A 72,089-nucleotide genomic window follows, 5' to 3' on the forward strand; every position below is an offset into this window, starting at 1 on the left:
GTATTTTTTAAAAAGGGTTGTGACTCTTTCATGTCACCCTAAACCACATGAAATTTAAAAAGAGAAAAGATCAAGCAGTTAATGTGTGCCATGGCAAGGAAATTAGCAGCAGGAGTTGGGAAGAATTCCCAGGAGGAAGACAGAGAGGGAAAAAAAAACAGCAGTAGCACAGATCCTGAAAAGCAATCCTCCCTTTTTCTCTGAAGGGTTAGATCCTAATACTCTCAAGGTTCTTAGGATCAGATTTTCAACTGGAAGGGGCCATCGAGATCATTTAGTCCAACCACTTTATTCTGCAGATTAAATAATTGAAGTCCCAAAAAGTTAAATGGTATGACCAAAATCAATATCTACTTTTTGTTAGTGGATAAGCACTTAAGTGCCTACAATATAAAATAAAGCAAAAAAGACAGTCCCTGAACTCATGGAGCTCACAAGTCAAATAGGATTGGGAAACAACACAAACTATGTATAAACAAGCTATATATACAAGATAAATAGGAAATGATCAAAAGAGAAGACACTAGAATAAATAAGGGTTGGGGGAAAATTTTTGTATAAGATAGAAATCTAGCTGGCACTTGAAGGAAACCAGGAGTTAAGGAGCAGCATTCCAGAGAAGGGGGTTAGAAAATAATGCCTGAATCTGAGATGGTGTCTTGTTCCCAAAATAGAAGAATGCAACATGGAGGAATGTAAGAAGGCCAGGGGGCATGTGGTGTAGGTTATGAAGGGGCATAAATATCAAAAAGAATATATTTGATCCTGGAGGTAAAAAAGAGACACTGGAGTTTAATTAAGAGAATGACACCACTGGATGTGCACTTTGGGAAAATCACTTTGCTGGATGAATGAGGAGACTCCAGCAACTATTGCAATAATAAGCTACTACAAGGTGATTAGGGTCTGCCCCAGGGCCAAAGAGGCAGAAGAGGCCAAGCCAGGATTTGAATACAGGTCTTCAGAATCCAAATCTAAAGCTCTTCATTGAATCCAAAATGCCCCATAGAGCCTGTTATATTATCTCTATAGTTTTACAGGATTTAGCATCTCTTCACCCCAGTCCTTCCTCTGTGCAGCTTCCATTGAATTCTATAAGATTACTGTTATTAATTGAACAATCACAGCAAGCTTATGACATGACTCGTTTTTTGTTATGCCATTTAATCAGATACACTTTAGGTAAAATGCCCACAAGGAAAACTGGTTAAGATTCCAGGAAGGAAGATTCTAAAAGAAAGTTGACTACGGAAATGGTGAATTCCAAGCATCTGGTCCTTCTCTTTTCACGTCCATGTGGTTCTAATGTTAACATGGGCGTGTTTGAGTCACAAAGATTAGAACCAGAAACACAAGAACAATAGGAAGCTGCTTTGAGACTGGCACTATTGGGCTGAAAATGCCATTTGTTATGCTGGCAAACAAACAACATTTGTCGTTTGAGTTGTTGAGGCTATTTTTCCCCGATGACCTTATCTTTTCACATTATGACCATCTCCAAAGCTGGAAATAATCCTCATGGAGGTTAAGTTCAAGGCTCTCACCTCATTCAGATTTCCACATAATTTGTAGAAGCTATCTATCCAGAACAAAATGAGTCAAGAGATTTACCCCTTTTTAAAATGCTTTTATGAATTTCTTTAATAAAATACCAATCAGTGGCACTGAACAAGATCTTTATAGAGTATAGGGTAAATTTCATCCGACACGAGTCTAAAATATTTTAATTCAAAGATTCCCAATTTCTCCTCCTTAACCAAAGCAAATTTTTGTTTTATTCCAGCTTTCCTCCCCACCTTTTAAGGCTTTTCCTAAAACCTAAGAAATAAATTTTTTTTAGCACTTTTTTAACATTGTATTTAAACAAAACAAAGCAGAATGTTACCAAACACCCAGCAGAATGCCAGCAAAGATTCAAAATATAACAATGAATTTCCAGTTCAAGAAAGGATATATAATAAATTATATTCATGAATGTTCTTTTCTTTACTTCCTTATAGGTTGTTCTTTTATTCTCTGCGGTGCATTTTTTTACTTTGTTCTTTTTCTCCCTTTTCATACCCCCCACAGACCCCAAGCAGGCTATATGTAATACATACACACATATACATTCACACCCATCCACACATATATCTCTATACACACACACATATATATAGCAACATGCAAACATATCAACATTTACTCAAATACATACACACATATACAAATATGCATTTACAATATTAGTATAGCTGATACATAATGTAAATTACTTCCTTGATTGAATCTTCAAGGTTCTGATTGTGCCTAAGATCAATGATTACTAGCCATACTTTTTAAAAATAAATTCAACTCCTGATCTATATCTTAGTGTTTATACAAATCTTTTCTTTCCTATCTCTGCTAAGTCTGTTCCTTAACTTGCCTTGCTATTTATTACTCAACATGGATGCCTTCTTATCTCCTCCCCTCACCCTGTACATCCTCCTTTGCCTTTCCCTCCCCCCTTATTTCTGAATAGATTTTGCAGGGTTATACCCTTCATGATAACATTCTTTTACTTTTTAAAATGAATTTCAAATTCTCTCCCTCTCTCCCACCTATCCCCCATCTAGTGAGAAGACAAACAATGTGATCTGATATTTCAAAATCAATTTCTGTGTGGCAATATTAAGTTATATCACAAGTTTCTCAAGAGTGATTTCAGAGGATGTTTTGTTTCAAGTAGGGATTTTTTTTTCACTCAAAAATCATTTGCAAAATAATTTTGCTTTTAAAAAAAGACACTGATACATGAAGTTGAGATGTAAGTAGTTAACCTGACATTGAAATAAGTAGTTCATAGGGATTAATCTGAATTATTTAATTAGATTTAATTATTTATTTAATTAATTAGATTAATTAATACCCAACAAAGATGGGCAAAATGTAATAGGCTGGGCCTTGGCTGGCATTCCTATTCTCTAACTCATGTTTTGTTTACTTAGCTGGCCTTATCACAGGAGCTTAGCCTGCCACACTGAACACATGGTTGGAGAAACTACTACCCTGCAAGGAAGGACCAGTAAAGGTAGAATCCTAATAGGTTCTGATCATTCACAGACCCAACAAGGATCAGAAAGTAGCTGATTATCACCAGCAGTCTCCATTTCTACATACATAGATGCTCCTTTACAGCTATCCTTACTTTGCACATTAAGAAACTGAAGTACTGGTAATTAGCAGAGCCAGAATTTCAATGGAGTTGCTCTGCCTCCAAATCCAGAACTTGTTTCCATTCTAGAATTCATCCCATCATCTCTGGCAACAAAAAGGGAGCAACTTGGAGTCCTTAAAACCAGTCTTTCAATCTTTCTGCCAGGACTAGGTAATGGTGCAGGTGATTTAGTTAAGTTAGACATTTTGTCTAATGTGGACTTGGGAGTTGGAAGAATTCAAACCTCACCTTGGAAGCCTCTCTTGGCTTCAGTTTTCCCACTGGTAAATTGGAGACAATAATATAACTAGTATCCACCTATGTTTCAAAGAGTGATTAGATAATGCATATCATGTGCTTTGGAAGCTATGAAGTACTACATAACTAGTAACTAGATCCAGTGCCTGTATAAACAGAACAATGATACTTCTGAGCAGCAAGCAAAAAACCCAAAATTACTAAAATGCTCATTTTTAAAAAATGATACTTTTTTTCAGTTCTACAAGGCAGTGAGGTAAGCTTTGTAGGTATTGGCTGTTTTACCAATAAGGAAAAGAAGGTTCAGTATTCAGGTATTATGGGACTGAGTGGCAGACCTGGCATGGAGCCCAAGTATTATCAGAACAAGCTTCATCCTCTTACTATTGTACAAGGTTATGAGATTTATTGGAAGAAAAGGTTCTGGATTCACATGGTAGGAAAAATCATTCAGTTTGAGTTTAATCAGTAGATTTATAAGTATTACATCTCAGTATTACAAAGCCAGAAGCCATTAAAGTACACTAGTTTCCTTATTTTGATTTTATAATTACTACAGCTTTGATTTCAGAACTGAAATTTTCCCAAAAGCATCTTCCTTGTTCATCTTTACAGAAAACACACTATTATTTTATAATGTTTTCACTTTAAAAGACCTACTTACACATTTGGTTTACATTGTTATTATCCGAAAACTCTGAGATTTCCTCCCCTGGCTTTATGGTGGACATCAAGTGAGGTATTTTCTTCAGGCTGTAAGCGGCAACAGAAATCCTTCAGACCAACAGTTTCAAACCAGGAAGAGTCCATTAACCAGAAATTTTAACCTAGCTACAGATTATATTCATAGGATTCAAATGATCTCCTTCCAAAATACCTGAGAATAAAGAAATCTAACAGACTCCCAAGTCTAATATTTAAAAAATGTCACCAAGTCAGGAAAAAGGAAACAGTATCTTTATTGTTGTTCTCACTCTAACAAACATTCACTGTCTGTACATCCCATTAGAAATAAACAAAGGTCTTTGTGCAAAGTATTCTGAAATTAAAAAGGTAAACACACTCTGTTACAGATTACACAAGATGGATGTTGATGTCACACATTTACTATTGGTCAGGTAAATGTGCTGTAAAGAAAGGCAACTTAAATTATATTAATATTTTTTCTCTAGTTGGGCAAACTTAAGACATGTGTGCTGAAAACAAAGTTGCTAGTTAAGGAAGGAATAAGGTGCCAAACCAAGAAATAGCAGGTAATTGGAGAAACATTTCTACTCTGCATCACCCCCGCACATTCCAAGGCTAGCTCTTAGAGAGTTGAGACAGCCAAATCCTGCTCAACTCTCCAATGGTTTTGTCATGTTGGCCAACTACACAGGGAGATAGTTCAACAAATCAGATTCTTGTTGGGACAAGTCAGGACTGACTACCTCTTGCCCTAGGAGAGTAGGAGCAGGTATTAATTTTCTGCCTATGTCATCTCCATCTCCTAAAATGGAATTTAAACTAGATAGGTATCACCTCAGATTTTAAGCATGAGGTGCTGTAATGACATACTTGGCCTGTAAAATATTTTTCATTACCCCACAACTGAATAGGAATATTCACAAGTGAATAGGAACTCAACAATGCTCTTATTTCACAATACTTACTTTTATGACTTCTGCTACAGGAACGAACTCCAGAGGTTGAAATTATAGGTTCCAATGGATTTTGCTTCTGGTGAAGTTATTCCCCTGAGAAACACAATAATAACTTTGTTTCTACCACCTCCCTCTCTTGACAAGTAGAAAAATCACCGAAACTAATTCCTCCAGGGGTAGGATGAGAGAATTCTAGGGAGCTGGCACAAAGACTCGCCAACTGGCACAGCCGACGGCGTCTATTCTTGGTGGCACCAGCCCCTCTCCCCCGCCTCTTTCCTAAGTTTATTCCCTAGACATCATGCTTCTGACTCAGTGTAGCTAGTCTATGGGAGCTAATTTTCCTCAAGAATAAACAAGAAAATGCCCCCGAGACCAGTGCCAGTGAGCACTGGGAGCCAAGGGGGAGTTCTTCCACAGATGCCTGAGACCAGCTTTTGCCGCCTACCCAAATGTGCTGAAACTGACTCGTATTCTGTTACCTGGGTCTTCTTGTTGCTCAGACCCAACAGAAAGTGCAGCCGTGTTATGGGCTCTCCCGCTGGAGAGGTCCCTGCAACATGGGCGTTTCCAATATAACATGGCAGCAAATACACCCAACAGCAGTTTTAATAATCCAACTAAAGCTGTCATATGAGCAGTCTAAAAGTCCAAAAAGGACCTCAGTTTGGGTGGGTTTTATGTGGTAGGGATGAGACCAAAGAATTTTCATCTGGCTCAGGGGAAGAATAATTCCAGCTATAAACAGGAAAAGATGTCCCGTACAAAAGAGAAAAACACATCAAAACATCATTTTTACATGAGGATAGTTTTACAAAATCTCTTATAAGCCAGCTGGTTTGCATTCAATTTTGAACATTGCAAATATACTTCCTCTAATGCATCTGGGTTATCTTCTGGCTTCATTTACTTTGAACGTTTCCCCACCAGCACCAAATACAAAAAAAAATACCCTTACAATTCTAGAGAAACCCATTTATCCTCATTAATTATCACCAATCCCTTTACTCGAGGCATTCTTATCCTGCACAATTTAGAGGAATCAACAGCCAATGCTCCTTTACAAAGAGCAACTTAACAGATTTTCTCAACCATACAGATCACATCCTAAAATAGGGGTTTGCATAGATGCCAATACATTTTCCAAAAGAAAGGTTGCATCACACATATCCCAGAAATCCATAAAATTTCTTCCAGAAACCTTTAGGTATCCAGCAGGCAGTAACCATATGTGCATGTAAAAGTTTATAAATACTATTTAATGAATTCTGTATTCACTCATCTGTTAAATCAGAGGATGCAAGACCTTGGTTGAACTTTTTCTTAAATAGTTTGCATGGGCAGACACAGGTTTGCTGAGCAGTTTCCTGTCTCTTTGGGTCCCTGGCAAGTGAAGGAGGGAGGAGGAAATGGTAAGACCTGGTGGGGCTTCCCTGCTGGAAGAGGCACTGATGCTTTAACTATGTTCAGCTACAGAGTTAAGAAACTCTCAAAGGACAGGTGGGAATCATCAACAAAACAGTTCCTCAGTGGGAACCAGTCAGTGTGGTGTATGCACAGGTGAGGTGCTCACAAAGAGAAAGGAGAAAGTGTAGGGTTTTGGACAGTCTGCTCCTGGGAAGCCAAGTGAGCAACGATAAAACACCCAAGGTAAGAAAAAAAAACAGGATGTCTCTTTTATTTTAAATACATTCCAACAGGAATAGTTACAAATACCTGGGAGCCACAGAGGTGAAAGAGAGAGGCATAAATGCAAACATTTTCTCTTGTTTAATCCCATCCGCAAATGCCACATTATTGCACCAATTATTTCCCATCCCAAATGTCATAGATGGATGTGAAGTCAGTCTCTTAAGCAATCAGGACCCCTCCAAAATATACTACATTAAACAAATACCCTGAGGAAGCTCATCAGATTAACCTGGAACTTAAATTTGCTGTTGGTTTTTAACAGACCCCCACACACAAAAAATTAAGTATCAAGCTATAGGAATGGTTACTGTGTCTTCCAAACTGTTTCTTCACTTGCCCAGAGTAGTACCTCAGAACCCTTTTCATCCAAATTCACTGTCACTCCTTCCCACTTTCACACCCAGCTGTCCCTCAGGGCTCCTTAAAAACTCATCAGCTCCACTAATGCATCAAAGGAGAGCCAAGCTTATTTCAAACACCACTTTAAAAAGAGAAGAAATCGGGACCACAGAGGCCAAGTGTTATTGTTCCCGGAAATGAAGGTGCAATATTATTCTCAAAAATGACAATTTAGAAAATTGTGTTCTAGGTGACAGTAGTGATGCACTTGGTACTTCAAGGTAAATAATGCAGAAACAACAAAATGAATGGAATTAAGTTAGACTGTAATTTTTAAAAATTGATATTTGCTTAAAAATAGCTACCAATATAGAGAGAAAAAAGAATAAACATTTTCTCATCCTCAAAGCCAGGTATTTTGCTGGCCTTCTTTTGAGAATGCCTGTTCTAAGTTCAAAGTGCCAGAGGCAGACACTTTTATTGAACGGCATTATAAACATCCGGCATTTTCTTCTCTGTAAAAGCACAGAATTGTTTTACATATACATACTGAAATGATTTCTTCACTTTCCTGAACTGACAGAAAATTGAGAAATGAAGAGCTATTTACAAAAACTTCAGGAAGAAAAGATGAGCTAGAGAATGGAATGCTCAACAATTATGGTGCCTCTTGGGGGTAAAGTAAGGCATTACAACTGTATGATGAGGCGCATGGTCCCGGTTTGGAGGTGGATGGTTGACATGCCCATTTTGACTCAGCAGGGGAGCAATAAAATTGGCAGGATTCAAAGAGGGGGGAATCCAGCAGTCCTACCAGAGCAGGACTGCACATTTTCTCTCTCTCTCTCTAGGATGTTCACTTTCCAGGTTCCAGCGAAGCTGGTTCAGGACAATCTGCTCTCGGCCATGTAGAAACGATACATGACAGCTAAGAGGACAGCACCCATAACGGGGATGATCCAATTCGACCAGCAGCTAGGTAAAATAAAGTAAAACAAAATGCAATAACGTTATGCCCATTTATCCAAAATGTTTTGCACAATCAATACCTTCTTTCTCCCTAGGCAAAAAACTGGGAAATTTACTTCCAAATAACAACATGCTAGTGAATAATGAATTAATATTTCTAAATGCCATAGTATCCAGTCACATTCAGTAATAATTAAGATTTCTATAGAAGACTTTCTCCATCAAGTTATGTAAATTTAAATAATGTTATAACATGAAAATGACTACTGAAAGGCAAAGAAACACTCAGCTTAAGGGATTGCATAGATTTTTCTGAATAAGTTTCAAAACCAGAAAGAAACTGCTTGAAAAAAGATTTATTTTTACTAGAGCTCTATAGGTCTTAAAACTATAAGGTTCAACATGGCCTAACTGGCCCTCTTCTTGAGATATATGTAGTTAATGAGGCGAAATAACTTGAAAGCCTTTAAAAGTGGGCCCAAAAAGATTCAATTAATAAGTTCTTTTCTCATCTCAGTGAACAAATATGACATGGTAGCAATAGTACTCTTATGTATGGCAGAAAATAAATCTAAAGATTATGATGGACAAGCTTATGAACCGGTGGGAACCTTCCTTTTAAAAAGCAAAATTTTCAAAGCTGTAATTTTATATCTTATTGTATAAAGTAAATATTTAGTATCACGACAGATAGAGTAATACTGTACCTTTTGAAAAATGAACCTGAATCCTGGAGACATGAACAAAAAGAAAGAAAACATGGTTAGTACTGCTTATTTAAAACTGGAAAAATGCAACATAAGTACAAACTCTACTTTATTTATTTTTAATTTTTTTTCAAACTCTACTTTAGACCAAAGCTTCTTAAACTGTGGGTCACAACTCCATATGGGGATCACAAAAAATTTGGCAACAGTGAAAGGTCTCAAATATCCCACCAATTTATGTAAAAATAAACAAGCATGCAAATTTGCTTTCAAGTTTAATAAATGGTTAACATTAAATGTAAACAAAGAATTATTTTAAAATAAATTTCTTTATGAGATATTATCATTGATTTATATGTCTATTTTATATACTTACATATTCATGGTAATATAAAAATTTCTAAGGTAAAAACTGAGTGGAAAAAGTTTAAGAAACCCTGCTTTCTTAAAGCTTTATACTAGCTCTAGAACTAGATACAATTTTTAAAAATCCTTAATAGTAGGTATGCAGGAGGAGAAGCTCAGGGATAACAATTTCAGTGAAGTGGACTTATGGTCCTACTAGGCTATCCAATCTACTTGGGCTTGCCATTGACAAAAGCTCAGACCACATGTTCTTGAAAGGGATCAAAATTTTAAAAGTTCTTCTGGAATACAATGTCTAGTTATGCAGTATTCCACACAATGGGAGAATCATTACATTATTATTTCTAGGGAAAATTGATTTGCCTTCTACACTTATAACTGCATACTATAACTATGACTAAAAGACTGTAAAACTTAAATGCTACCATAAAAAGAGAAGTGAAGGTAAGAAAGGAGAACATCCACTTAAAATTTATTATATAAACCTCTTATATAAAATAAGAAAGATTCCATTACCAACAACCTTGAATCTAAAAATCTCATTACTTATATTTTCAGATGACAGGTAATTTCAGAAATTAACACTATCACACAAAAAGTCTGTACAGTGAGCAACAATTCACAGATAAAAGGTACTTCCTCTCAAAATATGACTGTTGCCTAAGTATAGAAATCTGTAAATTTCTGACAAATCAGTGAAAGGCTTCCTAGCAAATACTTCTGAATAGTGTGGAATGAAGTTTCAATCTTGCATGCCTATTATTTAAGCCATGCAAATTAATCCTAGTCTTTCCTTACTTAGCACCAGAAAGAAATTAAGCTGCCCCAAAAAAAGTAAAAAAATGTTCAATGGTCCATGCTAATTATGATGGCATTTGAGGTCTTTGAGTCCACGACCATAGGGCACATTAAGTATTTATGGGGAATGATGTGAAAATGTCTAATGAAAATTTCACAGCCTAAACTCTTGATTCTGTTTTAAGCTATAATCACCTAAAATGTTGCCTAATCCTTTACTTCTTACATTTCTGAACAGCAAGAACAGATGATCTGGCTGCATCAGGAAAAGGACAATGGTCTCATATTTGATCTAAAAGTAGCATTGAGAGTTTTCTCCATATTGGTGCGTAACAGAACAGATTTGTAAAGGAGCTATGAAACAATATGTTTTACTAGAAATTTTGAACATTGGCCAAAAATGAAGAAACTAAAGGACAAATTATACACTGTAGCACTCAGTTTAGTACTGTGAAGGTAAAAGACATATTATCTATGTAAGAGTCTTTCCTAAGATGAATGGATGTCCATCAATTGGAGAATGGTTGGGTAAATTATGGTATATGAAGGTTATGGAATATTATTGCTCTGTAAGAAATGACCAGCAGGAGGAATACAGAGAGGCTTGGAGGGACTTGCATCAACTGATGCTGAGCGAAATGAATAGAACCAGAAGATCGCTGTACACTTCAATGCTGTATGAAGATGTATTCTGATGGAAGTGGATATCTTCAACATAAAGTAGATCCAAGTCACTTCCAATTGATCAATGATGGACAGAAACAACTACACCCAGAGAAGGAACACTGGGTAGTGAATGTTAGCACTACTGTCTATCTACCCAGGTTACTTACCTTCGGAATCTAATACTTATTGTGCAATAAGAAAATGGGATTTACACACATATATTGTATCTAGGTTATATTGTAACATATGTAAAATGTATGGGATTGCCTGTCATCGGGGGGAGGGAGTGGAGGGAGGGGGGGATAATTTGGAAAAATGAATACAAGGGATAATGTTATTTAAAAAAAAATTACTCATGCATATATACTGTCAAAAAAAAATGTATAAATAATAAAAAAAAAAAAGTTAATTAAAAATAAATAAATAAATGAGTCTTTCCTAAAAACATTAGTTTTTTCCGTTGATTATATAGTTAAAAATTCTGAATCATGGAGAATGAAGAGGATATTTCTGGTCACCTTCAAATATGGCCTATAAAAGTGGAAGGAAGGGCCTAAAACTAAAAAACTGGATTAAACTGTTAAAACGACTTTCTAACCAATGTTTGCAAATATATATGCTTTTTTTTTTTAAACCAAAAGCACCTCAAAATGCCCTGATTTTAATCATAACCATCTACTCAGAAGATAAGACACATTCTTACCTAACAGATTACAGTAAAAAGAAGGAAGGTAAAAAATTTGCTCTCCCTTAAGGATACTCACAGCCAAGTAAATGCCAGGCTACAGTGGCCCCACTTTTAATTAACTACAATGAAAGAGTTGTTTAAGGCAGTGCTGTTAGAAGCCAAGTCCCTCAGCCAAGCTTGGAAAGAAGCCAAATAAGTTATTTTTAATTTTGCAAAATAAAAAAAAAAAAAAAAAAAAAAAAAGACATTCAGTCCTTAAATTATTCTATTAACACATATGTCTACCTTCACCTTTTTCCTTCCCTCCAAGTATCACTTCCCAATCTATATCATCATTCCCAAAGTTCTGATATACAAACCTTAAAGAGTTCCCTTTAATATACATATCTAGAGGTACATATATATACATGGAGGAAAATCCAACTGGTTATGAGCCTCCTCTGACTTAAATTTCCATACAAGGTTTTGAGGGAGCAGAACACAGTGACTCTTATAAATGTCAGGGCTGTCTGCTCTGTGGTATAACAGAGTAAAAAACTAAGTGCTGGGATTTGAGTACAGGAGAGTACTTTCAGTCTTCAAAAACCAAGAAATTCCTTTGCATGTTTTCTTACGGATATTTTGGATATAACTTTCAACGAATATTTTGGATATAACTCTCAATGAATAGTTTGGGTATAAATGATCGAGTTAATAAACCCCATCACAAATGTACTGTGATTTTGAAGAAGAAAAAAAATTTAGTTTCCAAATCTTAAAAGAAAATCAGGCCTTTAATAGCTTCATTAACACACTGGGCAACAATTTTTTAAACTCAGAAATTAAGACATTATAGATGGTCTTGGAGAATTGAAAGGAGACATTTCCTAATAACTAAGTGGCCCTTTTGGAAAGCTATTTATAATAAGAACTAGGTGCCATCTCACTTAAATCATAGTCATTTAACTTTCTTCTTTCCTCATCTGTAAGCTGAAGAGGCTATACTAGATGATCTCTACCACTCCCCTTTTACTCTCTAAAATTCTACTACTTCCTTCCATGTCAAATTCAATTAATTCATGTAATTTTCTTACCAATGGCCACAGGTCATTCTCAGGAGAATTATCCTTACCAAGCTTGACTAGAGGGTAGGCAATGAGGGCTTTCCCTTGAGATAAAATGAGAAGATCCTGTTTCCTTCCAGTTTAGATTCTGCCCCTATTACCCTGGGTGATAAAATCCTTTGATATGGCCCCAAGAGTTCCATAGGATTTCCAGAATTGACAACCATTTAGGAAACCAGGTCCATTAAAACTATTTTCCCTAGGATCTCTAATCTAGGAGAGCAGCTGGGGAGAGCCTACCCCTGGAGACTAGGTATCCTTTGCTATAGGGGCATCCTTTGTCACACAACTACCAAAGTAACCATACTTAGAGAATGGGTGTCTTTTATTACACAAGTATAAATCTAGCAAAAGGGACCTCAGAAGGGTATACAAGGTTACCATAGATGTGGAAAGATATTGCACATATAGAAACAACTGTACTTCCAACTGAAACAATGAACATTCAGAATTTCATAGGTTAAAGTAAAATTTAACAAAATTTTTTATAGACTATTCAATTATACAATTTATTTTTAAAAAATCACAAATCAAATGGTTATGAATACAAGTATTTGAAATGGAAAGCAAAATATCCTAAGCCACAGGGAAAATTCCAGGAAAAATAATGAACATTTGGAGGCCTGAGTTGGGAGTCTTATCTTCTTATCAGAATAGAAAATTTTAATCATCTTGGACAATTATTCCTGAGAAGAAACTCAGGATGTTAAGGCTTTAAATAAATGTAAAATTTTCCCCTCTCAAGTACATTAAAACCTTGTTTTGCCACAGTATTTATCTTATGGTAAATCTCATCTTGAACTTCAATTAAAAGAAATCCTCACTCTCATTTTATTCTCAAATATACATCTATCTAAATCAGGGCAGCTGGGTGGTGCAGCAGATAGAGCTCCAGACTTGGAGCCCGGAGGACCTGAGTTTATATGAGACCTTAAGACACTTGCCTCTAAAAAACGAAAAACAAATATACAATTACCAATGAACCATTTACAGTGATATGGACATGGGGGAACTATAGCATTAAAATGAGCTCACAAATAATTAAAATTTCTAATCTAAAGTTACTTCATCTTATTATGTAGGTAGAAAATATGAGTGCTGCTTTGATTGCCACTTTGCAAAGTAGTGATACTGATCTCTAAGAAAAGCATCTTGTTTATTATTGCAGTATGGCTCCATGGGAATAAAAGCACAGTTCTCCAAATATAAATAAATATAAAATCAAAAAAATTCTTAAGGAAAGAACTCAAGAATTCAATCAATTGATAAGAGAAAAAGATATATTTATATTTTAGTACTACAGGTGATTCCATCAAGGTGGATGACTGCTTCTCCAATGATAATCTTTTTGTCTTACTGTTTACAAAACAAAACAACAAAATTCTCAGGCCTTTCCCTTCTGATGCTCAAGCTCCTTCCCATTTATTGTGGTCAGTGTGTTTGGACAACAGATCATCATTGAGAATATACATGAAGTCTTTCCAATACTTGTGTTCCTGTTGCCATTGAGGAGCCTGGGTCATCTCCGGACAACAATGTGGCATCCAAATAGGACTTTCATGGAGGGAATGAAAGCCATTAAAATGAAAGCAGGAAATGATGTATACCAGGACCTAAGAATGAAGGCTCTGCTGACCTTTGTTTTTAAAGATTAACTCTGAATGGACCTTGCTGTTTTATAAAAAAGTAGACTACATCTCAAGACCTGAGCATTTTCAGCAGAGTCCACTGAATCCTAAGATTCAGAACAAAAGATAACATTACAAATGAGTGTTTAACAAATACAAGAAGAAATCTAATTTCCTTGATAATGATGCTTCAGTGTAGTCTGATGGAAGTGGATATCTTCAACATAGAGAAGATCTAATTCAGTTCTAGTTGATCAATGATGGACAGAAACAGCTACACCCAGAGAAGGAACACTGGGAAATGAGTGTAAACTGTTTGCACTATTATCATTCTACTCAGGTTACTTTTACCTTCGGAATCCAATTCTTAGCGTGCAACAAGAAATTTGGTTTTACACACATATGTTGTATCTAGAATATACAGTAACACATTTAACATGTATGGGATTGCTTGTCATCTAGGGGAGGGAGTAGAAGGAGGGAGGGGAAAATTTGGAAAAAAAGTGAATACAAGGGATAATGTAAAAAAAAAAAAAATTACCCATGCATATGTACTGCCAAAAAATTTATAATTATAAAATTAATTCAAATTTTTTTAAATCTTCTAAAAAAAAAAAAAGATAATGATGCTTCAGCAAGCAGCAATCATTACTAGACCTAAGTACAATGGTACAGTGAAGGCCTTCATAAAAACTCCATCCACTTCTGAACTTGAATAATTTTATAGTCATTATCTCATGTGTACCCTGTACCCTCCCCAAACTGTTAGAAATAACCAAATAAAACAACGAACTACAAAATGTTTTGGGGATTGAAATCTTTTCAGTGTGGGAGCTCTCTCCACCAACTTAAATCAAGGCCCCCTCTTCCATTTATGATTTTACTGAATTAGTGACCAAAAAAAGAAAAATCAAACCAGTGAGCAGCCAAGCTTCTCAAGATGAACTTTTCTGATTTTAACTGGGTTGGCTGTGCACACATTATACAGATGAAATTATTAATACAATCTGGTGCCAGCTTCATCAAGGTCAAAGTATTTCCAGCTTTGCAGAAGTAGCCGAAAGCTGTGCTCATTTGCCATCGTCACAGAGCCCAAGGTCTATGCCAAGGACTTTATGATGTTAGTAGAAATAGTAAGTTAACCTCTGACACCCACATAGCAAAAGAATGGAGAAGGTTTCCTGAAGTCCACCCCTCTTGATCCATAGAGTTGACTTCCTTACATTTATACTTCCCCCCTGGAAAGGCAGGGAGCTCATATCAGCTATTTGCACACAACAGAATTCTGGTCAAATTTAACAAGGGAAGTTAACAGAAACTACTGGCTAAGTCAGTTTATGGGCTTTACCTGTGTTCTTGCTCTCTAACAGATAATCCCAAATTTTTAACAAGTAATCCCAAATTAACTGTCTTGGCAAATGATTGATCAGAAGAGATTTGCTTTATGGAACACAAAAGCTCCTAATTCCAAGCATGGCCAAGTGATTTTCAAGATGTCTTCTGCACAAAACTGCCCAGTAAGGAATATGCACTGCATGCACTGACCTAAAGGTCCATCAGCTCAAAGGTTTGAAAAAGGCTTTTCAGCCCACTAAACTGACCTTGTCTAAAGCAGGTAAGAGGGTCTTACCTAGACACTAGAAACTAGACATGAATGCAGGTGAGTTCTCTGTGTTGGTCTGGTGCCTGGCCCGTGAGCTACCTTAGTGAAGTGATCTAACAATAAGTCATGGTAAAAAAAAATGACCACGTCCCCTGGATAGAGGGCACTGAAAAGAACATGAAGAGGAACTCCCTAGAATAATGGAATAATAGTTACTAACTAAAATGAGCTTTAAGTTAGAAAGGTAAACTTTAGGGAATTTCACTGATTACACATTAAAAAACTAGAGTAAGTTTAACCAAATAGATAGTTGTTATTTTTACATATTTTGTTTTTTTAATGTCCTAAAGAAAAAGGACCTAAAGTAAAACAGCAGACTTTTCCACAGTCTCCTTCACATGTCACATTTATCCTATCTGCAAAAAAAGTCAGAAAGAGAATGAGAATTCTCTTCACAATAAAAGTAAATAGAACAGATATGGGGGTGGGGGGGGAACGACGGGACACCTGATTTTTATCAGGCCAAAAACTCACTTATTGACAAAGACTGACATAATCCTTATACCCAAGCGGATAAAATCCTCAAACTTTTAAAAACTGTACTTTCAGAGTCTCCCCCTCTACCCTCCTCAAAAATTAGCTAAAATAAAAAGATGTGATGAAAAGAGTAAATTTTACCATTTTCTTTTTTTTCCTTTTCTCTTGATTAGTTAAGATAAGTCAGAAAGTTGCCAGAAATGACAGTTTGGCTAGCTAGCAAACAAAAGCACACACACAAAAAAAAGCAGTTCCTTAATTTAAGTTCAGGTTTGGAAGTCTGTTTCTCTGGGAGGTGACTGAATCATAGATTTAGAATTGGAAAGGACCTTAGAGATCAGAGTCCAACCCCATTGATTTTACACATTAAAAAACCAAGGCCCACAGAGATCACATGACTGCTGCTCTGTGTCTGAGGCAGGACCTCCAAGTAAGCCTTGATGACTCCCAATCACCACTTGCCTTTACAAAATGTCTAAAAGGCCATCTGTTGCACGAGTCTTATGAATCCTGAACTAAAAGGGAAGAGAACCAAAAGCAAACATAATGATATAGTATGTATATCACTTTTAGAAGAACTATATTATCTATATAATCATGTTCCCTATAACGGAATTTTTTTTTAACATAATGGACATGAGGAAAAACTGAGTCAGTAATCATAACTATATCTTTGGCCATCAATAGAAACTAACAAACTGCCAAATTTACTCTTGTTATGTAATTTAGTTATCTGCTAAACTGTCAGCTGGAAGAATTTATTTTTATAATAGTTATCTAGTGTTCTTTCATTAATATTCTATGGACATAACAGGGATTACAAATCATCTGCATAAGACAGCAGAGGCGAATAATCAAACCATAAAGCGCTATGGAAATGTCCATTATTATCATTTCAGTAAATCTTGTAAAAGATATAAGGCTCTAGCCAAACTTTGATATGACATTTTGTAATAAAAACCTCTTTAGAGGGACATGCAGGATCTTTACTTCAAATGAGGTTGCTTTCTTATCCCAGAAGAATATTTTCTTAAGTTTCCAACTGAAAAAATAGCCATTACTAGCAGCTGCCAAGTGTTACTAAATCACAGCCTCAACCCTCAACTGTCTTCCTCAAAGCCCTTCAGAGCTTCTTTAGCACCTGCAATATCCTCTTCTTCAAGGTACTGGAAAGAAACTATAATTCCATGGGAAAAGGTACAAGAAATAAGGCTTTCTCTATTTCAGCATTCTGAATTTATTTTAAGGTTTTAAACACAGATGCATCTATGAAGGAAAAGCCAGGACGAATCTCCTAGGCAAACAGAGATCCACCTGCAGGAAGCACAGACCCTCCTTGGACCTGTTAAGTCTTTCAGGACAACTTTGATAAACTGTATAAGAACATTTGGAATTATTCAATTCAACTTTATTGACAAGGGCTCAGAAGCACAAAACATAGGCTGGGGCTGTAGAAGTACAGTTTATAAGTCAATATTGCTCACAGCTAGTACAGGCAAGTTTCTTTTTTTTTTCTGAAAATGATTAGATGGATTAGTATAGTGAGAATGTGGGGCACAAGGAACAGATTGAGCTCCACAGACAAAGCCATTTTGAGGCGTCTCAGGCTTGAGTTCCTGTGTCTAGGCCAACATTAACTGCTGCACCAAACCTGTCCGGCAATTCAAGCCCAAGGGAATGGGAGAAAAGGGCACAGTGATTTTATGATACTCCTATTCTATCACCTATAAAGATGGATTGAAAAAGGAGGCAAGGCTGAGAAGGAGGAAGGAGAAAGACAGGATGTCAGTGAAGAAACAGATGTCCTGAAGCTAGAGAAGCCTAAGAAAGCCCTTCATCTTTTTTGTTCTGGGCATGATAACAGTGGGAAGCATCTGCTGACTCTCAATTGTACTGAATGGTGACTGATTCCACTCTTCCTGCTAAAACAGAAATGGATGAAAGGAAATATTCCTGAGCATGGCAGCTTCCACATTTTTAATTGGTAGAAGAATTAGATTACTGGATAAAGAGTAGAAAGCCCATCTCTATGTGGATTTATCCCACAATTCTGAAGATGAAAATAAGAAGAATATGTATATATGTACATGTTTGTATTTGGAAAGGAAAAGGAGAGAGAAAAGAGAATGAGAGAGAAAAACTGATGCTCCAAGTCTTTGATGCCAAGAGACTTAAAAAAAAAAAAAAATCACCTGTTCATCAAGCCAAATATCATTTTTCTAGGGTCAAGCTCCAAATTTATATGCTAATTAGCTTGCAAATTGATTGTTTAGAACATTTTTCCTATTATTAAAACCTCAGCTGTACTATTCTCCTATGATGGAATTTAATTCAAAATCCTTTTAAAGGTAGGGGAGTGCTTCTGCCTGGTTTTTAAAAACCATAACAACACAATTTAAACTAAACACATATACCAAACTGATAGGTCTATTACATAGTGTTTTCCGACATTTTCTGCTTCAGGGGACAGAAGAAACAGATGCTTTCTTACCTTAGATTTTTCTTTACGGTCACTCTGGAAGAAAAAAGAAAAAAAATAAAGTTTAAGAAAATTACCCAAAAATGAAGATATATATATATATATGCACATATCAAATCGCTGGAAGTAAAGGTGCTTTTCGTTATAAGTGAAAAATTCACAACCTGTTCCTTTTGATTGTGAATCAACAGAAAGTGATCGGTCTTATGTGAACATGAATCTGAGGGCAGAGAGATGAGTTTATCAGCAGAAAGTTGTATCTGTCTAGTAAGCTAAAAAACCAAAAAACTAACCTCTAATCATTCATTTCACTCTTGTTTAATGTGCCTCTCTCTCCTCCCCCATCTCAGGCTCTAGCTCAAAGTCCCTTACCGGGTGGACTTCTCCAATATAGTACTGTTTGAGCATGTCCTTGGCATCTACAGAGTGTCCCACATCTTCAAAGCTTTCAGTCGCATCCCGGCCACCTTGTTCTATGAGAACCTCTTCTCCACCTGGGTGCTGGGAGAAAAGAAAAAGAAACCCCTTAAATCCAAGGTTCGCTGGAGACAAAAGTCATGGAAGCATGACCATTACCTTTTTTTACTTCAGTAAAGCAGTCCAAAAAGCACAAGTTTAAGACACTTCTGTTTAGAAATCAAGGAGTCTCCCCTAAACCTTGAGGCAATCCTAAGGAAGAGAAAGGGAGAAGAGTCCCTGCATTCACTCTGTAACTAACTTGACCAGCTCCACAAGCAGCAAATCCCTTCAAGCCAAAAGGATCAATAAATATCATTTCACCTTTTGTCAGAAAGAACTTGGTCCACAAATCACACTTACATAATAGCCTTCAGCTCAGGTGGGGAGGTCCCATCTAACCTCCATTAGGGATAGAGCTAAAAAAAGGAAGGATGATGATAAATATTCATATATAAAGATACTAAAATAATTTTTATAAAGCTTTCTTCATGAGTTAGTATAATATATAATTTGGATATTAAAATTATTAGAAAGACAGAGTGGCTATCTAATTACACTACCTGAAATAGAACTACATATAGTAAAAATCAGTTTTGATATAATCTGCTGTCTATAAAACATCACTTCTACCACCCCTGAAATTTCAAGAGGTTCCACAGTGAATATAAAATCCTTGAAGGCATGGACTTTTTTCCTTTTTGTACTTATATTCCTAGCAAAGTTCTTTGCATATATTTGGATTTTTAATAAATGTTTGTTGAATTGAATTAATTTTGGTTATCCATATCCTCAAAAAAAAAAAAAAAAAAAAAAAAAAAAAAAAGAATAGCCCTCAAATTTACAAGCTTCATAGCTAGAAGGGGTCTTCTTTTATTAATTTACTATTATGCAGCCCAGCTCTCTATTTTATAGATAGGGAAATTGACCTTCAAAAGATAGTGACTTGCCCAAAACCATATAACTCAAACTGATTTCTTGATTTCCTAGTTCAGGGGCTCCATTCGTACAGTGCTCTTCCTGAGATAACAATCTAAACACACCAAGACAACAATAGTCCACTAGTTAATCCTTATTACTCAAAAAAACCTTTAAGTTAGACTTTGACCACTTTCCAGGAAACAACCATAATATGTAACCAGCTCTTCTTAGTCAAAGTGGATAATTAACCAAAATAATTGTGAAGATGAATAGACTTCACTAATTCATTCTGAATTGGTTTAGAAAAATGACTGCTGTCAGAAGCAGAGGAAATGATCTATGTCAAAGTACAATTTTTTTCTCCTACATCATCTTCAATTAAAATTTCCATTGTTGTGGGGCTAACAAATTAGAGAATGGTATTGAGAAAATCATAAGAAATAACTCAACTTCCATAATGACTACTCTAATACTTCAATAAATGAAATAATCATGATTCTGTCAGTATGAGTACTTCATTCCACCATCACAGAACGTAACCCCTTTAAGTTGTGATAGCTAATATAATGGTCAATCATTGCTGAAGAAAAGAAAATGTCACATAACAGGTCTGCCTGGGTACAATGTTCATTTATATTATACAGCTTTAATTGGGCTCTCACTGCAGCAAGACAGTCCTTTTATTCCTCACTGGCATCCCAAATCATTCACCACAGAAATGTTCTCTTCCCTCCTCAAGCCTTCAATACCTCTCTCCCAGCTTCCTCTTACTTTACTGAGAAAAGTGAGACTATCTAATGTGTTTGCTCTCTTCCTCTTCTCAAAACCTGGACATCATCCTACACTCTGCTCCTTTTCTTCAATCTCTTAAAATGAGATGGTCTTTCTCCTTGCCAAGCCCAAATCTTCAACATGTAACCCTTAATCCAATCCCCTCCTATCTCCTAGACAAAAGATAACAAAAACATGGCCCACAACACTCCCAAGTATGACCTAAATCAAAATGTAACTAAAAAAAATTTTTAATAGTATATATATATATATATATATATATATATATACTATTAAAAAAATTTATTTATATATATATATAAATTTATATACATATAAAAATATAAATTTTAAATCTAAATCAGTAAGGTTCCAGAAGGATCATTAAGTATAGTTGAATGGCCCCCATCTCCGTCTGAGTTTGACACCCCTATTCTATAGCAGATTATGACCTCAAATCATCTTTCTCCCTTGTTTTTAACTCTTTCAATATTTTTCCCCTTTCATTTTCAGCATTCCTTTATCATTCCTTCCCTAATGCCTTCAAACATTCCCAAGTCTTCCTCATCCAATAAATAAAAATCATCAACAAACTCTACCCTTAAAAGTTATTGCCCTTCAAGAATTACTTCATAAAAATTGCTGGGAAAAGAGGAAAAGAACATATCAGAAACTCAGCACAGACCTACATCTTACAAAATCAAAGTACATGGGCACACGATTTCAGTGTAAGAGTGATACTATAAGTAAATTAGGAGAATCAGGGATAATTTACCTCTCAGATCTCTGGAGAAGAAAGGAATTTATGCCAAAGAAGAACTAGAGAACATTATGAAATGTAAAATGGACAACTCTGATTTCATTAAATTAAAAAAGGTTTGTACAAACAAAACCAATGCAGCCAAGAATTAGAACAGAAGCAGAAAGCTGGGAGAAAAAAAAATTTACAGCCAATGTTTCTGATAAAAGCCTCATTTCTAAAATACATAAAGAACTGAGTCAAATTTATAAGAATACAAGTATTCAAATTCATCATTTCCTAGCTTTGAAACTTTGTGCAAGTCACTTAACCAGTCTGTTTCAGTTTCCTCAACTGTAATATGTAGATAATAACATCTACCTCCTGTAATGATCACATGAGAAAATATTTTTAAGCACTTAGCACAGTCCCTGGAACATAGCAGGGGCTAATAAATGTGTGTTCCTGTCCTCCTCTCTCCCAGCTTCTCTATTTATAAAAAGACATATTATCATTCTCAGACCTATTCTCTCTGTCCAAGCTTCAATCCTGTATCACCATCTGTCTGTTGGGCATTACAAACCAGATGTCCCAGAGACACTTCCATTCAACATGTCCAAATCAGAACACATATTTCTTCCATCTGAAGGAAGGGTCTAGGCCAGCCACATTTATGCTCTCTCCCTTACTCTATCTCCACAATGTTTGTCACAAGCAATCTTCTCATCTTGTGAAATGCCTTCAAAACGAAGCTCCAGCAGCCCTTCCATTCTGAAGCTCTCTTTCACCCTCTCAGGTCACTTCCTCCTTGAAATTCCATTTGAAGGAATGGTCGAAACCATCCTTCTTTTGAGCAATAAAAGGGCAAAGACATTCTTTCTGCCTCTATCTGTATTCCCTCTATTTAGCACAGGGCCTGAAAAAAATGCTTTTCCCCAAACCCATTCATCTTCTAAATTTCCCTATTTCTGTTTGAAAGCAACACCATGTTTTCAGTCTCCCAGATTCATAATCTTGATTTTACCATGTTATCTAACTATTTCTTCATTCCTTATCCTAACTATCCAATTAGTTGCCAGATTTTCCCAGATTTATTTCTACAATCTCTTTCATTCCACCTTTTCTCTGATAGTCACACAATTAATACCTGAGGTCAGGCCCTGATCACTTCTCACTGAGATTCCGGCAACTTGTCCTCCTGCCTCACTATTTCAGTCTATCATCCACAAAGATACCACAGTGATTTTCTCAAAGCTCAGATCTGACTATACCCATACTATTCTAATAAACTCCAATGTTTCCCTATTGTAGCTGCCCTCATTCTCTTTTCAGCTTCATCGTACTTTATTCCCTTTCCTGTACTCTGTGGTCCAGCTAAACACACACATTCACAAACATTGCCCTTTTCTCTTTCTTTTGTCTCTGTGTCTCTTTCTCTCTCTCTCCCTCAGTGCCCACCTCCTCACCTTCCACCCCCCCCCCCACAATACTCCCTCTCTTCTGCCTCTGCTGTGGCTGTCCCGACTTTCAGCTCTTCCTCACAGAATCTACTTATTTCTTCAACATGAAGCTCAAGCAGCACCTCCTACATGAAGTCTTTCCAACTGCCCCATCCAAACCATGCTGTATTTATTATATTTATTAATTACATATTTTAAATTATATTTTATTTTATTAATTATATATTATATTATATTAAGGTACATTTATAATGTACATATTTATGTAGTTAGTGATCCTTTCTCATACAACTCCTTACGAGTAGAGATCATTTCCCTTTTTATAACTATATTCTCACCACCATGTACAGTAGCTACCATATAGTAGATGCTTAATAAATGTTTGCTGATTGATTGAAGAGTAGCTTACCACAGAGAAAGAAAATTCTATTTCACAACTAGGAATTATACCCTTGAACCTGACTAGTCTTCTCAAAAATGTGTGCCTTTGGTCACACCCAAGACTGAGTAAAAATATAAATAGTTCAATGGAAACCTCTTTTTTGTTACTAGAAAAGTAACCTACACTATGTGTAATGTAAGACACTGCCTTCATTCAAAAAAAAAAAAAAAAATTGGTTTTTAATGTTGAGGGACACTTTCTGACTTTGCATGGGGCACAAAAATAATTTAAGGATGAATTCCCAGAATCCAATAAAGAATTACTTTTTAAGGTAAATGTGAAAGGTGAATCTCTAATTTTGCCAGTGGATCTGACACTCCCACAGCAACAAAATTTCTCTCCGTTATACCTTGTTTACAGCCTCAAGCCTACAAGTCAAGCCTTGATTTTGGGAGGAGGTTCCCCAAGGAAATGGATTCAAAATTTCACCTGCGAGTTATAGGAAGTTTAGAATCTCACAGTAAATACAACATATTCTCTGCACATCCAGAAAGCTATGTATGGAAATAATTTAAATCTTTAACTGAAATGGACAAGCATTTGACACATGATGGCTACAATCTATATTATTTTGGTCCCAGGATAACTAGGGATATTATCTTTAAAAATTCCTTAAATTTGATTTCCAAATAACTTGCTTAAGTTTAATCTTACATTTTATATTCCTCTTGGATTCTGAAAGTAATCAAAAGTCTTCACAAAAGGGAAAAAAAGAACTAAGGCCTGCAATTTCAGTCCTCATTGTGCCATTTATTAAGAATCTCTTGGTATAAGTCTCTTTACAGTTCTAAGGCCTCATTGCTTCATTTAGGAAAGAATAAGAGCTTTACTATAGGAAGGAAGACCTGGATCATTTTGATACAAAATTTCTCAGGAGGAAACAGCTGCAAGTATACTGTAGGAAATGATGATATGGCTCCAAAGGCACTGTTAGGTAAGAGGTCATCCAGTCAAACTCACAAAAGAAACAGGTAATGTAGTTTGATAACTACACATTGAAGAATACCAAAGAAGCTATTTATTGACCTGTTAACAACAAGCAAAATCTGTTTCTTCCTGGAACACATTTCCACACATGAAAGAGAGCCCCATGACTTGTCATATAATAAAATAGCTATCCGTCTAGTCATTCATATAAGCACAAGTAATATAACTGGAACAAACCTTGAAAGCATTTTTAAGGACTACAAAGTCTTGGGAAAGGAAATGAAAAGACCATGAGGTGGCGGAGGGTGGGGCATAGATGGCATTTAGACCTCAGCTGACAAGTAAAGTGAAAGTTTCAGTGAAAAAGTACATTTGGGAAGAAAATAGTGGATTAAGGTGACCCCTCATAGAGTGGAGCCAAAAGGGTAGAGAGAAGCCAAGAAGTTGCCTGAGCTCTACCTAGTTTCCCTCAGAAACAATGCTAAATCAAATTTCTAAATGAATTCTGGAGTAACACATCTCACAAGACACAGTGAAATAATGTTCTAGCTGAAAAGGTGGGCAAAGAGCATAGATCAGCCATGGAGATCCCATAGTCCTGGCTTAAAAGTCCAGCAGCTTGGCCGGACAGCTAGGAAGCCTCTAGTCCTAGCACAGAAGGCAAACTGTGAGGCCCTAAACCCTGGCACAAGCCCAGGTCAACCCAGCCAAGTGGGAAAGTGGCCAGCCCCTCAGACCCCAGTGCCCTTGTCTCGCCTTTCGTTCTCCAAGAGGTCCATGACCTCAGGAAGGTGAGGCCATGACACAAAGGTGAGGAAAGGGCTGGGCAAGGTCACTGGCCTCCCTTTCCCCTTTAGAGCTAGCTGGTGACCAGATAAAGCCCAAGATAACTGAGATGGCCCCGGATGCAATGGGAGATTTTAACTAGTAATAGTATAGAAAGCCAGTGACCAGACCCCTGCCTCCTACAAAAGAAACTTGGGACAGTTTCCCCTATACCCTAAAAGCAGAGCTCAACTTGGAAAAAAATGAGCAAATAAGTAAAAAAAAAAAAAAAAAAAAAAAAAAAAAAAAAGGCCTGACCATAGGAAGCTACTATCGTGACAGGGAAGACGGAACCAAAAACACAAAAAAAAGACAGCAATGGCAAAATGCCTACATGTGAAGCTTCAAAGTGGAATGTAAATTTGTCTCAAGCTCAAAAGGTGCTCCTGGAAGCGCTCAAAAAGAATTTTAAAAATCAAATGGAGAGGCAGAAGAAAAACTGGGAAAAGAAATGAGAGCTACACAGGAAAATTCTGGAAAAAAAAAAAAGTCAAAAACTTGGAAAAGGAAGCACAAAAATTGACCAAAGAAAATCCTTAAAAAAATAAATTTGGCAAAATGGGAAGAAAAAAAATCCACTGAAGAAAATAACTCCTTTAATTATATAACTGGCCAAATGGGAAAGGTGGTTAAAAAAAGAAAAAAGGAAAAAATTAAAGAAAATAATTAATTAAAAATTAGAATTATAGACTTGTGATGGAGAGAGCCTTCTGATCCAGAGAGAACTGTGGATCACAATATAGTATTTTCACCTTTTCTGTTGTTTTCTTTTTTTTTTCCTTTTTCCTTTTTTTCTCTTTTTGATCTCTCTTGTGCAACATGATAAATGTGAAAATGTTTAGAAGCATCGCACATGTTTAATCTATATTAGATTACTTGCCCAACTATTTGCCAATAAATAAATAAAAATTTTGCCAATAAATCTAATTGAAATGGATATTTGTAAAAATATAAATTACCCAAATTAATAGAAGAGGAAATAAAATATTTAACCCTATTTTAGAAAAAGAAATTGAACGAACTACTAATGAATTCTTAAAGAAAAAATCTCCAGGGGCAAATGGATTTACAAGTGAATTCTACCAAACAATTAATTCAAATATTATATATGAATTATTTGGAATAATGGAAGCCAAATTCCTTTTATGACACAGATATGATGCTAAAAGCTTAATCAGGAGCAGTCCAAATAGAGAAAATTATAAACCAGTTTCCCTAATATTGATGCAAAAATCTTAAATAAAATATTAACAAAGAGATAACAGAAATTTAACACCAGGATAATACACTATGCCCAACTGGGATTTATACCAAGAATGCAGGGCTGATTCAGTATCAGGAAAACTATCAGCATAATTGACCATATCAATAACAAAACTAATGGAAATTTATGATTACCTCAATAGATGCAGAAAAAGCATTTGAAAAAAAAAATACAGCATCCATTCCTAATAAAAACACTAGAATAAATAGATTTTTTTTCTAAAATGATTAGTAGCGATGACCATCAGCAAACATTATGTATAATAGGGATAAGCTAGAAATCTTCCAAATAAGATCAGGGATGAGACAAGGATGCCCATTATTACCACTATTATTCAATATTGTATTAGATATGTTAAGTTTAGCAATAAGAGGAAAAAAAAAGAAATTGAAAGAATTAGAGTAGGCAATGAGGAAATAAATCGATCACTCTTTGTAGATAAGATGATGCTATATTTAGAGAATCCTAGAGAATCAACTAAACATTAAACATTAACCACTTCAAACAAATAACTTTAGCAAAGTTGTAAGACATAAAATAAATCCACAAAAATCATCAGCATTTCTATATATTATCAACAAATTCCAGTAACAAAAGATAAAAAGAGAAATTCCATTTAAAATAACTGTAGAGAATATAGAATATCTGGGAATCTACCTGCCAAGACAAATCCAGGTTAACACTATTAAGTAAAACAGATAAATAACCTTTAAAAAAAAAAAAAAAAAAAAAAAAAAAGACATCTGATAGCTATTGGACCATGACTTAAAATAAACAAAAGCTGAAACTTTATTGGCCAGGGATGGAAGGGAACTTAACAGGGGCAAGGTTAAGAATAGAATCTAAAGAATCTAATCAAAAAGACTTTAAAGATGTAAAAGATGTAAAGATGTAAGAAGGATAAAATAATCAACATATACCTCCATGTACGTATGTGTGTGGAAAGAGTAGCTGAAAATATATGGAGAATGGCAAGAGATAAAACCTTAAATTCACTGTTTACTTAAATTCGCACATGTTTAATCTATATTAGATTACTTGCCCAACTATTTGCCAATAAATAAATAAAAATTTTGCCAATAAATCTAATTGAAATGGATATTTGTAAAAATATAAATTACCCAGATTAATAGAAGAGGAAATAAAATACTTAACCCACTGCACAACATATTCAAAATAAGAGTCAGCCATAAAATCCTCAACCTCAAATACCTAGACAAAATGCATTCAGGATGACATTCAGAGTGAAATAGAAATCATAAGAGGAAGAGGCAAATTTGGCATCATATCTGACATAAACTTGGTAGCTTAAAATATTTTTATGGGAAACTCTCCAGAATGAAATTCTGACAGAAATATTGTGATGAGGAGAAAAAAGAAGGGATGCTTAGAAGAGATAATTAACATGGATGTACAACGTTTGTTTGTTGAATAGCAATCTATAAATTCAGATTTTAAAAATACAGGAGCAGTGGGATCTAGCTGCCCTCAGATTATCCAAGTTAACAGTCTGGTATCAAACTCTATCTTAGAGGAAGGAGCAAGTAACCCTACTAAATGGCTCTCAGTGACTTCTGAAACATTTTGAAAAAAAGGAGAGGAGTCACATAAATGGAAAAGCGTGAATGAAGAAGAGGAAAGTCCCATATGTCAATTGACTTCCATTCCTAAAAAATTCCAGAACACATTTTTAAGGCAATGATTCATAAGGACTTAGGAAGGAATATAATGAACTAAAAAGCCATGACTTCTTAAAGAATGGGATCATGCCAGATTAGTTTTATTTTTTGAGAGGATAACTAGACTGGTCAATGTGAGGAATGTCAAAAACATAGTATACTTAAAGCAAAGTATTTGACAAAGTATTTGATGCTATTGGTAGAACAGAAATCCATGGGACTAGACAATAGTATAGTGAAGTGCAATGGTGCTGGCTAAATGCAGATCCAAAGACTAACTGGGACAATGCTAATGTTAATGGTACAAGAGGAATAGTGAATGGAAACATCCCAAGAATTTGTCACCAGTTCTGTAACATTCAATATTTATATCATGCCTTTCAGATTTACATCTGGCACATAGCTTAACAGCTGGATGACAGGATCCAGAACTAAAAATGTCTTGACAGGCAAATAAAAAGCCAAATTAAATAAGATAAAATACAATTAGGGACAAATGTAAAATTCTGTATGAGTTCCAAAAATTAATTTTACAAATATGGAATTTGGCTAGACAACAGTTTTCTGTGTTTTAAAAAAAATTCTGGTTAGTGCCTCACAAGCACAGAAGTTTAAAAAAAAAAAAAAAAAAGCTAGCTTTTTATATAGTACCTTAAGTTTACAAAGTACTCTGATCCTTACAAGAAGCCTTGGAGGAAACAGATGCTATCATTATCCCCATTTTACATATGAAGAAACTGAGGTTGAAGAAAGACTCGTGACTATGAAATGTCTGAAGTAGGAATTGAACTAAAAAGTCTTCTTGACTCCAAGACTAATACTTCCCAGAACAAACACCCCAGAGGGCTGAACTGGGGAGTCAGTAAGTCCAGTGTGTAATCTCTACCTCCAGTATACCCCATGTCACTCCAACCTTTTTGAGCCTAAGTTTCTTAGTCTGTAAAACAGGGCAATCTCCAAAACTGTGAAACTCAAAAGAGATAAGGTAAAGTTCTTGGTACACCTGAAAGAAGAGATCCAAATATAGACACAGTGACCCAATATCCCAGATCAGATTAAAGTGAAATTTAGAAACATTTAACAAAATACATTTAAAAAAATACAAAATATATAACATTATACTTTAAAACTCATAAATTACCAGTAAGGATTAGTGGTCCTCTTCTCAACCAAAGTATACCACTATATTCTTAAAGCACTATGCAAATGTCTATTATTATGATTAATTCTCATTCCCGATTTTAAGGGGAGGAGGGATCCAAAAAGAAGCTATTTATTTATTTATTCAGCCCCAAAGAGCAGAACTGTAACGGCTCAATCAGGCTGGATTTATATTGGGAAAGAAGAAATTGATATTATGTTGTTAAAAAAAAAAAAAATTGAACACTAAGGGAGTAGTTTCCCACTTTTTCCCAATGTGAGAACTAAGCAACAGTATATAAATATTGTATATGAATATATAATAGTATATAAATGCAAGTGAATAATCTTGCATAAGAAACTAAAAGGGACAGAAAGTAAAAATCCTGATTGAAACTCAGAAGATTTTTATGAACTGATGCAAAACCAGGTAAACAATTTATAAAATGACCACAATCCCTTAAAGGAAAACAACTATGAAAAACAAGAATTCTGATCAATGAACAGCCACCATTTTAGAAGACCAATGGTGAATTATACTTAATAATAACTAGCATTTACATTATGCTTTATGGTTTGCAAAGTGCTTTATATACATTATCTCATTTGAAGTTTACAGCAATCCTATGGGGGATGTATTAACAGACACTTTACAGAACAGGAAACTGAAGTAGAAGGAAATTATATAACTTGCCCAGAGTCACATGGCTATTATGTGTCTGAAACAGAATTAGAACACAGAGCTTCTGACTTTTGCTTCACTATACTTATTCCTAAACTTATTCCAAGACATAGTGGCTTGTTTCATTTTGTTTTTTATTTAGGGAGATATGGAGGAGGTAATAGAGATATCCAAAAAAACAAAGGTGAAAAGAAAGAAAAGAGCATCAAGTAGTTATAAAATATAAAGAGAGCAGAAGGAAGTTTAGAAAGAAGATTGTGAACAAATCCAACCATTCTGGAGAACAATTTAGAATTGTGCTCAAAAAGTTATCAAACTGTGCATACCCTTTGATCCAGCAGTGGATACTACTGGGCTTATATCCCAAAGAGATCTTAAAGAAGGTAAAGGGACCTGTATGTGCAAAAATGTTTGTGGCAGCCCTTTTTGTAGTGGCCAGAAACTGGAAATTGAATGGATGTCCATCAGTTGGAGAATGGCTGAATAAGTTATGGTATATGAATATTGTGGAATATTATTGTTCTATAAGAAATGACCAGCAGGATGATTTCAGAGGCCTGAAGAGACTTACATGAATTGATGCTAAGTGAAATGAGCAGAACCAGGAGATCTGTACACACGGCAACAACAAGAAGGAGGGGAAAAATTGGAACAGAAGGTTTTGCAAGGGGCAGTGTTGAAAAATAATCCATGCATATGTTTTGTAAATAAAAAGCTATTTAAAAATTACATGTAAAAAAATTTTTTTTTAAATAAAAAATAAAATGCATAACTGAGATTATAGTTTATGCACAATTCTTTTTCTGGTCTTTGTATATTAAAGTGATATTTGCTGACAATTGTCAAGTATACACACGTGCATACAAATGTAGTCCTAAAAAGTGTCTAAAATAGATGCTTAAAACTGCCTATGATGTAGAAATTGAGAACAATAATTTTAATTAAGATTTCACCTTTTCAGTATGGAATTATACTAATAATGTGGAAAAAAAATCCACCCCTTCTATCCCAGGAATTCTGAGAATATATACATTAAGGTTTTCTTTGATTTAAAAGAAAAAAAAGTCCCATATATACCACAATATTCATAATGGTACTTTTTTTGGTAGCAAAGAAAGTAAAAAGATGCCTATCAATTAGGGAATGATTAAACAAATTGTCCTACATTGAAGGAATGGAGTATAACTGTATTGAAATGATGAATGTGAAGAATCAGGGAAGCATGGGAAAACTTATATGAAAATGATGAGGAATAAAGTATATCCAAGAAAACAATGTGCACAATTACTTCCAATAACATATGTAGAAGAAAAAAAGCAAAGCAAAGGCTGTGGAATTATAATGATCAGGTTGTCTAAGAGATGAGAAAACACACACCTCCTTATTTATGGAGGGGGACGTCAACAAATGTAGAACATTGCATATAATGTAAACTTTGGCTAATGCAATAATTTTGAAGGATATAGAAATAAAGATGACATAAATATTAATTATACTTTTTAAATTTACTTTTGTCCTGCAGTTATGGGAGGGAGAGGAGTCAAAATTTCTGACTGTTTCAAAGTCCTATCCAAGCTTTAAAAGCAAGTCTCTCTTTAGTTTATCAATCAATAGGCTTCTATTATTTACCAGGGACAGACTGCCAAGCCAGGAGAAAAAGTCATTTTCTATCCCTAAGGAGAAGGTCCATATCTTTATAGATTAATAAATACAAGATAGATAAAAACAAAAGAAGGTTGGGGGTAGGATAAGGGAGTTGATATACTAATTGTGCCTCTTGAAGAAGACAGCATTTGAGCTGACTTTTGAAAAGAGCTGACTATCAGTGAGTCTCTAAGGAAAGCATTCCAACCTCAGAAAGACCAGGCCAAGGCATGGAAAGAACACCATTTGAGTCATTCACTATAAACAACTGGCATATAGGATGAGGTAGAACAATGTTTAATCAGCCTTGAAAGATAGGTTAATGCTTTCAGAAAGGCCTGGAAAGACTTACATGAACTGATGCTGAGTGAAATGAGCAGGACCAGGAGATCGTTGTATACTTCAACAACAATACTCTATGATGATCAATTCTGATGGACGCGGGCTCTCTTCAACAATGAGATGAACCAAATCAGTTCCAGTAGAGCAGTAATGAACTGAACCAGCTACACCCAGCGAAAGAACTCTGGGAGATGACTATGAACCCCTACATAGAATTCGCAATCCCTCTAATTTTGTCCACCTACGTTTTTTATTTTCTTCACAGGCTAATTGTACACTATTTCAAAATCCAATTCTTTTTGTACTACAAAATAACTGTTTGGACATGTATACATATATTGTATTTAATTTATACTTTAACATATGTAACATGTATTGGTCAACCTGCCATGGGGGGGGGGGGGAGAAGGAGGGGAAAAATTGGAACAAAAGGCTTGGCAATTGTCAGTGCTGTAAAATTACCTATGAATATATCTCGTAAATAAAAAGCTATATTTAAAAAAATAGGTTAAAATCAGGGCTTTAAATGCAAAATTCAAGAATTTGTATTTTATTCCAGAGTTAATAAGAAACTACTCAAATTTTCTGAAAAAGGGAGTGACAGGGGCAGATCTGTGCTTGGGATTCTATCAATGTGGCAATTGTGGTGCACTGGAGGCTGAACTCAACACTGGACTGGGGACAGCAATATCGTTGCAATAGTGCAGGCAAGAGAAGATGAGGGACCTGCACTAGGTCAATGAGCTGAGAGAGGGATAAATGTCAGAGATCTGGATGCAAAATCTACAAGTCTGGGGGCTGCTCATGAGATTAAGATGAGCTTTGTTTTAGCTCCCTACACTAAGACTGAGATGCTTATAGAGCTATTAAGATGAAGAAGCCATCACTCGAGGCAGTGTGGAACTCAGAAAAGATCCGAGGGCTGTTAGTGGAGATTTGGGAATCATCTGTTTAGAGCTGATAGTAGAACCCACAGCAGCTGAAGAGATCAACAGAGAGAAGACACCAAGCTGATTGAAAGGGATCTGGAAGCCCGAAATAAAGACCACAGCAAAGCAATTGACATAAAAATCCAGGAAAAAGACAGGATCCAGAAGGAAGGTGGACAACAGATTCAATCCCTTTAAGGAGGTCAAGGTAAAGACAGAGAAAAGTCCATTGTATTTAGTAATAAAGATGTATCAAAGTTGAAGGGAACAGTGTGGTCATCAAGGTTGGCCAATCACTCCCTATTTGTCCTTGACCCTACTTTACTTCACTGAACGAATGAATTTTCTCAGTATAAACGTTCTTCCATACCAGGAAATAGAATAAAAATGTATCATTTATCTTTGTATTAACTGAGGCCCCAGCCAGATACAGTGCTTCAAGTAACACAGTTTAGTGTTAAACTTAGCTACATCTTTTTCTCTTCTCCCTCAATTCCTTCTCCCAAATCTATTTCCACTAAATACAAATGTAACAAAGTATATTAAGACAAAGTAAGATATGCAAATTCCTGTCCCTCTCCTATGCCTAGAAGAAAAGGTCTCGGACTTCCATGAAGGAACTCAAGGGGAAAAAGGAAAAAACAGGATTGCTATTTGGAAGTTTCAGCTGCAAATCAGACAAATCTTAGGTCTGATCAAGGAACTTTCAGAGTCCTGATTCCTTTCCTTATGGCAAATGACTCCACCTGTGCTACTGTTCTCTCAACTCTATTTGGCTTCCTCTCCCTTCTCTTTCTCTAGCTCCTCCCTTCAGGAGTTAGGTTCTTTTTCTGGGCTATCTCAGTGAACTAACTTTTAAATTTACTCAAGCACTAATATGCATGTCACATCACCTGGCATGGCCCTATTCTTCAGATACACATCTTACTATCTGGTCCCTTTTTTATGATTACGTTACTGAAAAACCTATTCTAATAGAAATCACTGGTAACCTTAAAAAAGCCTAGATTCTGTCAAAAGCCACTAAAGACAGCTGAAAAATAAATGGGAGGTGAGAAAGTGTAGGCAAGAATTAAAAGAAATTTTACTGTGAAACTGAAGAATGAGGCCAAGTTCTCTAGAAAAGGGGGAATGGATGGCAGAGGTGATTTAAGAATAGAAAAAAAAATTTTGCAATTCAATATAACAGAGAAGAGTAGATATACTGATGTGTAACAGAATACTCCTTGATTTTACTTTTAACTTAATTTCTTCATTTTACTTAGTTCTTTCCTTTCTTGTTTGCCATTCATTTATAGTTTTTTTCCATGCTTAAATGTATCTAGATTTAAGCCTAGAACCCTTGAAATCCACTTTTGATAGGTCAAATGTATTCCCACTTCACTTCCTCAGATCACAAGCATTCAGAATAGGACCAAATTCATTTTAATGTCTCATTCCACACAAAGGAGCAGCACAGATCCTTCTGCATTAGGGCCTTGCTTAAATATTACTGGAAACAAGGGAAGAATGGTTTCAGAAGAAAAATTCTTCTCCTAGCCTAACCTTAAGACTCTTCAAAGAAGAATGACTATAGTATATATTTAACTAAAAGCAACCATGCATAGCATACCAGATAAGCCAGACAGAGCAGGAAAGCACTACAGTGACAGGTAAAATATTTGCCCACAGTACAGTATGACAGCTTCAAGATAAAGAAGAACACTTATGAACACATCACCTATCACCAATGAGTTAAGAATAATGCATTTTCTTCCAAAGGCAAAAAAGAAAAGAAAAAAAAATCCACTTATCTAATTGATATATGCCTTCCATTTGAAAATTTAAATCTCTGTTATTTGCTGCTTCTGGCAGGAAACTCCTCAGAAGCTGGAAGAGAAAATGCATGTCCCAATACTATCAATATGGAAGAAACTAAGTAAAATAATACACTCTCATATAAACTTACTATCAAATTCTAGGAAAATATTTTCCAGTAGTCAAATCCAAAGATTCCATTGTTTCTTCAATTAAAAGCCAAGGCGATTCACCTAAGCTTTTCCCCCCTCTAAAATTTCATTTAGCTACCACATATATCCATACATAGTATAGTTATAAAGTATAGAGACCCATTTTATGGTTTGTTTGTTTGTTTGTTTACAATAAAGCCTTGTTCTTTTACAGCTGCAAATATAGCTTGCATTGAAGGCAAGGGCTGACTAGTTTTCAAAGCTCCCAGCACAGGGCCTAACATGTAGCAGGCACTTAATAAATGCTTATAGAATTGAATGGGGACCATCCAATCTGCAACAACTTTGTGGGCTTCCTTCCAGAGGAATTCTTTTATGTCTGTCCTAATTAAAGAGCACATCCAAGGATTAGTCTATCTAAATTCTGAATAGCTCATCACCAGGTGGATTTCTCTGGCCACAGCATTGTATAAAACTACCTCCTGTGGTTGGCAGAGATTGTGACCACTTAGTAGAAGTAAAACCCACAGGGAAAAAAAAAAAAAAAGCCAGATCTTTGGAAATAGTGACATAACTAAGTCCATCATTTAAAAAGAAAATGAAATTTTAAAAATCCAGCTAGTTAAAACTTCTTTTGTAAAGTAAAAGAGAATTATTTGGGGAAAAGGTGAGGGAAAGAAGGGAGAGGAGAAAAGGATACTGGAGGGACAATCAGAATAGAAGGGGCTTGGACGAGTGCCTTCATTGGTGGAGGGAACTCCCTGGAGAGGAATCTCACTCTACTACAGCCAGATCAGCACCTTGCTAGATCACCTCAGAGTCTGAAAGAGCTGCCCTGAGGATTAAGTAACTAATCAAGAGTCTCAGAGAATTGGATTTAAGAGGCAAAATTTGAATCCTGGTCTTCCCAAGTCCCAAAAGGGAAACTAGCTTCTCCTCCACAAAGTCATGCTACCCCAAAGGCATAGATACCACTAAATCTTCTACCTTATCGACAATAATTAAATATTATTCTAATTAATAACTTTAAGGAATCTAGACAAAAGAATAAAACCAAATCTGTTTAAGGAAATAAAGTATACAAAGCACTGTCTTCCCAACAATTCTGCAAATTGATAAAAGGAGTTATTAGCACACACTGCCTTGCATATAAGATGTCCTTAACATACATCAAATCATCAAAGTGTTAAAAACCCTACTTTGCAGATAAGTAACTGCACTGAGACTCAGGGAGGTTGGCCAGACTAACACAACTAATGGCTGTCAGACCAGAAACTGAGCCTCAGTTCTTCTGATTAAAACGATCACTTTTCCTACTACACAATGGCATTATTATTTCCTTCTCATCCCCACCATCAATTAATAATAATAATATCCAAACTATATTACAATTAATTCTATACTTAGGAAGCAGGATGGCCAAGAGTCGCTATCTTGACTATAGGTGGATCAGTCAGGAACCTACAATTAGCAGGGCACATGTAAGTGCCTAATAAATGTTTCACCTGTCAACTATTACATCTAAGGATACGTATAAGAGAAGACTATGGGGGAAAAAGGGGAGCTGATGCTTTAAAAGAAAGGATAAAACAAAAAATGATTCCGTGTAGAGGTTTAGAAAAGGAGAAATTAGAAATGATTCGGAGATTTCAAAGCTAGAAGATTATCAACAATGACACTTTTTACAGAAAGAGGAAACTTAAGGAATAGGAACTGTTTCCACAGGGATGGTTACTTTCATTTTTCACATACTTAGAAGTGATGGCAGGATTCCAAAAGAAAAAGGGAAAATAAAAGAAATAGGCCTCAGAAAGGGCTTTAAGAGGAACCATGAGAAAAGGTCAATGAGCAAGATGCCTAAGAAAACCTACAACTGGGTTCCCAGGTGAAATCGCAGGAATAGAGGGATCAAAGAGCACAACACTAAGATGGCACAATAACCTATTATGAGGGTAAAGGTGGCAGAAAGTTAGAATTTACAATGGTGAGTTGTAGAAATGAGAAAAGTTTGTCTTACATAAAGAAAAAACCCACCAGGAGACTCTCCATCCTTTTTCAAATGTTCTATGTTGCGGATTCCTGCCACAGGCCCTCTTTGGCAGCTTCATGGCCTTGAGCATGGAGGGACAGGGCACTATTATTTGTGCCATGCTACCCAATAAGCTTTAGCTCTCCTGTGGCTCAAGTGACCCATCTGGGGCGGTCTCCCCTAGTCCCAGTTTACAGGAAATGTGCCAGCACTCCCACCATGCTAAAGGATTAACCCAGAACTAAGAATTTTGCAGAGACTATTTGCATTTTAATAGCCAAGGACAAGAACAAGGAAAGAAAGAAGAATATGGTGGCATGCATCCTACAACCTAATGCTTCATTCACTCATCTAATGCCTGAAGCTACCTCTGCCAGCAGCACCAACAATCATCTCTAGCTCCCAAATAAGAACCTAAGATGCTTAAAAGAGGCTAAAGGAAGAATGAAGACTAAGAAAACCAACCATTAGATTGGGAGGCATATTCAGGTTTGAGGGCAGACAGGGAGACTAAGGAGGTGATGATGTCACACCTGAGAACCCCAAAGAGAAGGGACACCTGTTTTGTTTTTCAAGTCAGGAAAAGTCTAAGTCAAGGCCTCTATATGATTGTTATGTACAAGAAGTTAACGTTTTATGATGGAATCCTGTAAAAACTTCCCATGACTAAAAAGCCTTTCCTCATTTTTTGCCTCTAATCAGTCCTGTAAGCCCCAGCTCAAATCCCATCTTTTCTCTTCTCTGAGCCTCCAGTTTGTTTCTTTGCACCATTTTTCTCCACTGAAACCCATGTTGGAAAAGACAATGCCCGAGAACTTGTAGACTATCCTACACTGAACAAAAGGGGGTTTTCTTAGCCCCTCCAATCCGTTCTCTCTCTATTCAATCACCAAAGTGATTTTTCTGACTGTTGCCATCTGACTGTCACCCACTACCTCAATAAACCCCAGTGACTTCCCATCACTTCCAGGTTCAAATACAAAATTTGGTTAGACTTTCAAAGTTCTTCATAACTTAGCTATACACACACACACACACACACACACACACACACACACACACACACACCCTTTTACAATCTTCTTATACCTTACACTCCCCACCCTCCCAATTCCATATCCTTTTGTCTAATGACACTGGTCTCCTTCTTGTTCCACCTCCCTAGGGACATTTTCTCTAGCTGTCCCCCATGTCTAGAAAATTTCTTCCTCATGGATTCTTTCAAATCCCAGCTAAAATCCCACCTTCTGCAGAAAGCTTTTCTCAGTTCATTACTTCCTATTTATCTTGCATAGAGTTTGTTTGTACATATCTATTTATTTATAATCTTCCCTCATTAACCGTGGGCTCCTTATAGTAAGGTCTGTTGTTTGCCTCAGTTTCAAAACTGGAAAATGGGGATAATAATAGCACCTACTTCCCAGGGTTGTTGTGAAGTTCAAATAAGTTAATCGTAAAGCATTTATCACAGTGCCTGGCACATAAAAAATGCTGAGTCTTTACTGACTGAGATTCTGTGGCATATCTATATTGACAATACTAAATCACCACAAAAGACATATTTCTGTTCTTATAACAACGTTTTTATACTACAGTTAAAGATTTTACAGCACTTTTCCCACAACCCCATGAGGCAGAAAGGACAAGCATTATTTTCACTTTATAGATGAGGGAATGGCAGCTTTAAAAAGTTAAAAGACTTGCCCATGGTTACAGGCAGGAAAAAGGATTTGAATCCAGGTTTCTTGAATTTAAATCCAAAATTCTTTCTACTACATAAATCATAATATTCTGATTTTAAAAAGCAGATATATAACATTAAATTCTCTTCAAAAATTAATTGCCTGCTGTGTACAGCACCATATACTGAGAAAGGTGGTCAGCAGGACAGCGTATAAAGTTTAGAAATAGTCCTTACCCTCAAGGAGCTTACAGTCTAGGCATGATCCATATTCAAAAACTAAAACAAACAATACATATTTTACTATTTACTACTTTATTTTTCTCAATTACATGTAAAACAATTTTTATCACTTTTTTTAAACTTTGAGTTCCAGCTTCTCTCTTCCTCCCACTATGCCCTGCACTGAGAAATTAGACAAAACATTTCCATAAAAGTCATATTGCAAAGAAAATAGATTCTTACCCCCCCTCAAAAAAAAAAAAAAAAAAAACTCAAAAAAAAAATAAGTTTAAAAAAATGCTTTAATCTGTATTCAGACACAATTAGTGCTTTCTCTAGGTAAAGATAGGATTTTTCATGATAAGTCCTTCAGAGTACTCTTGGATCATTTTATTGTTGAGAACAACAAAGTTATTCACAGCTGATCATCCCACACACCATTGCTATTACTTGTACACAATACATTTCACATTGAATAAGCTCACGAAGGGCTCTCAAGGCTTTTCTCAGAGCATCCTGCTTGTCATTTCTTATAGAACAATTATTCCATCATAATCACATACCACAATTTATTCAACCATTCCCCAATTGATGGGTATCCAACTCATTTCCAATTTTTTGCCCAGGGAAAAGAGTTGCTATAAAATTTTTGTACACAGAGATCTTTTTTTTTTTTTTTTAATCTCTCTAAACAATACACATCTGTCTGAAACAATATCCTTAGGCTATATACCTCAACAAAACTAATCTAGTTTTTCTTTCAAAAGATTTTGCAATCAACCTTGAGCCAATAAAACAAGATGGCCCTTTGTCACAGCCTCCTTCTGTACAAGTCAATTCCTCCTTCAAGCTTCGGAGACAGGGAAAAAACCAATGCTGTCCGTGTCCTTACATAAGTATTCTTGCCTAGTCATGACTAGGGAAACCTCCTTTTATGTCAGACATCCTACAAGTATCTAAGGTCTCAATTCTATTTCAAACCTGAGTCAGGCTTTGTCTTTTACAACATGGTTTCAATGGAGAAAGTACAAGGAAAACAATATAAAAGCTCAGAGAAGAGAAAAAATGGGATTTGAGCTGGATCTTTGGATTGTTAGGAATCCAACAGGCAAAATATGAAAAAGGGCTTTCCATACATAATACATTTTTAAAGAAATGCACCCAAAAAAAGTTAACTTTTTAAAAATTTTGGCACTTAAAAAACCTTAAGCTTCACTCATCTGGAAAATTTACTCAAATAGACTAACACATTCCCTGCTGATCCTAGATGTTTGAGAAATGACCAGTTCAAAAGCTGTTACTTGAAATGTCTTCCCTCTAATTTAAGGAAAATAGGAAAAAAAAGGGTAGGAGAGAAATTGACTTTAAAAGAGACAAACCTTTTCACTCTTAGTTCCCGTGAATAAAATAAAGGCACTATAATAGGAAGAAATAAACTATGTAATAAGTTTAGCAAGAGGCCAAAGGAAAGAGCTGGGACACACCCAGATGTCTCCTTATTTCCCAACATTTGCCTTGTAGCAGGTGATTTGCCATTTCAAGCACTTAATTAACATATATGATTTAAGCTTTGAAGTTTCTCCAAAGTATGTAACAGGATACATAAGACCAAGAGAATTTTAACTATTTATTTACCTTATTCCATGGAAGATCATACTAACAATTTGGATTAAAAACTTAACTGGTCAAATCAAAATACTATAAAATTTTCCAGGACAGAACCTTTTTGCAAAATAAACTAGAAAATGTCAAATTCTTTTTTTTTTTTTTTTTTTTTTTTTTTTGAGGCTGGGGTTAAGTGACTTGCCCAGGGTCACACAGCTAGGAAGTGTTAAGTGTCTGAGACCAGATTTGAACTCCGGTCCTCCTGAATTCAGGGCTGGTGCTCTATCCACTGCACCACTGCCCCCCGAAAATGTCAGATTCTTAAAATAAGAATCTAATGGGTCCCAATACTTGAAAAAAAGTCTATTTCAGTGAATTCCAGTACACAACAGCCATATATATATATATATATATATATATATTTTTTTTTTTTTTTTTTTTTTTTTTTTGCTGAGGCAATTGGGATTAAGTGACTTGCCCAGGGTCACACAGTTGGGAAGTGTTAAGTGTCTTGAGACCAAATTTGAACTCAGGTCTTCCTGACTTCAGGGCTGGTGCTCTATCTACTAACCATATTCCTTTTTTTAAAGGTTTGTTCTTATCTTTTGCTTTCCCAATCAACCATTCTCTCCAACTACTGCTCTGGCCCTCACTATGAATATTCCCTCACAGCAAAGAAAAAGAATTAAGCAAAACAATTTGGGGGAGGAGGGAGGAGAGAAAAGAAGGGGAAAATAATCCCTTGTGATAACACACGAAACATTCTGTTCTAATAGTCTCTTACTTCACTTCAAAGAAGAGGGATGTGTTTTTTTCATCATCTATTTTCCAGGCTTCAAATTAGTTACTGTAATTAACCTAAGTTTGGCTATCTTTTAGCACTGGTTTTCATTTATATTTCAACAGTAATTGTAACAGGCATATTCTTGGGAAAAGAATGCTGAGAAAGAAAGAATTCAACTTTACTGGAAATACCAAGTGCTTCGCTGTCCTAGAAAATTCTCTTTTTCTTTATTTTGCATTTAGAGAGAATAGCCACTATTATGACATAACATACAAACCTGCATATGCAGCTAGAATTTAAATAAAAGGTGAACTGTAAATGACATTTTTACATAATTAAGTTTTAGATAAAGTTTTTTAAATATAAGCCTACTTGTTACTATTTTTAACCTTCTAAAATCTATTATCTATTAATAATTTCTACCAAACAGAATGTCTATAGAGCCATCATGCTGAATGCCTATGAAACCTCACTCTCAAGCTCTCTCTGAAGAAATTTGGAATTAATTGTGATACATGGAAGACACTGACACAGGATCGCCCACTGTGGAGTGCCCTAACCAGAGAAGTCTCAAAGTCTCAAAGTAAGTATGAGACAAATCCACTCCAAAGCCGTGTCCCACTCTGACACCCCCAGCACTGCAGGATCACTCTAAGACAAACCATTAAAGACTAGTTGCAGGCCTTTACTAGGGGAAGGATGGGGGGGGGGGGGTAGGACACCTTCCTCCCATCTACCAAGGAACCAAGGTATCAAAAACAGCATGTGCCTAGAAGATGCAAGTCAGGCAATCCTACCACTGAGAAATGTATTAATTAGAGATAAAAGGAACCACAGACCTCATTTAGAACAACTCATTTATTTTACAAATAAGGAAATAGACTCACTGAGAAGTCATGATATACCACCTCTGTTTTACAGATGGAGAAACTGAGGTTTGGAAAAGGACTATGTGTGGTCACACAAGGTTTCTTATACTGTGGGTCATAATCTCATATGGGATTGTTGCAAAAAATTTGCCAAGAGTAAAAGATATCAAATATTCTCCAAGATTTAATTCTTTATGTAAAAATAAACAGTCATCTCGTTAGTATGCAAATTTGCTTTCATCTTTAATACATAGGCCATTAAAAATGACAAATTTGGATTCAAAGAAACATACAAAGAGAAATAAAAATGATGCCAAGCAGAGAAAACAGATTCAGGAAAAGTATGTACACTATCAATATACATATATGTGATTTATAATTACTTTTATATATCAAAATGTCATACAGAAAGACAATTAATAGAACACAAAGAAATAACAGAAAAGATGTTTTTAGAGATATTCAAAATGTTTTTATCTTGTTAAGCTTAGTGACTTAAAAATTTTTGTTGGTTTTTAATATGCAATATTTCTTTTCAGTATTTCTAAAAATAAAGGTGTTTACAAACCTATCATTACAGTGATAATATAAGGGGAAAAGAAAGCCAATGGCAACAAAAACCCAGAATTTTTGTTTAAATCCCTCAGAAAAAACAAGCAAACAAACTTTGGGGGATGGCAACAATGATTCAGTCTTTCCAGTAATTTTCAAGTATAGGCAACTATGTAAAGGCATTAAGTAATTTTGTACCATGCAAACTGAATATAAGATATTTTTTTCTCCCAAATCTTGGCCAATCTGTAAACATTTTTATAACCTGATGGTCTTTGTGATATAAGAGCTGATGACCTTGTCTCATCTTACATTACGTAACAAGTTATACAAAAGCATAAAATTTCAGAAATAAATTATTCTGTAATCAAGACTGATAATTGTGAAAGACCAAAACGTCGCTAACCTATGACCTATTCATTATTAACTCACTGAATAAAAAAGTCAAGGAGATTATAAAACAACTCTTGGGATAACAGTTTATTTATTTAACTCATCAACCTTGTACAAAGGACATGTGGGAATCAAATACTACCCCTAATTTTTTCATAACTGATCAAGAAATTAAAAATAACATAATAAAAATAAATGGGATTAGCATTTTAAGACTGACATAATCAATCCTAGTATAAACTTTTTTTACTAGAAAAATAAAAGGCTACAAAAATTTCTGTGTAAATTCTATACTTTTACCTATACAAACCCTGCTTCACAGCACCATCTGTTGGTCACCTTCTGTCTCTATGTACAAACGCCCGCTCTTTCCAGAACTACAATACTCAGATTTGACAATTAGGATTCAGAGACTTTCCCTATTCACAGGGAAAGTCTGAATATCTGGTTTCAAAAATAAAATAAGACTGAAAGTGAGAGATCAAATACATTCAAATGTTTAAAATGTTACAGACCTGATCCACAAACCAGAAACTTACCCAAGCATCAAACAGCAAGCACTCAAGTGCCTCAAAGAACTCAGAGTGAAAATGTTGAAATGTGGGCCAAAATGTATAACCTGCCATCGCAAATGAGCACTCTGTAGGAAGACAGGTAGATTGTCAAAAAGACCATGGGAATAACATACTAGAAGAAGTTGGCAAAATCCTTCTAACAGGGATGGGGGAGAAAGAAAATAGGATCACTAAGTATTTAATCTACTGGGAGAAAGACATGGTTTATGGCTAAAAATGCTTGACCAATTTATTCAAATGTCTTTGATGCAAGAAATGTTTAGAGGAATACAGAACAAGTGACTATAATCTGTTTTATGTTAAAAAAAAAAAAAAAACTTTTAAAAATCTGCTAAGTTTCCACATGCAAGATGATGCACCACCTTTGAAGAAAAGTGGAAATCTCTAAACAAGAATGCAGAAATGGCAGAAGCTGGGTGCAGTGGAATGATGGGCTGTGAATCCCAGCTTTGCTGCTTTCCTACCTTGGTGACCACAAAGAAATCATCTCATGTAGCTGGATCTAGGTTCCCTCATCCCTAATAAGAGGTAAACAAGGTTTCCTCAAGTCCCTTTCAGCTCTAAATCTATGGGTCCAGGAGGAGCTGAAGTTTCTAGTACCCTTTAATCCTTTGAGGACTATGGAGAAGAATTTTGCAACTCAGTAGAGTCTCTTACAATAGAGAGTGGACCCAGAGAGCTTTTGATGCATTGTATTACTATTAAAGCCTCCAAAGAATTCCAGAGCAGCTCAGCCAAAGGACAGGCTTGAGTACTTGTGGGTGGCCATAAGCACACTATCAAGGAGGGACTCCAAGTTAGAAAAGGTGTCAGAGAGACATATAGTGACAGGGAAAAAAAGATGAAAGAATAAACCAACTCCACTGGCATCCATAAATTGTCAAGAGAACTTAATACACTTTGGATAGCCCCCCCCAAAGGATCATGGGAAGAAGAAATTTTAATTTTAACATAACACAGCACCTTGTCATTAAGGTCTGAATTGGGATAATTACTGGAGAATATAGTATTATTAAAAAGTGGATTTAGAAATCATAAAGGAGCTCAGTCTCACTGAAAAAGTGATATTTGCTATCCTTATACTTTCATCAAGGATAACAATAAAGATACAGACCATTTTCATAAAGTTCTTTGTTAGAGAGATGAGAAGGCAAGTATATGAATCAGTATTACTAATAGTAATGAAAAAACTAAAATTAACATTTCCTCTAATTTCTACACTATAAGTTTAAACTGATTTTGTGCTGTATTAATTTAAAAGTGAGTCAACTTTTCCAGAGTTAAAGTTACAACTTAACTTGTTATCAAATCCCAAAGGTAAATTGTCTATTATACAATTGAGTGTGATCTCCCTCCAAACCCTTTTAGAAACCAACATGCCTTAATTGTCAGAGAAGGGTGGTGTTCACTAGACCTACATGGATGGGTGTGCCTGACTAGCCCCTTTTATTTACTATAACAAATCATCTTTTTTCATCCTTAGGAGACTGTCTATGCTGTAACAAATTGTATTCTTCCCCACCTACCTATTCAGTTCTCCCCCAAACTGTATTAAAACCTTAAGGTCTCTGATCTTGATCACACTCTATTGTCTCTCAGTTTCCCTTTATCTTCAAATATAACAACACATTCTGTTACCTTTGGGGGAGGGGAATTCTACAGTACACAATTTCCCTCATTCTCCTGCTATCTGGCTTTCTTTCAGCTATACTAAAAATCAAATTTGTGTCAGGTTCGGTCACTCTTCTCAACTTAAACTTTTCAAGTGCTATTTTCACCTCTTCAACAGCACACAGGAGTGATTCCACTGTCAATACTGAGAATCCTGCTAGTAAAATCCTGTCACTTCTGCTTCCCCCAGACTCATTTGTTAGCCTCCTTCCAGCTATCCACTCCAGTGCGAAAGCTTTGAGAACAGCTCCCTCTGCAAAGTTCTCTGCAAATTTGCTTTCTCTTCCACCACTTCCTGAACTTCTTTCAAAATGATATTCTGCCTCCAAGATTTTTTTTTTTTTTTTTTTTTTGCAAAGAGCTCGCCTTCAAACCAGCACTCCTTGTGGCTGCCAGGCCTCCTGGCTGGAGGAGCTCGAGTGTCTGCTGGCTGAGGCCCTTTCTGGGTTCTCTAGGCCTATTCAGTGTCATTTCTATTTTTAAGACAGATGAACTCCTAATGCCCCAGAATGAGCGCTTGCTCAGTAGATGTGAAGACAGGACTGAGTTCCACAGGTGACCATGGGTTTCCATATCCTCAGCAGGAAGAGGACAGGGCTAAAAAGCAAATGACCTCAAAGGTCACTTCTATCTCAAAAATCTACAATCCTGACCTTTGGTAAGAAACAGTTATAATCAAATTCCAGGTCTCTTCTTTGGTGCACTTCCTATTTCTCTGTGTCAGGTTTGTTCAAACAGGCCAGACCAGCCTGGCAACAGTAGGCAGTTCAAGCTCATCCTCTTTTCTTCTAAGCTGGCGTTATTTTGCCCTTTTCTTTCACTTATCAAGAGCCCAACTGCACACAAAGGATTCTGAAATAGCTCCCAAGTCAATAACCAATCATTCCAATCTGTTGAGACCTGGTGATTACATTTTGTGACATTGCTTGGTACTTGCTGTGTCCAACTTCTTTAGATTTGCTTATGAAATATTAAAAACTAAAGTTTCTTTTTAAAAAAAACTGTGAAATTTCGATTTTTGGAGGCCTTGTTTTTAGCAAATAGAATACACGACCCATCATAGATGGTTTATCAAGAGTTCTTAAGTGGAAGTCTATGAGATTGGCTTTTAAAAAATATTTTGATAAGTATATTTTAATACAATTCTCTTCTTTTGTAATTCTATGTATTTTAATACATATTTAAAAATACAATTCAGAGAAATTTCCATAGTTTACAACCAGAGAGGTCTGACATACAAAAGGTGAAGAACATCTGCCCCTACAAGTCTGGGAAATAGAAAACTAGTTAATGGACATGCAGTTATTAAGTGCCTACTACATGGGTGCTAGGAAAAGCAGTCCAAAAGTGAGATAAACCTACTGAGCCTGTATTCCAAAGAAATCATAAAAAAATGAAAAGAACCCACATGTGCAAAAATTGTTTGTGGCAGCCCTTTTGGTAGTGGCAAGTCACTGGAAACTGAGTGGATGCCCATCAAATGGAGAATGGCTGAATAAGTTATGGTATGGAAAGTTATGAAATATTATTGTTCTATAAGAAATGATTTCAGGGAGGCCTGGAGAGACTTACATGAACTGATGCTGAGTGAAATGAGTAGAACCAGGAGATAATTGTACAAAATAATTGCAAGATTATGTGATGAGCAGTTCTGATGGACGTGGCTCTTTTCAACAAGGTGATTCAGGACATCGAGTGTAAAATGTTTGCACTATTGTCTTTCTACCCAAGTTACTTATACCTTCGGAATCTTACCATGCAACAAGAAATTTGGTTTTACACACATATATTGTATCTAGGATATACTGTAACACACTTAATATGTATGAGATTGTCATCTGGGGAGGGAGTAGAGGGAGGGAGGAGAAAATTTGGAAAAGTAAATTCAAGGGATGATGTTGTTTAAAAAAAAAATTTACCCATGCATATGTACTGTCAAAAAAAATTATAATTATAAAATTAATTAAAAACATAATAATAATATAAAGGTGATTCAGGCCAGTTCCAATAGACTTGTGATGCAGAGAGTCATCTGCATCCAGAGGACTATGGGGACTGAATGTGGATCACAATGTGTTATTTTCAACTTTTTTGTTGTTTGCCTGCTTTTTTTTTTTCATTTTTGATCTGATTTTTCTTTGGCAGCATGATAATTATGGAAATATGTATAGAAGAATTGTATATGTTTAACATATATTGGATTAATTTTTGTCTAAGGGAGGAGGGGAGAGGGAAGGAAGGGAGAAAAATCTGGAATACAAGGTTTTACAAGAATGAATGTTGAAAATTATCTTTGCATGTACTTTGAAAATAAAAATTCATTATTTTAAAAAAATTTTTAAATAGATACCAAAAGCAAAAAAAAAAAAAAAAAAAAAAAAAAAATTTAAAATACATTGGGGTTGAGGAGCAAGTGATATTAACAATCCCTGCTCTCAAGGATCTTGAATTCTACTGGGTAATAACAGTATGTTCAAGGATAGATAAATGTAAGCTATGTACAAAAAATGCAAAGCAATGGGGAGAACACCTAAGAATCAGGAGAATCTCCTGGAGGAGGTGGCACTAGGGCTAAGTCTTGAATGGGTCTAAAGATTGTACCAAAGAAGTAACAGTGAGTAGATAGAGCACTACAGGCTTGGGGAACAGCCTGAGCAAAGGAACAGAAGTCAGAGGTGGAATGTTACATGTGATAAATGATGGCTGGAATAGAGATCACAGTATAATAGATCTCTACATAAAGGCTGGAATCCAATCAGGAAGGGCCTACAAATCTAACAGACAAATTTGGACTTTATCCCAAAGGTAATAGAGTACCTTCCTGGGAAGAAGGGTGGAGGTTAGGACCTATGTTTTAGGACTGCCCATTTGGTAGCTATGTGGAGAAGAAGGATCAGGAGATGACCTGGATACTAGAGGCCACTGAGGATACTCCCACCACAAGTCAGGTAAAAGGTGGTGAGGATCACCACTAGAAGAGTTGTGGCGTTAGAGATGCTGAGGAGTTAGCACTGATGAGACTTAAAAGGACAAGGCTAAAAAGCAGATCATCTCAAAGGTCCCTTTCATCTCAAAAATCTACAATTTTGTGACTTTTGATAAGAAATAGTTACAATGAATGAATGTAGGAGTTGAATATTGAATGGATGCAAGAGATGAAGGGTGATTTTTCAATTAGAAATATGAGCACAGTCCTATGTACCTCTGAATCCCAGGTTTCCTTCAACACACACACAGTTCAAGCACTGCCTTCTATACAGAATTTTCCTTGATACTCTCCCTCCCAAAAGTAGCTGGTACTAATTTTGAATATACTAATTATGTACATGCTTGTATTAGTATAGAAGCCTCCTTCAGAGAAGGAAATTTTCCTTTTGACTTTGTATTGCTAGTGCTTAACACAGTGTCAAGCACACAACAGGTGAGGTGCTTACCAAATGTTTAGCGATTGGGGGAAAGTTTAGGTTTGGACAGGTTGTGTTAGAAATGCCCATGGAAAACCCTAGTAGAAATGTTAAACACACTGCTGGAAATGTGGATTCAGAACTCAGAAAAGAGATGAAAGCTGAATATTTTGATTTGGGAATTACCTGCATAAAGGTCACAGATCAATCCCTAGGATTTATTAAATTCACCAAGAAAAAGTGTAGAGAGAAATTCAGGAGGACCCGAGTTCAAATCTGGTCTCAGACACTTAACACTTCCTAGCTGTGTGACCCTGGGCAAGTCACTTAACCCCAGCCTCAGGGAAAAAAAAAAAAGAAAAAGAAAGAAAGAAAGAAAAAGAAAAAAGAAAAAGTATAGAGAAAAAATGAGAAGGTCCAAGACAAAGATCTGGTATACATCCACACAAGAGGAAGGGACAAATAAAACTGAGAACAATCCAAAAGACAGAAATAGAACAGTGTCACAAACACCCCATAGAAGATTTAAGAGTTCCTTCTCCAATCACATAATCAATCAATGCAGGAATAACTCTAATAGTTCTTAAGATGAAGAAATTATAGCTATCTATAGTCATATTAAAAAAAAAAAAAAACACGTTAAATCACTACTGATTAGAGAAATGCAAATTAAGACAACTCTGAGGTATTACCTCCCATCTATCAGATTGACTAATTTGACAGAAAAGGAAAATAACAAATGTTGGAAAAGATGTGATAAAATTGAAATGAAAATGTATTGTTGCTAGGTATTGTGAACTGACTCAATCATTCTGGAAAGCAATAGTTTGCTTAGTTCTAGATTAAGCCAAAAGGACATTTAAACTCTCTATACCAGTGGTCCTCAAAGTTTTTAAATAGGGGGCCAGTTCCCTATCCCTCAGACTGTTGGAGGGCTGGACTATAGTAAAAACAAAAGCTCACACTCTGTCTCCGCCCCTCAGACCATTTGCCACAACCCAAATGTCCTCAGTGGCTGCATCTGGCCCGCTGGCTCTATATCCTTTGAAACAGCAATCCTACTAAGTCTGCATCCCAAAGAGATCATAAAAAAGGGAAAACAAAAATATTTATAGCAACTTTCTGTGGTGACCAAGAATTAATAATCGAGGGTGTCCATCAATTCAGGAATGGCTGAACAAATTATGGTATATGAATGTAATGGAATACTATCAGGCTACATGAAAGGATGAGCAAGCAGATTTCAAAAAAAACCCTGGACTTAAATGAACTGATGCTGAGGGAAGTGAGCAGAACAAGGAGAACATTCCACACAATAACAACACTGTGTGATGATCAACTGTGATATATTATCTCTTCTCAGCGATACAATGATTTAAGACAATTCCAAAAGACTCATGATGGAAAATGCTATCTTTATTCAGAGAATGTTCTATGGAGTCTGAATGCAAATTGATGTATATTATTTTCATTTTTTTCCTTTCTCATGGTTTTCAACTTTTGTTCTGATTTTTCTTTAACAATTTAACATGTTTGTACATAAATAACTATATTAGACTGCTTGCTATCTTGAGAAGGGGGGAAAAGAGTGAGGGAAAAATGGAAACCAAAATCTTATAAAAGTATATGTTGAAAATTATATTTACATGTTATTGGAAAAAAAAAATTACTATTAAGTGGGGAGGCAGGGGATGGGGGTAGAAGGGATGAATAGATGTAAAGAAAGCCAAACCACAAAGGGAAAAAGTGATTCCAAGCCATTATTAATCATTCTTCAACCTGTAAAACATACTGTAAATAAGGTCCCCTGCACCAAGAAAGACAGGAAAAGAACCAAGATTTTGCATCTTTGGAGGAACCTTATATTAGTTTTAAGTTATACAAGGTATCTGCCAAGTTTATTAAAATCATCTATGAAAGCTGCTATACTTTCGCTAAATGTATATATCACTGAATATCTAATGACTAAGGGTAAATTAGAAGACTTATTTAACCCAACTTTTACATTAACCAGCTATATGACCTGAACTCATTTCATCTATCAAAATGGAAATAAATCTGCTCCCTAAGTTACTGCAAAAATGAAATAACGTAAAAATATTTTTGAGAAAAGGACATTTACACAAATATGTTAAATGGTACTAAAAATTAAGAGTTAAGTTCTAAAAGTTAACTATTAACAAACTATGAATAAAATATTCAGTGTTCTTCACTGTAAAAAGTATTGAAACTTTTCTAGAATAAGACTGGAAAGTACATTCCCAAAGCTTAACCAAATTATCAGGAATACTTCAAATATGCCTGCTACAGAAAGAGGAAGATACTACTAGTGGAGCCTTTCATCACAGAAGTTTCAAATTAACCTCCAAAAATTGTTACTCTCAATTACACCTCTCATCTTTTCAACTAAAAATTATCCCTCCAATTTTTTTTTTTCAGAGTACTATCTGATCTTTTTCCACACTCGTATAATGGGATAATAGCACCTACTTAGCAAAGGTGCCCTGAGGACAATAATTGCAAAGGATTTAGCACTGCCCTAAACTATAAATTCTTTGAAGAGTAAAGAATTCCCAATCCCTCTATTTTTGTCCACCTGCATTTTTATTTCCTTCACAGGCTAATTGTACACTATTTCAAAGTCCAATTCTTTTTGTGCAGCAAAATAACTGTTTGGACATGTATACATATATTGTATTTAACTTATACTTTAACATATGTAACAAATATTGGTCAACCTGACTTATGGGGGAGGGGAGAAATTAGAACAAAAGGTTTGGCAATTGTCAATGTTGTAAAATTACCCATGCAAATTTCTGGTAAAAAAAAAAAGCGTATCTCCAACTTTCAGCAGAGTGCCCTTCTATACACTAATGGGGACCGAGTAAATGTCTTTTAAATGTTGCATTGTTGATATTATTAATGGCCACCTCCATACAGCACTCCTTCATTGACTCTTCACAATAACCCTGTAAGGGAGGTAAACTCCATGTATGATTATTTCCACTCTGTTAGGTAATGAAAGAAGGACCGGGGAAATTATTTGTTCACGGGCACAGCTGGAAGAAACAAGAGGACCGCCGGCTGTTCCCAGGTAGTTCGCCCGAAGTGTTTGTTGTCCCACTTTACAATCAGTACTTGATACTTGCCCAAAAAAGTACTATTGCTACTAAGTGTCTGAAGCTGAATTTACACTCCAACCCTTATTAAATCCCCAGTCTACAGACAAGGAAACTGACTAACTTGTCCATAGCAACCAGGTCCAGAAGCAGGATTTGAACTCAAGTTCCTCACCCAGACTGTACGGAAGAGGGAACTGTGATGGAGAGGAAGGTTCAGATTTGCCCAAGGTCATGACCTAGCTCTAGTGTGATGCAGGATTTGAACTCAGCCTGGAGGCTGGGCCTGGACTCAGAAAGAACGCGTTCGGACACTATGACCCTGGACAAGTCACCAGCCCCGCCCGCCTCGATTTCCCCGCTTGTAAAAACGGGAAAGTAAAGGCTCCTAGTTCCCCGGAGCTGGAGGTTCCGAGGCTGGCGGGTGGCCGTTGGCCCTGGGACTGCCGGACGAGGGGCGGCTGCTGGGGCCCACGACCCCCGAGCACGTGTGCGAGAAGCCCGGCGCGGCCCCCCAAGCTCGGGCTCTCCCAGTCCGCCCGCGCCCCCCAGCCCTCCCCGGCGCCCACCTCGCCCAGGAAGCCGGTGATGTCGTAGACGCGCTCGTGGATCACCATCCACATGTCCTTCTCCGAGTTGTGCTTTGCCACCTCCTCGAGCCGGTAGTAGGTGACCTCGGCCTCGGGCTCTTTCCCCTCCATGCTGCTGCCGTGGCTGCCACCTCGGACCGCCGAAGAGACCAGAGGCGCCTCCTCTCGGCGGCGAGCCCGACTTCAGGCGGCAGGCTGCGCCCAGTTCCGCCGAGCCGGCTTCCGTATCCGACCGACCATTCCGATTTCGGAGGGCTCCGGGCCAAGCCAATGGACGCAGCGTGGAGGCGGTGGTCCGTTTTGTCTCCACCAATGAAATGTGAAGGTGAGCTTTCACCGCTAATGGGGGCGGGTCGAGAAATAACGCGGCCGAACCTCGGCTTTCGAGCGAATTTCTGCCTCCATTTCCAGATGACCAATTAGGAGCGCCCCGGGTCTCCCATTCAACCAATAAGAAGCCGTGATTTTGAGACAGCGTAGAATCTCCGGGAGTAAGGGATGGAGCCGAAGAGCCCACCTGTTCTGACTGCCCAGCGGCCTCAATCGGGACCAATAAGAACGTCCGTAGTCTCCCTTCGGACCAATGAAAAGCCGTGATTCTGAGACAGTGTAGTAGATTGGGAAGAGGGATGCAGTCCCCCTGTAGGTACCAGCTCCTGCGGAGGCGGTCCTTTGTCACCCCCACGCCGGTTCCGGGTGGGCCTGTGCGCCCCAGGTCCCCGACTTCCCGCTCGTCAGCCCCTGCCAAGTGATGCCCATGTTCCACTGCAAGAGAACACCTGGGACTGACGCCTGGCTTTGACCCTGAGGGAGAGCGGGTGAAGGAGGGCTGCCCAGTGAGGGGAGAACCCTGCCGGGCCGGGCTTCAGCCTCCCCCTCAACTGGGAGTTTTCCTTTGGTTCCCATCCCCCGGAGACATCTCTAAGTGACCCCCAAATATATATAAATATATCTAGAAATATACATATATCTAAATCAAACATTTACCAATAATATTTCATAAACAAATTTAAAACAGTTCTTTGATAAGCATATAACTTTACTATTAAAGATAAAAAAGGAAATTGCATAATAATGAGATGGATGTGATTGTTTATTTTTACATAAAGAATTAAATCTTAGCAGAATATTTGATTCCTTTTATCACTGCTCTGTTTTAGAATAATATACCAATTAACATATTACAATACATATATTTAATTTAATTCACTTGATTATTAATAATAGATGTTAATTAGTATAAGTAATATAATTTAATAATGTGATATACTGAATAATAATGAAGTGCCAAGACCTAGTAAATAGGCACCTGGAGAAATCTGGTTTCAAAGTCTCACTTCCCATCGTGGCTGTGTGATGTTGTGCTTTGGACAAAGACTGACATTCATGACTTGGAGTTCATACACTTAGAGGAGAAAAAAAAATACATCCTAATTTTCACAAACCTCTAATTGAAATTTATCATTTCCTTCAATTATAAATGCAAGTTACAAAGCACAACTCTGAAAAAGAGTATGTGGGCTTCACTAGACTGCCAGACATTAATGATATTCAAAATAACAAAATGCTGCTCTGGGGTGATGACTTACACACACTAAACTTGGAGTTAGAGGCCTTGTTTTCCATTCCTCCCACTCCATTTAAATCGGTGCTTTAAGTCAGTGGTCCTCAAACTTTTTAAATAGGGGGCCAGTTTAATGTCCCTCTGTTAGGATTACTAAGTGAATTCTCACCTTGTCACTGTCCAGACAACCTTTTTTTACAGCTCTATGAAGTTGTTTTTTGTCAAGTCATTTTAAATCCAATTCTTCCTGACCCTAAAAGGTTCCTAAGTAGATGAGTGCAAATATTATTATCTCTATTTTGCAGACTGTTGAAATTTCACAGCTTGTATTAACCCTGAGATTTGTGCTCCCTTCACCATACCTTGATCATAACTTCTGAAGGAAGACGATAACATATAATCTTTTTTTGTTCCATTGGTTAATGGAGAATTGGTTGCCCAAAGTCATACAAGTCATAAGAATCCACGCCTTTTCACTAAAACATTGTGTTTCTTCTTGCTTCCTCTATTTCTTCCAGCTGGAGGCCTGAGGTCAGCATTTTGGAATTTAACGTTTACTAACTTCATTGGGTTGACTTAGGCAATTCATTTAAGCTTCTCTGCCTTCCCACAATTTAAGAAGGACATTAATAGGCAGACATTCCAGAGCAAGATGATAAAGGGGCCTTATATGTAAGTCATAAATGGATCAATGGAGGAACTGGGAATGGAAGAAAATGAAAGACAAAAATGAAGAAAGAATGTGAAAGAAAAATGAAAATTGAAAGATAAAGAAAAAAATCTCATGAAGAAAAGTCTTAGGAGATCATGAGAATTGCAAGTGGCTTTGGATATTTACATACATATTTGCCCAACCACAATTTTTGTTTTCTCTTATTTTAAAAAAAAGATGTTCTTAGGAAGAAAAAACTTTGCATATTAAATATTGGTTGACTTTGATTCATAATGATATTGCTAATGCAAATATTAAATTCTTTGAAAGTACTGAATTAATGTTAATATGCTCACCTTATCATTCAGCTATCCAGTCTAGAAATTTTAAGTTATTTGTTTTTAATCCCTCCACAATTTTCTGCCATTTTTCAAATATGGACTTATAGAACCAAAGTTTTGGTTTGAATCATCTTTTCCATAGTGTTTAGGATTATATAGGCCATACTTTGAATACATCCAGTGACAGGAAGCTCATAATCTCACAAAGCAGTCTACAACATTTCTGTGAATCTCTTAATTGTTAGAAAGCTCTTTGTCAAAATGAGCCAACAATCCATATTCCTGTAACTTTGACCTATTGATCTTACATATCTTTACCCTTCGGAATAACAGAATAAACCTAAACTCTTTTCCATGTGACAACCCTTCAATTATATAAAGATCAGTTATCATGTTCCACTTAAGCCTTTTTTTTTTCCAGGCCAAATTCAACAAACGTTTTTCTAAGAGGCTACTCTATGCCTTACAATGCTAGAATACAATGCTAGAATAGAATGCTAGATACAAAAATAAACTTATTCCTTGCATTCAAAGATCTTGCATTTAATTTGAGAATACAGCTTATACACAGATAAGAAAATACAAAAGAACTAATGAGGAATTAGTGAAGTCTGAAAAGAGAAGTTAGTACCTAACTTAAGCTGGAAAAAGGGCAAGGATTCTGAGCTTCTGAGCTGAGAGTGAATTTCAGGCATAGTAGATGATCTTTATAAATGTTCAAAGGGAGGAACTGGCGTGGTAAGTTCAGGTAAGCTATATATGTGTTTGCCTGGTCTGTGGGGTGTATATAATGTTCTCTCTAAAATGTAATATTCTATGTGAGGTTTTCTTGGGGTCTCTGGAGGCAGCCTTCATTTCAGTTCAGTAATCACCACAAGTGTAGACAAATCTTGTCTCCTTTCCTGGGGCCCGGTTAGCTTTCTTAAAGGCCTATCTCTCTCCTTAGTTCCGAGAGCTTGAACTCCTGCCACCAGTCCTTTGCCTTCTCTGCCTCTGGCAGCTTCTTGAGGTCCTCCTGAATGTGTCAGGAGGACCACCAGCACTGTCTCTGTCTTCCAGTTCTGATTCTGCCTGAGTTTGTCCAAGCTGATATGCTTTCTTATCATAGGTGTGAATCTTGTGGAACTATACTAAGTACTAAGTACATGTACTGAACTACCATTGTCTTTATAAATTCCACTGACTTAATACCTTGTAAGAATCCTTTGTTTCAAGTTCAGAGTTCTGGACCATAACAGGGAACAGTGTAAAATAAGACAGGAAAAGTAGTTTGAAGTTATACTATGGAAAGTCCTAAATGGTTAACTGGGGAGTATATAGTTTATCTTAGAAGTTGTTTATCCTTTACTTTAAAAGAGAACCAATAACATCATGGAGTGATATCTTGATTTAAATTAATTGGATTAAGATTAAAGTGGATTTAAGTGAAGTAGAGTTGTACAAAGTCGTCAGTCTCTCTCTTCCAGAGACATTATAACCTAGTAGCAAGACAAAATTTGGGACAACTGGCTATGGTCCAGGATGTAAAGAATAACCTTGGGCATCTGTCTTATAAATAAAAAAAGAGCAGCTAGTGTCCAAGTGGATAGAGCATCAGGCCTGGAGTCAGGAAAACCTGAGTTAAAATCCAGCCTTAGACATTAATAGCTTTGTGACCCTAGGAAAGTCACTTAACTCTGTTTGCTTCAGTTTCCTCATCTGTAAAATGAGCTAGAAAAGAAAATGGCAAACCACTCCAATATCTTTGCAAAGAAAACTCCAAATGGGGTTACCAAGAATAAGATTAAATAACAACAAAAAGAACCAGCTGAAGCAGTGGAATAACAAAAGACTGATGGCTTAGGAAGATTATTTTAATAGCAGTGAATTGTGGTTTAGGGAAGAGACAGACTAGAATCAGGGAGACAAACCAGAAGGCTATTACAATGTTCCAAGTGAATGGTTAAAGGTCTATACTAGAAATGTGGCAACGTGAATACAAAAAAGAGATGGATGCAAGAGGGGGCAAGTAGGACTTGGCATCTAATTGGACATATGGAGGGAAAAAGTAGTAATAGTCAAAGAGAGTCAACTCCAGAGTTTGAAACCAAGAATAGTAATGCCATTGAGAGTGGTTTGTTGGAAGGGCTATTTAGGAAGGACAGATGACAGTCAGTTTTGAATATGTTAAGCTGGAGGTGCCAGGGAAATTTTCAGCTAGATAATGCCTGAAAGTTGGCACATTTGACAATGGTGCTCAAATATAGATTTGGGAGACGCTTTTGTAAAGATAATAATGGGACTAGGTGAGAATCACCAAAAAAGAAAGTGTAGAGGGAATAGAGAAGAGAAGAAGGTAGGGTACTATCAGGGAAGGATGTGAGTTAGTTCAGTTCTAGATCTCCAGGTATGGAAATGCAGCCCTATACTCCTTAAATGAAATTGTACTGTTTTTTGACACCATATAAAACACTACATACATATATGAACAAGATATAAGAATACGTTTGCTAGTCAGCTTCTCTGGACACTTAACTTCTCAGTTGAACTCTCCGGTGTCTGAGAAACATAGCAACATATATGGTGGTATCCACCCTGCTCAGAACTATAGAATAGTTTCAAGTAGCTATTGAAGTTAAAAGTAATATGGTTTTATACTTAGTAAGGCAAAAGAGGCTTAATATCTTCTCCAATTTACCAACCTAGGGATGGCAGACACTAAGTATCTTTTGATTATACTAATTATGAATAATCCAAATAAGGCTGCATGAATAAAATTTTGTCTCTACCCAGGTATTTATCAGATCTTTTGTGTATCCCTCTTTCTCTTTGAAGGACAGGATCTGGTCTGGCTTAAATGCCCTAGGATAGCAGAGTGAAATGAAGACCTATGCCCCAATTCAGAAGTTGTTAACATGGTTTGTGTCATAAAGCCCTTTGGCAATATGGTGAAACCTTATAAATCATATCCCAGAATACAGATTTGTTGCCTACATTTATTATAGTTCACAGACTCCCTGAAATCTACCCATGTCCCAGTTAAGAACCTTCCCTTTATCTTTTTCTTACAAAATGATTTCCGGGCTATTTACCATCCTGGTTCTCTGACTCTTCTATTTTATTACCATCCATTTAGTAAAATAGAAGCCAGAATCATAGAGTTAGAAGGAAAGAGAAACCATCTAATATTCCCAATTGAGACAATCTGGCATAGTCAAAAATAGCATGCCAGTCTTGGAAATCAGAAAACCTGGGCTCATGAACTCAGAAGCTGTATAAGCCCATTAACTTCTTGAGCCTCAATTTCCCCTTCCATAAAAAGGAAATAATCATATATTTGCTATCTATTTCATAGAGTTGTTGCAAGGGAAGCACTTTGTACATTTTAAATTACTAAATAAATCTTAGTTATTATTGGGACCTACCACACAAATTATTGTAAGAAGAGTTTTTATAAGCCTTAAAGTATTTTGTAAATATCAGTCATTACTATTGTTATTACTTTTTAATGTCTTTTAAATCACTGATGGTCTGGGGTCTTGTTGCCTAATATGTAGATTATGATAACATTCCAAATGGTGTTCCTGTATCCAGTCTCTTCAGGGAGACTTTCTAATTCACTTTTTATATCACTCTCAGATTAATCTTCCAATAATATGGTTTTGTATAAGTAACAAACACTCTCCCTAAGACAAAAACTTCCCTGTTGCCTTTAGGATAAAATCCAGATTCTTCAAACCATTCTCCAATTGATAAATGGCCAAAGGATATGAACAGACAATTCTCAGATAATGAAATTGAAACTATATCCACTCATATGAAAAAGTGTTCCAAATCACTCCTGATCAGAGAAATGAAAATTAAGACAACTCTGAGATATCATTACACACCTGTCAGATTGGCTAAGATGACAGGAACAAATAATGATGAATGTTGGAGGGGATGTGGGAAAACTGGGACACTAATACATTGTTGGTGGAGTTGTGAAAGAATCCGGCCATTCTGGAGAGCAATCTGGAACTATGCCCAAAAAGTTATCAAAATGTGCACACCCTTTGATCCAGCATTGCTGTTATTGGGCTTATATCCCAAAGAAATACTAAAGAGCTGAAAGGGACCTGCATGTGCCAAAATGTTTGTGGCAGCTCTTTTTGTAGTGACTAGAAACTGGAAGATGAATGGATGTCTATCAATTGGAGAATGGTTGGGTAAATTATGGTATATGAAGGTTATGGAATACTATTGTTCTGTAAGAAATGACCAGCAGGAGGAATACAGAGAGGCCTGGAGAGACTTACATCAACTGATGCTGAGTGAAACGAGCAGAACCAGGAGATCATTGTACACTTCAACAACATACTGTATGAGGATGTATTCTGATGGAAGTGGAAATCTTCAACATAAAGAAGATCCAACTCACTTCCAGCTGATCGATGATGGACAGAAACAACTACATCCAGAGAAGGAACACTGGGAAGTGAATGTAAACTGTTAGCACTACTGTCTATCTACCCAGGTTACTTATACCTTCAGAATCCAATACTTAACGTGCAACAAGACAATTGGATTTACACACATATATTATATCTAGGTTATACTGTAACACATGTAAAATGTATGGGATTACCTGTCATCCAGGGGAGGGTTAGGGTTAGGGAAGGAGAGGAAAATCTGGAAAAATGAATACAAGGGATAATGTTATTTTAAAAATTACTCATGCATATATACTGTTAAAAATGTATAATTATAAAATTAATAAAAATAAAATAAAATCCAGATTTCTTACCTGATATTCAAGGTCCTTCACAGTCCAGTTCCTAAAGGTCTGTACCCTTGCAACATTTTCCCCCTTTTAGAAACCCTCTAGTCAGACTAGTTCACCCACTCACAGAGATCATAGGTTTCTTTTTCCCTCCATTATAGCATTGTGTCTTAGGTATGTTCTCCACCATCCTTTTTTTACCTAATCAATTTCTATACTTTTTCCTAACATAGCTAGATAAAGAAAGGATTTATTAAGCATTTATTTTTGAGGCTGCAGGCACACAAAAAAGGGAGTGGCTTTGAAGGGTGAAGTCAAGCGCTTCTTTGTAACTGCAGAACTTCTTTTAGTAAGAAGAATCTCCCTACCTTTCCCCAATCTGCAGAAATTTATGTAATTGCAAACTAAATTTGTGACTGAAATATAATTTCTCTACTGTGACTTTTCAAACTGAAGTTTGAGTATTTTATATGAGTTTTGGGATACTTTTCTGTAGAATTTGTTTCAAAAGGATTTTTTAAAATGAGTTTGCAGTTTAAAGTTATCTGCTACTTTAGAACTGCCTATTTTTTTTCCCCAGAAATTTGTTTAAATCAGGAAACAACTTAAAAGTAAAAAAATAAAATAAAAACTACTCTTCTATCTTCTCCTCAGCCCACCCCCGCTGCTGCTATCATTGCTTAAGGATCTAGGTTCACCAATTCTTTCTTCCATCTCCTATCCTTTCCTCCACATGGCTGATGTGACGCTAATGTGAAGTTCTACAACAACCTCCAGGTCTCTCTAGGTGCCAGTGAGAATGGGCTGAACAAGGTTAATAAAAAGCTGGTCAAGGTTTCCCAATTGACAAATGGTTAAGAATATGAACAATTTTCTGATGAAGAAATTAAAGTTATGTATAGTCATATGAAAAAAAAAACAGGTTTAAATCACCATTGATTAGAGAAATACAAATTAAAACAATTCTGAGATACCACCTCATACCTATTAGATTCGCTAATGTAACAGAAAAGGAAAATGATAAATGTTGGAAAAAGCTATGGGAAAATTGGAACAGTAATGCATTGTTGGTGAAGTTGTGAATTAATCCAGTCTTTCTAGAGAGCAATTGGAACTATACCCAAAGGGCAATCAAACTGTGCATATCCTTTGAAATAGTAATACCACTACTAGGTCTATATCCCAAACAGATCATTCAAAAAGGGAAAGGACCTACATGTACAAAAATATGTACATCAACTCTTTTTGTAGTAACAAAGAATTGGAAACTGAAGGAATGCTTACATGGGCAATGGCTGAACAAATTATGGTATATGAATGTAATGGAATACTATTATGCTATGAGAAGTGATGAGCAGGTTTATTTCAGAAAAACCTGGAAAGGCACATGAACTGATACTGATAGAGTATAATAAGCAGAACCAGAAAAAAGAATAATAGACATAGTAATAGCAAAATTGTGTGACGACCAACTGTGAATGAATTAGATCTTTGAAGAAAAGCAGTGATCCAAGATGTGAGGATTGAGTGGTGATTTAATTTCCACAGAGGTTTGAAAAATTGAATTGGAGAAATGAAACTTAAATTAGAAAATTGAAACTTAAAAAATGGGAGACTGGGAGCCACAAGGAAATCAAACAATGTATTCAGAGGTGGAGGTTGTAGTTTTAAAAAGGAACCTTCAAGACTTTGCCCCCTTCCCTTTCTTTTGTTATCTTCCCCCAAAAGAATATAAGCTCCTTGAGGACAAGAACTGGCTTATGTAATAAGGGTGGAGATTCCTACTTCTGTAACACTCAATTAGTGGAAATTCTGGGGAGACACATTTGCTTGAGGATAGGAAATAAAAGACTGCCTTTGCAGTTTCAAAAACTTGCTTACTAGCTTAGGCACCCATTCTTGCAAGAATGTAAACTAAAATCTTTTCCAGCATTCATCAGTGAGTCAGTGAAATTCTTGGTAAGATATTTTGTTTTTTTACAAAGACAGTTTCAAAAGATTTATAATGGAAAATGTTAGAGAAATAACTAAAGAATCTGAATGCAAATAATTTCACTTTAGGTTTTTTTTTTTAATTCTTTCTTGTTTTTTTCCCTTTTGTTCTGATTCTTCTTTCACAATAGGACTAATGAAGAAATATGATTAAATGATTGCACATGTATAGTCTATGTTAGATTTCTTGCTGTCTTGGGGAAGGAGAATGAGAAGGAAAGAGGAAGAAATAATTTGGGATTCAAAATCTTATAAAAATGAATATTGAAAACTATTTTTACATGTAATTGAGAAAAAATACTGTTTAAAAACATTAAAAAATTGGCCAAGAAATACCAGTCTGATAAGAACCCAAATGCTAGGGATAAGTTCAAAGAAATAAGTTTTATAAATAAATTTTTATGAAACCCTGAGAAATGGGAGATACATGAACAATAATGGAGAGTAAGGCCTTTAAGAATATAATGATAGGGATGGTGATAGGGATGATATTTTTTCTCATATTTTCGGTGGATTATTCTTCAGGTTTTTGGGTAATCAAAATAGAAATTGAAATGCTAGAGGAAGAGGGGATGACCTAATATATACATTCAAGGTATCTATGGATATAACTTGGCAAAAATTCCAGCAAGCCAAGGTGGCAAAATAGGAAGTTGTTCACAAATGTAGTACATGTTGGGGTCAAAGTATACAAATATAATAAGACAGTAGGATCCTGAAATGATAAAGCAGATGGACTCTGTGTATTCCCAATTGTAATGAAGAAAGAGAAATAATGAGAAGGATTTGCTGGAACTCTATCTTCCCAGAAATCAGCAGGAGTCAGGATCACTAAATGTCTTTATTCTAGATCTTCACTGTCGCCTCCAACGCCAGGTCACGAGTGCGAGTGAGTGTGAGTTCCACCACCCAAGTTTCTCTTACTCCTCCCACACAAGTCACTTCCCCCTCTTTGTCCCACCAATCAAGTCAGCACAGAACAGCTGGGGAGGGTCAAAGTTCAAACAAGTTAATAGGGAACCGTCCAATTGGCAATTAGTCTCACGTGCTTCATTATCCAAGTGCATTGCTCAATTCTAGCCCTTTACAAGGATTGTTGCAAAAAAAGTGAAGGAAAGAAGGTGATAAAAGAAGTAAGATTCTTGAATTGCACATGTTGAACCCATATTGGATTGTTTACTCTCTAAGAGAAGGGAGAAGGAAGGAGGGATGGAGAAAATTTTGGAATACAAGGGTTTTTTTGGTTTGTTTTTAAAAAATATTTCCATATTTGTCATGTTATGCAAGAAAAATTAGACTAAAAGAGGGAAAGATCATGAGAAAGAAAAAGCAAACAAAGGTGAAATTAGTATGTTTTGATCCACATTCAGTCTCCATAGTACTCTCTCTGGGTACAGGTGGAATTTTCCATCATAAGTCTACTGGAATTAGCCTGAATCATCTCATTAATGAAAAGAGCCATGTCCATCAGAACTGATCATCCCATAATCTTCTTGTTGCTATATACAATGTTCTCTTGGTTCGACTCACTTTACTTAGCATCAGTTCATGTAAGTCTCTCCAGACCTTTCTGAAATCATCCTGCTGATCATTTCTTATAGAATAATATTCCTTTACATTCATATACCATAACCTATTTAGCCATTCCCCAACTGATAGGCATCTACTCAGTTTCCCTTCCTTACCACTACAAAAAGGGCTGCTACAAACATTTTTGCACCTGTGGGTCCTTTTCCTTTTGTATGATCTTGGGATACAGGCCCAGTAGAAATACTGCTGGATCAAATGATATGCACATTTTCATAGCCTTTTGAGAAGAATCCCAAATTGCCTTCCAGAATGGTAAGATCAGTAGTGTGCCAGTTTTCCCACATTCCCTCCAACATTCCCCATTATCTTTTCCTGTCATCTTAGCCAGATGGCTGAGAGGTGTGTAATGGTACTTTAGAGTTGTCTTAATTTTCATTTCTTTGATCAATAGTGATTTAGAGCATTTTTTCATAATATTTTTCAATGATAGAAACGGATTTAATTTCTTCATCTATTCATATCCTTTGACCATTTATCAATTGGATAATAGCTTATGTTCTTATAAATTTGAGTCGATCCTCTATATGTTTTAGAAATGAGGCCTTTATCGGAACCCTTGGATATAAAATTTTTCCCACCTTTTTGCTTCTCTTCAAATCTTGGCTGCATTGGTTTTGTTTGTACAAAACCTTTTTAATTTAATATAATCAAAATTATCCATTGTGCATTTCATAATATACTCTAGCTCTTCTTTGGCCAGAAATTTCTTCCTTGTCCATAAATCTGAAAGGCAGACTATCCTTTGTTCTCCTAATTTGCTTACAGTATAACTCTTTATGTCTAAATCATGAATTCATTTCAACCATATCTTGGTATAGGGTTTTAGGTGCTGGTCATTGTAGAGCAATTTTTCATATGAGCATAAATGACTTGAATTTCTTCATCTGAAAAGTGTCTGGAACACAAGGTTTTGCAAAGATGAATATTGAAAACTATCTTTGCATATATTTGGAAAAATAAAAAAAAACTATTTAAAAAAGAGAAAAAGAGAAGTAAGATTTTTGAAGTCCATATAGATAAAGTTATGAAACATGGACAGGGAACTGCATTTCCTGGAGTTGCAGAACAAGTCCCAGGAGTGAAATCAAAAGAAATTGTTCTTTTGCTAAAAAAAAAAAAAAAAAAAAAAGGGCATGAGATATTCCAGAGAGATGGAAATAATTTACATATGGAAGCTCTATGTGGAGTTCAGTTCATAATCAAATACCTGTCAGATTGTGGTAAAATAAACACCTGACAAAGTAATGGAACCAGGCTGTGTCCATGTAGTTTGAAGAAAAGGAATGTCACAATATTGTAATCCCTTTGAAAAAGGTGATTATGTTTGATGAACAGTTTCCTAAAAATTGAATGAGGCTAAGGAATCTTTCTGAACTTGCAGACCTTCTTCCAGGTAGACCCAAAGTTTTTAGTGTGCTTAATAGCTCCCAAGGCTCCACAAATGGTCAGAAGAGAGAGGCTTACAGAAGAGAGAGGAAAGTAGCCATCATGGACCTGGAATACAATGTGCTCACCAGCAAATGTTGCTTAAAAACAAAAAAGGAAAGAAAAGAAAAGAAAAAGTTGCATAAGAGGAAATACTGTCCAGTTTTGCCTGATTTGTTCTTAGTAATCCAGATAGATTGTCTAAGCAACCCAGACATGTAATATGTGTAACTTTTAAATGGACACCATAGTGTCTACAAAGAGTATATAATTTAATAACTAAATTTATATTTAATTTTAATTACATTTTTTGTAATTGTAAATTATATTTACATTTACAAAACTCTACATCTTCATTTTGACTGTTCTGGAACAGAATAAAGCACTCAAAAGGACAAGATTCCCTTTCACATGAATACTTAGTTTCAGTATGGTATCTATGTTTGATTTTATAATTGCTAAGAATTGTTTTTCCTATTTTAAATTCAAATCGTACATTGTAAAGTTTGTGTACAATTTATCCTGAGGCTTTGTATTTGGCTGTACTTGTATAAGTTTCTATGAATAAAATTTAAAATTTCATAATCTGTATGTATCATTTAGTTACCTGGACAATGGAATTTGCACATAATGTTTTAGGAGTGGAAAAAGAACAATGAAAAACTACAATGGAAATGGTAAAATTTTAGGGAAAAATTTTTGTTTTGTTTTGTTTTTTACCATCTTGTATAAGTTTTTGAACTAAGTAATAGAAACAGTTGGTAGAAATTATTCCCATGTGTCACAATTTTAGAAGGCTGCATACTCATTGAGAAGGGAACAAAACAAATTGTTCTGTTTCTTAAACAATTCTTTAAAAAAAAAACCCACACACCTCATTGGTATAAAGTTTTTGTGCTTTAAGCACCTGCCCATTTTGTACTTATAAATGACATAAGTTGGAAGTTGGTAGAAACTGGTTTTATTGATATAAAAAAAATGAGTTTGTAATGTGTCAGCCAAGGAAACCTAAGTTATATAACAACCAAATCTTGATCCTCTCAGTAATGCTGGCCACGTTAATGCCTTCTTTTACTCCCTTTTCATAAGACTCAACTAAGGTTACAGCAAATCACTAGTAGAACCATGTCTACAAAGAATCTATTACAGCAGTTTCATAAATGTTCAGTAAGTTAATAATGCTCTACCTTCCACTTTTTCCCATTGAATATTTAAAACTGGAAGAGCAATTATTGTTCCTAGTATTTCAGAAAAGTAAGAAAGTAAGAGAAATTGGGTAAAACTATATGACATGAAAATGTAAAAAAAAGTTTTGAAGTTATTACCTTTGTGTTCTTTCTTTTCTTTGACTCGGCCCAAGTAGAAAATCCCCCAGGAACCTCACAAATAAGGATAACTTAAGGTGTACTTTCCTTCATGGTACATTATTGTCATTATTATTATCCACTTTAAAGACAATCTAACCCTATTCCTTTAATAGTTGAATTCATAATATAACAATATCCAGATTAAAAGAAAAAAGATTTTTAAAGAAAAGGTTTTACTTTTTTCCCAAATAGATATTCATTGAACACACTGATTTGAAAAGAAAAGGTAGAAGTCAAATTATCTATCACATCAATTAACAGCTTCCCTAGATGGGACACATAGGAAAGGAAGTGAAATAAAGCCAAACTATTGTATTATACACTCATCAGCCTGGCTCAGCAAGACATTAGATTGCTCAATTCTAAGATCTAGCAAAACCTCAAGGAGTGAAAATTTCAGGGAAAAATTCCTGATGATAACCAGGATGTGAAAATTAAGTTATTGTTCAATATCCAATAACCTCCACTGTATCAAAGAAATAACACCAACTTTGGCTAGAAACCAACAAAATAGTTTTGTTTTGTTTTTTTATTCAAGATTGCTTCCCCATAAAAACTGAACAAAGGAAATATAGTAATTTACTATTAAAGTGTATATAGCCTTTCCAATAAAATGTTTAAAATAGTAGGAGAGAAAAGTAAGTGAAATTTAATTTGGAAAAATGTTAATGTGTTACTATTGTATTTTCTTCTGTGAATGATATAATTGAACTTAAATAACTTGGGTAAACTAGAAGCAAAAGTATTGGAATAGACCACTTATCTATAAGTTTTTAAAACTCTTAATGAAGTGGAAATATGAAGTAGAAATATGAAATAGATTTGGGAGAGCACAATGGTTCAATCAATGTGAATTGAATCAATCACATCAGACATTTATCACAGGTTACAAAGATTTACCGTTTATTATGTGAAATAGAGAGATATAGTTAGTCGAGGCAGAATCATAGGTGATTAAGATGTGCTTTTGAGGGAATGGCTTTCAATAGCTCAGAGGGAGGAGGGAGAAATAAAGGTAGGATCTAAATGTATAATGAGTCAGATTGAGACTGTCTCAAATATGCTAACAAGATAGTCTGGGGAAACTAACCTCCTTTTATATGTGATTATGGTTAATAGAATTCACATTATGACTATTAACTATGCTGATAAAACATTATGGGAAAGTTGCCCTTTTTTGTATGCAATTATAATTGACAACAGGAATAGAATGAGCTTATATTAGCATTAACTGACAAGGGGACAAAATAAGTTGGTTTAGAATTTTCATCACCTATGGCACAAAAGTATTTGCAAGTAGTGAGCATTGTATAATAAAAATTAATGCTAAATAACAACAGAAAATATTCAGTGAAGTGAAAATTAGTTCTATAACTTGTGATAGAGACAGCCATCGGCATCCAGAAAGAAGTCTATGGGCATTGAATATGGATCACAACATAATATTTTCATCTTTTTTTGTTGTTGTTGCTTTTTTTTTTCTTTATCATTTTCTCCTTTTGATCTGATTTTTCTTGTGTAGCCTGATAAATGTGGAATTATGTTCAGAAGAATTGCATATGTATAACCTATAATGGATCTAGGGGATAGGGATAGGGGGAAGGAAGGGAGATAAATTTGGAACAAGGTTTTACAAGGGTGAATGTTGAAAACTAGCTTTGTATGTATTTTTGAAAAATAAAAAGTTATTATTTAAAAAAGAAAATTAGTTCTATGGATAGTCTGGGATATGATTGAGAAAGAGACTAGAATTTAGGAAATAGAAAAACAAGAAAAATTTGAACAGTATATGAAAGAAAAAACACAGATGCAGGCTTGAAGAGCTTTAAAAGTCTATTTGAGGGATACATAAAGAAGGGAAGAGAAAAAAGTTTAAATAAGTAAGGTTTGAAAGTAAAGGGTTTTAGAGTCTGAGAATATGAGGTTTGAGGGTTTTTTAATCTCATTCAGATTAAAAGGATGAGAGAAATTTTTGCTTGGCTGTTCTTTATAATATAGAAAAGATAGAAATATATTTACAGCATTAAATTATTTGGGAAAAGAATATCAAAATTGAAGGCATTTATAATTTCATTACAAAGTAATAAAGTTTATGTTTGTAATTTTCAGGTTGCAGAAAATCTTCAAAGATCCTAAAAGAGGGATGATAAAACAAGAGTGTCTTTAAATCTTTGAAGGTAGACTAATTGTCCTATAATTTGAAGTATAGAAGTAAAAAAGCCCTTGAGAAATTGAGGTTTTAAAATATCACCATTTGGGGCAGCTAAGAGGCACAGTAGATAGAGCACCAGCTCTGAAGTCAGGAGGGAATGAGTTCAAATATGGCCTCAGACACTTAATACTTCCTAGCTGTGTGACACTGGGCAAGTCACCTAACCCCAATTGCCTCAGCTTTAAAAAAAAAAATAAATAAAAAATGACCATTTGTTATTATAAACCTAAACTATGATTTGATAGAAGTTTATATCCTGAAACTAAATTATGAGATAATTTTTTACAGTGAAATAAATGTGTTCTCTTGTTAGGATAATTGGAATAAATCAGAATCAGTGAAGAAATTCATTATTTAGCTTTAAAGAACAATACTACTGGGAATGTATGATTCAGGAAAACCTTGAATCAAAACTCAAATTTCAGAAATTCATTAGCTATGTGATTTTATCTCCACCTCAGTGGTTCCTTCCAGGGTTGTGTGTGAGGATTCCTTAAGTTATCCTTATCTATGAGATTCCTGAAGGATTTTCTACTTGAGCTGGATCATATGATCTTATTAGCTATGATGAGTATGTGTTGAAATTTGAGAAAACAAGGACCTGTCTCAAAGTGGGAAAACTTGAAGTTTTACTTATAGAAAAGAGTGAGTTTCCTACATAGAATTCCCAATACCCCTATTTTTGTCTGCCTGCATTTTTTATTTCCTTCACAGGCTAATTGTACACTATTTCAAAGTCTGATTCTTTTTGTACAGCAAAATAACTGTATGGACATGTATACATATATTGTATTTAATTTATACTTTAACATATTTAACATGTATTGATCAACCTGCCATCTGAGGGAGGGGGAGGGGGGAAAGGAGAGGAAAAATTGGAACAAAAGGCTTGGCAATTGTCAGTGCTATAAAATTACTCATGCATATATCTTGTAAATAAAAAGCTATAATAAGAAAGAAAGAAAGAAAGAAAGAAAGAAAGAAAGAAAGAAAGAAAGAAAGAAAGAAAGAAAGAAAGAAAGAAAGAAAGAAAGAAAGAAAGAAAGGAAGGAAGAAAGGAAGGAAGAAAGGAAGGAAGAAAGGAAGAAAGAAAGGAAGGAAGAAAGGAAGAAAGAAAGAAAGAAAGAAAGAAAGAAAGAAAGAAAGAAAGAAAGAAAGAAAGAAAGAAAGAAAGAAAGAAAGAAAGAAAGAAAGAAAGGAAGGAAGAAAGGAAGGAAGAAAGGAAGGAAGAAAGGAAGAAAGAAAGGAAGGAAGAAAGGAAGAAAGAAAGAAAGAAAGAAAGAAAGAAAGAAAGAAAGAAAGAAAGAAAGAAAGAAAGAAAGAAAGAAAGAAAGAAAGGAAGGAAGAAAGAAAGAAAGAAAGAAAGAAAGAAAGAAAGAAAGAAAGAAAGAAAGAAAGAAAGAAAGAAAGAAAGAAAGAAAGAAAGAAAGAAAGAAAGAAAGAAAGAAAGAAAGAAAGAAAGAAAAAAAGAAAGAAAGAAAGAAAGAAAACACCATCTACATCCACAAGGAGAACTATGGAGACTGAATGTAAATCAACACAAGCTATATTCACTTCATTTTTCATTTTTTTTTTCACCTGTGGATTATTCCCTTTTGTTCTGATTTTTCTCTTTCAACATAATTCACAAAGAAATGTGTATTACAAAAGTTAATGTACATGTATAACCAGAAAAAAATAAAACAATAAAAATTAGAAATGGGCAAAAAAAAAAAAAGAAAGAAAGAAAAGTGTTTCATCTAACATTATTTGACCATCATTTGTGAAAAATATAAAATTATATCTGTTAAAAATCTATATTGAAGTTACATTTTTGAGCCAACTTGGTATCATGAACTTTAGATTCAGAGACTTCATTTTTCCTCAGGAGTTAATAAGCAATACAAAGTGGAAGACTACTATAAACAACATTTTTCTGGGACTTAGAGTCAATTATCATGTATTCATTTTATTTGCAAATGTGGTTATTCTTAATTTGTAAATGAAGGATAAATGAAATGTCCTTATATCTTTTCATACTTAACTAATATAGCAACAAGAGAAAAATAATAGCCTAGCCCTAAACTGTGATCAATGAAATTTTGCTATCTGAGGTAAAATCTCATAGAACTATAATCTGATGCTATTCTAAATTTTTATTTCAGTTATGATTATTTGAATTGTCATGAAGTCAATAGTCTTAAGATTGAAAGGGCATGCCATGTGCTATCCAAAGAAGAACGCAAAATGAGAACTGCAACAAATGAATTTCTCTCTCTGAGAAAAATGGATCCTCTTGACTCAGTTTCCTTTTGGGGCAGGAAATTTTCCCACCTGGTTGATTCTGAGCTTTCTTTCACACTTTGTGAATAATGGGGAACTTTGTTGTGAGACTGACTGTTAACTATGATTCTTGCCTGTAATCAAACAGTGTTAAAGAAATTTTTCACTAGTTATTTCAGATTAGTCTGTGTCCTTGAAGGAACGTCTCGATACTATCAAAACCATGTACCTGTTTCCTTTCATGGCAAATTCCTATGATAAGAGGATGTGAACAGTGAAAGTTTATCATTAGAATACTAAACCTATTGATTTATAGATTGGTATTGAAACATCTGAGTTACAATAATAGGATGCACCTCACTATCATTAATCTGTATTCGTGGTCAACTTCATATCCTATGTAACTAGGTAAATGAGTTTTTGAACTTGTCATTCCTCTGCTAATAATTATCTAGCCATGCATAAGATTAGGTTCTTAAAGTACCACATTGCTTCAAGATAATGTAAGGATAATATACATATCCCAAAGGGAAATAAGACAAAGATGTAAAAAGTTCTACATTTAAGGGAATGGTAAATTTAGGAAGGCAATGATTTTAGGCTTTTTCTAAAACTTAGGAGATATATATTTATTTATATTTAAATATATGTGTAGATGTAGATCTATACCCATCTACAATTGGCTTCGAAATGTTTCCACTGAAATATCCCTGCCCTGAGTATGTTTTGGTAATAAACTTCTCAAAAACTAGATTAAGGTTTTATATGTGTATTTGCATTATAATTATAAATAATTCAGCCTGTGGATGACATTGTCCATATCAGGTACCAAATTTGCATGAAGATAGAGCAAGTGGAATGTAAAAACTAAAATTCTCTGAAGTTTCAGGCAAGTTATAGGTTCTTGATTTGTTTTTCTTCTATTTTATTACTAGGGTTAGATCCATATAGTCTGACTGATTCTTGTCATATGAACTAATTACTGGAAAATCAATCTGATTAGATTATGTCACATATTGCTGAATTATGCATAGTTTTATCACTAGCAGAATTCAGCAGCATTTTCTAGTGAGAATCCACAAATGATCTGGACCCTGGAGATGATTGAGGAACTGTCTCCACAAATCTGTCTGATCCACACAGCTATTTGAGAGCTACATTGGAAGTACTTTCCAGTCCTCTAAAGATCATTAACACTACAAAAGCACTTAACATCCCTAAAGCTACTACTGCATTGCTGTATTGGGTTTCTTTATTTTTCTATTGTGAGTCTGATTGATTTATTCGTTATGTGTGTGATGTGTTATTTATTGTCATTATTAATTACAATTAATATAATACATATTATATATTATTAATATTATATATCAATATAACATTGTATATTTATGTATTATAATTAATATAATTATAAAATTAATAAATATATTATTATTTATTAGTCATGTGTGTGTTGTATTATTTATTTATTGTGTCTACTACTTGTCATTTCTGCTTGTACTAATACCAACAAACCAAGACCGTGTATGTTCGAACACCTGAATGTTAAATTGCCAAAAATCTATAGGCCACAGATGTGTTTGGAAGGCAGAACCTTTCATTGGCTAAAGTATTTGTGGATTTTC

The 72,089-nt window shown here is 35.6% G+C and overlaps 1 protein-coding gene across 2 annotated transcripts; it reads right to left on the reverse strand.

Moving 5' to 3' along the window:
• Positions 1–6,729: 6,729 nt before the first annotated feature.
• Positions 6,730–59,837, reverse strand: CYB5B (cytochrome b5 type B). Of its 2 annotated transcripts, XM_074286105.1 has the most exons (6): positions 59,641–59,837; positions 59,153–59,324; positions 19,027–19,155; positions 18,667–18,690; positions 8,787–8,809; positions 6,730–8,085 (listed from the first exon to the last, which is right to left on the reverse strand). In XM_074286105.1, exons 2-6 carry the CDS (start codon positions 59,210–59,212, stop codon positions 7,995–7,997), a joined length of 327 nt encoding a protein of 108 aa, XP_074142206.1. In that variant the 5' UTR covers positions 59,213–59,324; positions 59,641–59,837; the 3' UTR covers positions 6,730–7,994. The 2 variants fall into 2 exon arrangements, with proteins under 2 accessions (XP_074142206.1, XP_074142205.1); XM_074286104.1 differs by lacking the exons at positions 59,153–59,324; positions 59,641–59,837 and adding an exon at positions 52,298–52,853.
• Positions 59,838–72,089: the final 12,252 nt, after the last annotated feature.

The sequence above is a fragment of the Sminthopsis crassicaudata genome, chromosome 2, assembly GCF_048593235.1.
Source record: "Sminthopsis crassicaudata isolate SCR6 chromosome 2, ASM4859323v1, whole genome shotgun sequence".
Taxonomy (NCBI): Eukaryota; Metazoa; Chordata; class Mammalia; order Dasyuromorphia; family Dasyuridae; genus Sminthopsis; species Sminthopsis crassicaudata.

Coding starts and splice junctions, on each gene's coding strand:
- CYB5B (XM_074286104.1), bottom strand. CDS start 52,429: ATGGAGGGGAAAGAGCCCGAGGCCGAGGTCACCTACTACCGGCTCGAG. Junction 18,691..19,026: donor ATATTGGAGAAGTCCACCCG/GTAAGGGACTTT, acceptor TTTTTCTTCCAG/AGTGACCGTAAAGAAAAATC. Junction 8,086..8,786: donor TCAGGTTCATTTTTCAAAAG/GTACAGTATTAC, acceptor TATTTTACCTAG/CTGCTGGTCGAATTGGATCA.